Genomic DNA, 72,089 nt, shown 5'->3' with positions numbered 1-72,089 from the left:
TGATTAGGGAAAGTGGGTAGAAAAAGCAGTAGTGTTAGCCCTTGTACACACGGTCGGAGATTCCGACGGAATGTGTCCTATCGGACCGTTTTGTCGGATAATCCGACTGTATGTGGTCTCTATCGGACTGTCCGACGGACCAAGTTTTCCAACTTGTCCGTAAAATTTTCCGACAAAATGCTCCGATCAGACATACTCTGATCATGTGTAGCCTACTCTGACGGACAAAGTGCCACGCATGCTCAGATCAAATTCCTAGACCAAAGCTATTGGCTACTAGCCTGAACGTAGTCCCGTTGTAATGAAATAACGTCATCACGCTATGTACAATCGGATTTTCTGACAACTTTGTCCGACCGTGTGTATGCAACAGTTTCGGACAAAATCCGTCAGACAAAATCCAACGGATTTGGTTGTCAGAATGTCCGACCATGTGTACAAGGGCTTAGAAAGAATTCACACGCATCAATTGACAGATGAGAGTTCCTGGAGACATAACTGTTAAGTGCTACAATAGAAATATGTGACTCTCACCAAATCAATGAGGGACTGGGCACATCTTTTCAGCTCAGGTACGCAGTTCACAGACAATGATCTAAAACTCACCAGGCTCTCAAATATTATTGACCACCTAATCTGAGAGACATAGAGGTTTATTTACTAAAGGCAACACCACTTTGCACTACAAGTGCACTTGGAAGTGCAGTCGCTGTAGATCTGAGGGGGACATGCAAGGAAAATAAAAAAACAGCATTTTAGCTTGCATATGATTGGATGATAAAATCTGCTGAGTTTTCCCCCATTTCAGATCTTCCCCTTAGATCTACAGCGACTGCACTTCCAAGTGCACTTTCAGTGCAGAGTGGATTTGCCTTTAGTAAATCAATCCAATAACGTCTTGTTACCTGATTCAAACAGCTACAGGTCCTTTATCATATTTGTATATGATTATGCAGGTGCCACCACACTATGTATCTCAGTTTTTTCTTTATGACTTCATAAATTGTTCACTAATATTATATTGCATTTCTGTCAGTGCACCACTTCACTCTTAAAATTGTTGCAATTAGAAATATTTAGATGTTCTCATGTTTATTTCTTTTGTTTGTATTGGTATGACACAAAAAAGTGAAGAAACAAAAAGCCAAATCTGACACATTCCACGCAACACTCCAAAAATTGACTGGACAAAATTATTTGCACCTTCATAAAATTGTAAAAAAAATCTTACCTGTATCAATTAACAGGTGCTGACATTATAGAAAACAAAACAAGTAAAATGGTGAAAAATTGACTCAACCTTTCTGTTGTTTGTCTCTGTGTGCCTCACGGAGCACGGAGAAGAGAAAGAGCGGCAAAGAATTGTCTGAGGATCTGAGAACAAAAATTGTGACAAAACATGGACAATCTCAAGTTTACAAGTCCATCTCCAGAGATCTTAATGTTCCAATGTGCGCAACATTGTTAATAAGTTTTCCCTTTCGTCCATGTCCAGGGAGCTTAGCTACAGTGCCATGTAGCTAATCTCCCTGGACATGGACGAAAGAGAAAAATTGATCAAAGAGTTTGCCAAAACTTACCTGGGGAGGCCAAAATCCTTTTGGGAATGTGCTGTGAACAGATGAAACAAAAATACAGCTTTTTGGTAAAGCTCATCATTCTATTGTTTTCAGAAAAAAATGAGGCCTTTAAAGAAAAGAATACAGTCCCTACAGTCACACATGGTGGAGGTTCAGTTATTTTTTGGAGTTTCTTTGCTGCTTCAGACACTGAATGTTTGACTCTGTACATGGCATTATGAAATATGAAGACTACCAAAGAATTCTGGGGTTCAATGTAGGGCCTAGTGTCAGAAAGTTGGGTCTCCGTTAGAGGTCTGTGGAGCAGATAATGTATAGTGACTCTAGCTATTTTGAGTTGTTCATTTGCTAGGTACAGGCTGCACCTGAGGGTCCTCATCTTTGGCTGCATGGTATCCAATGCTCTCCCCAGAGCTGGTTGCATATGACCTGCTCTCCTCCCCCCCCCCCCCCCCCATCCCCTCCATCCTCTCTGTGGATCAGGTGCTCCATGTTTCTCATTCTGGCCTTGGTATGTACTATTAAGTACTCAAATATTTAAGTATAGTTTTTTTTTGGAACATATGTTATGCTCAATGAGTAGTGTATTTTTCAATGTATATTTTTATATATGAATATTTGCAATCACATACTAATTGTGATACATTTCCCAGTACCAATAGGATCCCCTGAAAAATCTGTTGGCGAAAGTGATAGCGTAGTGATCCATTGGTGTTGGTAAATTGATTCTGTCACTTGGCCTTGCATATGGAAGATCATTGCATATCCATTTCTCCATTTACTCAGTTAATATATCTATGCCTATCTGAATAGGTTTCTCTGTACAGCTATATACGTAGGCATTTTGATATATGGGAGTATGGGGCATCCATGTAGAATGCACAACTCTTCTTGATATGTTTTTATGACATTTTTTATATGTTGTTATAATACATTTTCAATGCTATACAAATATGAGTACTCTTTTCCTACTAATTAGGGATTATAGTGGTAACCGTAACAGTCCTTTATTACCTTCGTTCTTTTAGATTTTTGTGCTATTTTGGATGTGGTGCCACATGCTATGAGTTTTGTCTCTACATTCCTCCATCAGAGGTCATGGGTCTTACAGCAGCCAAAGAAGAGTGGTCCAAAATTCCAGTAGAGAGGTGTAAAACTCATGGATGGTTACAGGAAGCGATTCATTTCAGTTATTTTTTTTCCAAGGGGTGTGCTACAAATATTAAAATAATAAGACAATCAGTTTGTCCAGTCCATTTTTGGAGTTTTGCGTGGAATGTGTCAGATTTAGCTTTTCCTTCTCCACATTTTTGTGTCATACCAATACAAACTAAATAAATAAACATGAGAATGTCTAAACATTTGTAATTGTAACATTTTTCTAAGCCAAATGGTGCATTATCTGACAGAAATGCAGGGGTGCCAATATTTTTGGCCAAGACTGTATAATGATTCTTCTCTGTAGGAATCTTACTATGTGAATAGAGATATTTTCACACACTGCCTTAACCACTTCCGGACCACCGAACACCAATGTACGTCCTCAGTTTGAGGACTTATATCGTTGTTGTGGCAGCAGCTAGCTGCCATAACACCCCGGTATCCCCGTGTTTGGCCGGCAGTCCGGTACAAGATAAAAGTGTTCTCTGCGATGGATTCGCAGCGAGGTCACTTTTATCGGCGGCAGGAGAGGGCCCCCCCCCTGCTGTGATCTGGGGCCCTCCGCCGCTTACCGGAGCCGTCGGCAGCAGCAGAGGTAATCAGATCCTTAATGTGGCTGTGCATGGAGACAAGTGAGGGGAAGATTGCCCCCACCCGTTTCCATGACACTGCAGGGCAGAAGCAACGTCAAGACGTCACTTCGCCTATAGCTCTTAAAGGGCCATTTTTTTTTTTTTTTTTAAATGATAAAATAATTATTTTTTTTATTGTATTTTAGTGTAAATATGAGATCTAACATCTTTTTGACCCCAGATCTCATATTTAAGATTTCCTGTCATGCTTTTTTTCTATTACAAGGGATGTTTACATTCCTTGTAATAGGAATAAAAGTGACACATTTTTTTTTTTTTTAAACAGTGTAAAAATGAAACATAAAAGGTAAAATAAAGAAAAAAATGTTAAACCCGCCAAGCTCACGAGCAGAAGTGAACGCATACGTGAGTAGCGCCCACATATGAAAACGGTATTCAAACCATACATTTGAGGTATCGCCGTGATCGGTAGAATGAGAGAAATAATTCTAGCCCTAGATCTCCACTATAACGCAAAACATGCAACCTTTGGAATTTTTTAAATGTGGCCTATGGAGATTTTTAAGGGCAAAAGTTTGTTGCCATTCCACAAGCGGGTGCAATTTTGAAGCATGATATGTCGGGTATCAATTTACTCGGCATAACATTATCTTTTACAATATAAAAAAAATTGGGCTAACTTTACTGTTGTCTTATTTTTTTATTAAAAAATTGTATTATTTAAAAAAAAAATGCACTTGTAAGACACTGCGCAAATACAGTGTGACAGAAAGTATTGCAACGATCGCCATTTTGTTAGAAAAAAATGTATAATGTTTGGGGTTCTAGGTAATTTCCTAGCAAAAAAAAAACAGTTTTTAACTTGTTAGTTAGTTAGTTAGTTCGTGAAAATCAGTTTCTAATTCATCATATAAGTATAATATAATATACGTATGCCACTACAAAAATAGTGATAGTTGGTATTGCATTAATTTATGCTGTGCATCCTATATTTATGTTCTATCAGCTCTTTTAAGGCTCACACAGATGCTAGAAGATGCTAGAAGATAGTTGCCTAATTCTGACGTTTTTGGCAGTCAGACAACAATCTTGAGTCTGTTGGTGCCTGCAGAAGCCACCCATCGGTCAGTGTTGAGGGGAATGGGTCATTGTCCAATTTCTTCTTCACTACTCATCCTATCAAAATACACCAAAAAGTTATCACACCATTCTTATTCCCTCACCCATTTATTATTGATTCCCCTTGTTGCCCCACCCATTTATTATTGAAATAAATCTATATGTTTAGCCAAACAAAGATTACACATTTCTGGATCACTGTGCTCCCTTGTAGGTACCCTTGTTTCTAAGCATTTCTAGACAGGGCTCAAGTCCTGCGGGAACGCATTGGAACGGAGTTTCTGTACTTTTTCCACAACAGGAACTCTGTTCCCATTAGCAGCCGTGTCCTGCAAGACTTTGAAGTATGCAAGCTGTGTGGCAGGTGCTACACCAGAAGCTGCCAACACAGCTCGCAATAGTAAGTGCCGCACACCTGACCATTCAGGCATTGCCAGTAGGGGGCCCCATGACAGCTTCCTCTTCGATCTACCTGTCAATCACAGCTAGCTGACGGGTAGATCAGGTCCCTGCTGCTAAGAGATTGTGTTTAGTCAGACCTCTCGTGATGCGCTCCTCCCCGCCAGCCCCTCCTGATTTTCTGTCTTGTCACCTGCCCCCCCCCCCCCCCCCAGTCTCCTGCATACTTGCTCTGTGTGTCCCGCTGAATCCCCCCCTCCTCTATCTTCAGTGCCATATGATGAGAGAACCCAAAGGAGGAGCACAGCTATTCTGCTCACAGGACATGCAGAGAGAGTTGAGCTGAGGGAGGAACATCAGTTTGGGGTGGTAAGCTGAGTACAATACCTGGCGAAGTTTAATGCCAGGAGGGAAGTTTATGTGGAAATATGTGAGGGGTTGGAATAGCAGCGAGTGTGTGTTAGAGCCCTGCAGAATTTGCAGCCCCCCAAGCTAACATACATCTCCTAAGCAGGAACACATCACTATCTCCCCAAGCATTCTGTCCAAATAATGTGCAGTTCATTTATGACCTTTCCGTTTAACCCTGTGTTATCCAAACTCTGTTCAATGAAAAGTGTAAACTCACCACATAAACACTCTGTATACAAAATACAATTCCCCAATAAAAATCAGAACATGATGTTCACATTTGCATGGAAGCACAATTGAATGATTGCTGATTATTCAGAGAATTACCGTATTTATGTTTATTGAGGATTGTTTTTTTTTATGTACTAACAGTTAAGCTTCATACACACAATACGAAAATTGGATGAAAAATACCACTTTTGAAGCATTCGCGCATATGAGCGTATCATTTTTTTTTTTTTAATGGGCAAGTGGATCTTGAGTGGGAGTTCCCACACTTTTTTCCCCAGGACTTGACCCCTGTTTCTAGACTAAATTTAGTGTTGCAGCTAGGCTATAGTCAGCCTGAGCCTAAATTGTTAGTTCAGCTTTTGTTGGGTTTTCCCTATTCTTACATTATTGCTTGCTTATGTCTGTTGCAGGGGAATGTCTCTCAGCAGATAATGTAATATTATTGCTGACTTATGAATATGTATGTCTCTATGGCCGACCATTAGGAGGTTTGTTGCCAGTAAAACATGATGAAGGAGGATAAAAAATATTTGGTGTGATTTCCAGACCTGCTGCCTGGGAAGGATGAAGATAAAAGTGGGCCTGTCTTTCAGGGGCCAGAAAGATTAAACGCTGCCTTGCTGGAGAGTCTATCCAGGAAGGATGAGGCAGAAAGACAGATGCCTGTATGGAGCATCTTGCGGAGAAATGTTGCTGCTGAGGAGTTTCCTACAGAACTATAAGCTGCTGTCAGTGGTCGTTGCAATGGAGTCCTGTCTACTTCATCCAGAAGGAGTTACCCATTCTGTACAATTACCGATCCCAGCTTATAGGTCCATAGCCTGTATTACCTGTTGCTAGTGGAGATGCCTGGAGTTGCATTATTGTCACTGTTTGCACACTAGCCCTGTTTGCACATGTCTCCCTGAACTCTTTAAATATTCTAAAGTGACGCTCACTCACTCAAAGCTACCAGGGGTCTAAATCCACCTCTCAGGGTTAAAAGAATGCAGCTTTCTAAATAATTTTTCACCCATGTTTAGTTAAATCAATGCCAAAACAAAATCTGTAGCCACCTTTAGGGTAAAGGTAGTTTAATTCTTAGAACATGATCAGATGTGCAGGGATATTATGGCTTTCTGAAAATATTATTCTACAGCTTCAGGACTAAGTTGTATGTCCAGGACCCCTTCGATTTGTGATTTTACTGTAGTGCACTACCATAAGGGCTGCAGATGAACTGGCATTCCCGCCCTGCACAGCCAGGTACACCAAATCTTTGCAGGCACTCTTGAGACAGAAAACAGTCCGTGACTTTTTTTTTATTAGTCTTCTTCCAGTACACACTTGCTTGCAGAACCCAGCTGGACTACTGTTTGAAGATCTGACAGTAACTCAGTCAGATTTAAGGCAATAGCCCATTACAGGCAGAAACCCAAGGCCCCTTGGTTGTGTACCAACATTACAATGTCCAGCTTGTACTTTTCCTCCTGTGGCTACTGATCCCAGCACCACCCCTTCAGGCACTGCCAACAAACCTGGTTGCAGCTGCCCCTTTACTAGCCCTCCAGGCTAACCCCTCCACCACAGTCTTCCAGACTGACACTCACCAGTCCACTTGGCTGACTCTCAGGAGATCTCCCAGTAGTGCTGACCTGCCCCTGCTGTCGTCACTCCTTGCTCCTGTGCCTCCAAGAAGGGCTTCCTCCATGTGTTATGGCCAGATACTTTCAGCACCCTAAGCCTAAGGACTAGGGGGCACCACGGCCCAAGACTAGGGGTCTCTATCTTCCATCCGACTCCCCTCCTGGCATGACTTATTTATGGGGTGATCTGCCCCCTGCCAGCTCCTTACTGGGGATTGGCTGAGGCCCTCATAAATACTCCAAGCAGCTCCCCCTAACCTCCACCCACTATGTCTAGAACCTTCTCCAATGTCCCAGAAAATGAGGAGGCACCAGAGAAGCTGCTAGGATGAGTCTTCCAGCCCTGAGTCACTGAACCCTGACCCAGATTCACAGCTCAGGCTCAGCCCTGAGCTAAAAGAAATTTGCCTACCCTAACACCTAGCACAACTAGAGGTTGCTGCATTATCTATGAAGCAGGAAGTCGGATGTGCTTAATTAGTGGCTTGTCTTGGGAGAAATAATAGTGATTGGGCAGCGTTTTGTTGCATGTCCAGTCCTATCTAGAATCTAGAGGTGAACTGTGGACCTCTATCTGACGTGATACTGCTGGGAACCCCATGGAGCCTGACAACCTCCTTAATAAAGAGATTGGCAGTTTCCAGAGCAGAGGGGGTACCGACCATAGGTAGGAAATGGGCCATCTTTGAAAGATGGTTAACTACTACCAGAATTGTGGTGAAACCTTCCGAGGGCGGTAGCTCCACAATCAAAGCCATTGAAACGTCTGCCCAAGGTCGGTCAGGAATGGGCAAAGGCCTTAAGAGGCCCCAGGGCTTGATCTTGGGAACCTTACTACGCTGGCACGGTACACAAGAGGCAATGTAAGTCTGGCAGTCCTGTCTCCAACCTGGCCACCAGAAAGAACGAGAGATCAGTTCCGCGGATTTCTGTGTCCCAAAGTGGCCGGCCAATTTGTGATCATGACAAGTCCTTAGAACTTGAGTCCTAGTCTCAAGGGGAACGAAGACCTTGTTTCGGGCCCAAAACAGATTGTCACGTTTTTCCAAGGTAGATAGGACTGGGTCATTGCAATGGACTGAAGAATTGATTTTTGATCGATTGAGTTTTGATGGCCGTAAGTAAGTCAGGCTGTGGGAGTAGAAGGAAGTTGTGAGGCGACAAGATCGTACTAGGCTCCGTTACCTGGGAAGACTCAGGGAACATGCGCGAGACCGCATCCGCTTTGTTGTTCTTGGATCCGGGCTGGTACGAGATATGGAACTGGAATCTTGAAAAGAAAAGCACCTAACGGGCTTGACGGGGTCTTAAGCGTTTGGCAGTCCGCAGATATTCAAGATTCTTGTGATCTGTGAATATTGTGATGGGATGAGTGGCTCCTTCCAAGAGGTATCTCCACTCCTCAAGAGCGAACTTGATGGCCAATAGTTCTCGGTCGCCTACATCATAATTCCTCTCCGGTGGGGTCAGCCTCCGAGATGCGAAAGCCACCGGGTGTAACAAAGCTTTGGGCCCTTGTCGTTGTGAGAGGATGGCTCCTGTGGCTGTCTCGGAGGCATCTACTTCCAGTACGAATGGTAGTACTGGGTCGGGATGCCGAAAAATAGGAGCTGAGGTGAACAAGGTCTTTAGTTTGGTAAAGGCTTCTTGGGCTTCTTGAGACCACTGAAATCGGTTGTGTTGGCGGGTCAGCTGAGTAATGGGGGCGACTATTGAAGAGAACCCGGCGATGAATCTGCGAGAAAAGTTAGCGAAGCCTATAAACCTTTGCACGGCCTTCTTATCCCTTGGAGCAGGCCATTCCAAGATTGCCTTGATCTTTTGGGGATCCATGGAGATGCCCTCGGTAGATATGACGAATCCTAAGAATTGAACTGTAGTTATCTCAAATTCACATTTCTCCGCCTTAAGGTACAGCCGATGTTGTCGGAGGATGGTGAGGACTTTCCGCACGTGGACCCTGTGGAGTTCAAGAGAAGCAGAGAAAATAAGGATATCATCTAAATATACCACTATAAAATCATCAAGATAGTCTCTGAAGATATCATTTACTAGATGCTGAAATGTGGCCGGGGCATTGCACAGGCCAAAGGGCATAACAAGATATTCATAATGGCCGAATCTCGATCTGAAGGCTGTCTTCCATTCATCCCCAGCACAGATTCTAATGAGATTGTAGGCCCCCCGTAAGTCCAGTTTGGAAAATACTTTGGCAGATCCTAAGCGCTGGAATAACTCAGGGATGAGTGGAAGTGGATAGCGATTTTTGATTGTGACTTTATTAAGTTCCCTGTAGTCAACACATGGCCTAAGGGATCTGTCCTTTTTTCCCACGAAGAAAATACCTGCCCCTGCTGGTGAAGAAGATGGGCGAATAAACCCCTTTTCAAGATTTTCATCAATGTAGGCTTTGAGAGCCTTTAGTTCAGTCTCGGATAAGGGGAATATTCGTCCAAAAGGGATCTCAGAGCCAGATAACAGTTCAATGGGGCAATCATATGGTCTGTGTGGTGGTAGACGGTCAGCCTTCTTTTTATCAAAGACATCCTTAAACTCGGAGTAGACCTGAGGAATGTGCTGAAGGTGATTAGTGGTGGGGGCCACGGTCATACAAGGAGCTGGAATGGAAACAAAACAATGCTGCATACAGTAGGCGGATGTAAAGGACACTTCCTTCTTGTTCCAACTGATCTGGGGATCGTGAGCCTGCAACCAAGGAAGTCCCAGGATGATAGGGAACATGGGAGATGATATGAGATCAAAGCGTAGGAGTTCTCTATGGCCTGAGTCTGTAATAGTAAGCAAGGGTAGTGTCTCCTGTGTTACTGGACCTGAGAGTGGCAGAGATCCATCAGCTAAATGGACTAGAAGGTGTGTCGCTTTATTCTGGCTTGGAATGCGTAGTTGCTGTGCAAGGGAGATGTCCAAAAAGCAACTACATGCCCCTGAGTCAATCACGGCTGGGAGTGGGATCTTCTCTTCTGCCAGCTGTAGGGAAACAGAGAGAGTTACATAAGTTTGAGCAGGACCAACACTCTGGTAGTTCATTATACACCGTGGGGGCAACTTACGGGGTCTCACAGGACAGCTGTGAATGAAATGTCCAAGCCCCCCACAGTATAAGCACAGATTGGCTTGGCGTCTTCGTTGTCGCTCTTCTGGGGTGAGACGAGGACGGACCAAACCTAGCTGCATGGGCTCCCCTTCCGAAGCTGAGGGACCTGAAGGAACCAGGATGGGCGGATACGGGACAGTGGCCTTAGGAAGCATCCAACTAGGCCGAGAGGCCTGGAGGCGTTCGGAGCGCCGCTCGCGCATCCATCTGTCCAGTTTTGTGGCCAACTGGATTAATTCCTCCAGGGAGGCAGGAGTCTCTACTCGGGCCAACTCGTCCTTTAGGTTCTCGGAGAGCCCTAACCTGTATTGATAACGCAGGGCCGCCTCGTTCCAGCCAGTGTCAGCTGACCACTTGCGAAACTCAACGGTGTAGTCCTCCACCGGTCTTCTCCCCTGTGAGAGAGCATGCAGGGTAGCCTCAGCCATGGCAGTACGCTGAGGGTCATCATATAATTGTCCCATGGCCTCAAAGAAGGTGTCCATGGAGTTCAACAAGGGGCTTCTCTGTTCCATAAGGCTATGGGCCCAGGCCTGGGGTTCCTCAGCCAGAAGAGAGATAATAAACCTGACCTTGATGATCTCCGAAGAAAAGGTCCTGGGTTGCAAAGCCAAGTACAAGGAACATGCATTTTTAAAAGCTCTGAATTTCTTTCGGTCGCCTGAAAATCGCTCAGGCGTGGGTACTCGCGGTTCGGGTACTGTCATCATCATACCAGGTGGAGGCTGGACATGAGGTGTGGAGGCATCGCTGACTGAGGCCTGCGTAGGATTTGTGGGTGCCGGAGCTGTGGCTAGTCGCTGAAGCCTGCTGTCGATCTGTGCATAGCCATCCTGTAGTTTCTGTACTGCTTCTGTGAGTGCAGAGACTTGCTGGCACAGGACTTCTAATGGAGAACCCGCTCTGTTGGCCTCTGTCATGGCTGGTTTGTACTATCATATAAATGTACTCACCGAGGCCAAGATGCCGAGAGAGGTCGCTGTTGCGACTCGGCGCAGACCACCCCTGAAGGTGGCACAGAGGGTGGTTGCACCAAGAGGCACAAGCTACCAGTAGGACAGTCACTTGCTAGAAGATCAGCAGGTAGCTTGAGCAGAGCTGAAGGTGATGTCCCGTGGGAAGGTCCAGAAGCAAGGTAACAGGTCCGTAAAGCAAAGAGAGAATCCAGGAGACAGGCCAGGGGTCAAACACAGTCCAGACAACAAGTACCAGGAACGCTGAGACAGAAGGATAATCCAAGACAAGCCAGGGGTCGGGTCAGGAGAAGATCAGCGAGGTCGATGAGGCAATCCGGGTCAAAAACAAGTAATAGAGATCACAGGAACACACGTGGGAAACACAGGAAGCTGAAGACAAACCAGCAGTGTGTTTGGATGACCTCACTTCCTTTATAGGTCAGCGAGGGGTCACACCCTGTGTGTGTGTGCTTGTGTGCTTTCGTTTATTCCTGTTGCACATAGCTGTGCGCCAGAGCGCTTTACCTGTGCGCATCCTATGACAGTAACCTCTAACAACCAATCACTGAGCAGTAATCATGTGCAGTAACCTCTAGCAACCAATCAGTGAGTGGTAAACATTTAACCTCTAGCAACCAATCGGTGAGCAGTAAGCATGTAACCTCTGGCAACCAGTCAGTGAGGTTGTGCAGTAGCCTCTAGCAACAAATTGGTTAGCAGAAATGATGTGCTGTAACCTCTAGCAACTAATCAATGAGTCATAATGTTTACAGTAACCTCTAGCAACCAGTAATGAGCAGTAATGGTATGCTGTAACCTCTGCCAACCAATCGCAATTGCTGGCTGTCTAACCTGAGCGGGGGGAAACTGGGGGTCCCAAAGGAAATTTTTGCCCAGGGTCCAATTAATATTAAAGACAGCCCTGGATACACAGCAAATAGATATAAGAGAAGCCACGCTAAATTAGTCCCAATTGTTGCAACAGGATCCTTGATTGAATATCATAACAGTATATCCGCATATATGAAAGTAGTAGGTTCAAACCTTATCAATGGCACCACCGTGATTCACATCAAAGAAGTGCTCCACCACCTTAAGAAAAACTTGCTTACCAGATAGCATGCAAAATAGGCATGTGGCTATAGCCCAGCCAAGGTCTTTAGTTTGCACAGAAGATCTTTAGGAACGATTGTCACAGGATGAATGGCTATAATGTCTCTCACACACTGGCACACTGTGAAGTCCGTGACCATCTCTTTCAGCAGAGGCCCCAAAAAGAAAAACTGGCCATAGTGTAATATTGTCTGATATTTTAATTATTAAAAAAAGGTAATGCACTTACATTTGGTAGGTATTAAAATTGTGTATATAAAAACAGACGGCTGGCTCGTAACAAGCGCCCGTCCTCCTAGTAAGACAGCATGGTGACGTCAACTCTTACCCTCCTGCAGACGCGTTTCGTCCTATGTGACGTTGTCAATGGAGAACGGGCAGCGTATTGAGTCAGCACCTTATAAACAAAGCCAAACCTCATTATGAGTCTCAAGTGTTAGGCCACAAATGTCATATTGGATATGGGCAGCCCTTCCCTGTTAACAAGAAAGGCGGCCCAAAACATCAAGTGTATGAATAAATGAACTTATAAATAAAACATGAGTTATATATATATATATATACACTCATGTTTTATTTATACGTTCATGTATTTATCATTTATTTATGATGAAATAATTAATTTAAGACCTTGACTGTAATTATACAAGTAGTGCTGTTAGATGAGCTCCAGAGCATTGGCACAGGCTGCCTCACCTCAGGCAAGTGCAGGTGCTGGTGCAGGTGGACAGTTCACACTCAGCTCTTCAGGTGTGTTCCCTTTCTTCCCTCAGGCTCAGATGGAGGAGGCGGGTGGGGCCAAAATTGACCAGGCGCAAAGGAGGAAGAAGTTCCTCTTCTGCTCTGAATGCTGGGGTCTCACCTTGGCCTCATGACATGATGTCACTATTTGCAAGATGCCAGGCAGCAGGCGAGTCTAGCAAGCAGTGCAGCAGGCAGTACAGTGGCCAGCGAATGGTACAATAAGAGAGTCTAGAGAGTCAGGGAGGTGTCGCTGCTGCTGAATGTAACAGTAAGCAGACATGTGCGGACAGATTTTTGTTTTTTGGAAATTTGGTTGTATCCAATTTTCCGAGTTACAATATTACTGAATTTAAACAAATCCGAAATAACAGAAAAAATTCAGACAAAATTTGAATTCAAATTGTTTTTGAATACTTTTCGTATTTGAAAGGTTTTCGAATTCAAATCGTTTTCCAATTTCCAAAGAGAATAAAATAGAATCGAAAATAAAGGAATATAATAGAAAAATAATAATAGATTAAAAAAGAATATAACAGAAAATAAAAGAAAGGAATATAATAGAGTAAAACAGAACAAAATAGAATAGAAAATAAAAACAGAATGTACTAGAATATAATAGAAACAAATATAATATAGAATAGAATAACATAGAATATAACCAATTTCTTAAATTCGAATTTCAAATAGAATAAATTTGAATTAAAAAATAATAGAATCGAAAAGAATAGAATAGACTATAATAGAATAGAAAAGAATAGAATTTAAAAAATAGAATAGAATAGAAATAATATAACCATTTTCCAAAATTCTAATTTTAATAGAATAGAAAAGAATATATTAGAATAGAATAGAAATAACAGAATAGTATAGAAAAAAACAACAGAATAAAATAGAATAGAAATAATATAACAATCCTAAAAAATTAGATTTTCGAATAGAATAAATTTGAATAGAATAGAAAAGAATAGAATAAACAAAAAAAAGAGTACAATTTAAAAAACACTAGAATAGAATAGATTAGAGAAAAAAAGAATATAACCATTTCACCAAAATTCAAATAGAATCAATTTGAATTTGAATAGAATAGAAAAGAATAGATTAGAATAGGAAGATTAATATAGTTTATCATTCCCCACTCCTCCTTGTCTGACAACAGGATTGGATTTTATGGTTACTATTGAATAAACTATGTGTACTCATATATGTTCAACTGCCTGTTGTGAGACTGCTTTTTCCACTAACCCATTGAGCGCTGGATCATATTGTTTTGCTTAGAATAGGAAGATGGTTATATTCATTCTATTCTATTCTGTTGTTTTTTTCTATACTATTATGTTATTTTCTATTCTATTCTACTCTATTCTTTTCTATTCTATTCAAATTCAAATTGATTCTATTTGAATTTCAGAAGATTGTTATAATCGTTCTATTATATTCTATTGTTTTTGTTTAATTCTATTCTTTTCTATTCTATTCAAATTTCATAAAATGGTTATAATCTTTCTATTTTATTTTATTCTTTTTTTATTCTATTCTATTCATTTCTATTCTCTTATATTCTATTCTATGTGGTTCTTTTATTTTCTATCCTATTGTGTTCTGTTTTACTCTATTATATTATTTTATTTTATTTTCTGTTATATTCTTTTCTATTCTATTTTTATATTCTATTCCTTTATTTTCTAATCTATTTTATTCTCTTTGGAAATTGGAAAACTATTCGAATTTGAAAACATGTTCTCAAATTCAAAAACGATTCCAATAAAAAAAAATTGGAATTAGAAAAATGTTCTAATTCGAAAACTATTTGAAATCCTTTCAAATCGACCTGAATTCTATTTATAAATTAATAAACAAAACAAATTCCGAAAACGGATTAAACTAACAAAACCAATTTAACTAAACAAACTTATGTAAATAACATTTTTTTTTACACGAAACCCTTTTTTTTTTAGTTCTGCACATGTCTAACAGTAAGTGACTGCCACAGCTTCAGCACCCCCCCCCCCCCTTTTTGCAGCTGCTTGCGGTGCACCCAGGGTTCCATTGGAAGTGACAGGGAACACACGGGCGTCCCGTGATTTGCCGCTATTTCGATTTGTGGGCAGAATCGTGGTTCACACTGCTGCGGTCAGACAGTGCACTGCTGTGCAAATCACATGTGATGTCTGTGCGATGCAAATACAATCTTTATGACTAAATTTGCATCGCATTCGGACCAAAATCGAGCAGGACCCTTTTTTTGGTCAACACCAAAATCGGATCGGATTCCTGTTCGAATTGACAGTATGCACTGTGATATATGCACCAAACTGGGTGTGTCAATAACTTTGTATTGACACTCCCAGCAATTCGCATAGGGCAATGTGAACTGCCTGCTATTTGTATGCGATGCCGGACCGGTACTGGATTTGCACAGGTTCTTTCATCGCAGAAGTGTGAACCAAGCCTCAGAACGCCAAGATGTGAACGGAGCCTAAAGCCCCATGCACGCGATTGGATTTTCCAACAACAAAACCATGGATTTTTGTTCGAATGATGTTGGCTCAAACTTGTCTTGCATACACACGGTCACACAAATGTTGGCCAAAATTCCGAAAATGAGAATACAGTGACGTACAAGATGTACGACGAGCCGAGAAAAAGGAAGTGCAATAGCCAGTTCGGCTCCTTCTGCTTGATTCCAAGCATGCGTGAACTTTTGTGCAACGGACTTGTGTACGCGCGGTCAGAAATTCCGACAACAAGTTGAAACTGCTCTCAAACATTTGTGGGCGGAAATTCCAAAACTGTAGGATAGGACTAAACAACGTCTCTTCTCTTCGCCACAACATGAGGTGGAGGTGTATTGTAATCTGTAGAGAACGCTGGGAATTGATGTAGCCGATAGAGCACTTATTGAACTAAGATAACAAACCACTTAATATAGTATAGTATAGTATAGTATAGTATAGAGACCCAAAAAAAAGCAAATAAAAGAAGTGCATTCGTAAAGTTTACTTACATTTTAATTATGGAAGTTGGAAACTCACATGATATTACTTTATCACAAAATCTCCAGTACACATAAGCATTTAAAACCCATATATCTAACTATAAATGCTGTTAAAAGCTTTTTTATCTAAACCATTTGTAATTAATGTTTACTGGCCCTTTAAACAAATAACCACCATGCAAGCATTTAGGACATTGTATATGGAAAAATAACTTTACTGGCTGAACACCAATTTCCATAAGAGAAGCGAAGATGACGTAATTTGTGACCTGCCAAAGATTGCGCCACTTGAGCAGGCTTGATAAATGGACCTTTTAGGCAAATAAGTTAAACAACAAAAATGTGACATTTTAGATGAAAATATATCTCAATCCATTGTTTAAAACTCATACTCTTTCAATTAAATGAAGATTCATGGCATAGTCACATATTTCCTTGTCAAATAAATGATGTCTCACATCAACTACCACACCAATTCCTACTTATAGAAACAGGGGGATTTATAAATTCATCACGTTCATAAGATGTGAGAGACAAACTGAGGTAGTCAATAAAATACACTTGTCAGCTAGCATGTATCTCTGAGTCTAAACCACTACACATCACAAGTCATGATTGAAGGCTTGTGTCTCCAACAGTCGGCAAGTGTGAAATGACTTGCAATAAGTTCCAATCCAAGATAACACACAATGAATTTAGGAATGAAGAGCTGATATATGCAGACAAAAGAGCATTGAGGTAACAAATGCATGAAAGAAACTAAGCATTGGGATGTAAAACACATTGTCAGGATCTTGGAGGGTCAGGTTGGGCTATTCCTACCGCGAGACAAGGTTAGAGTTAAGTGTCAGCCTCTAGAAGCTCCTTGCAGTCTGGTTATCATCCATAGATGTCTGCTGTTTGGGTGATCATTTCTGAGACAACTCAGATGCAAATTAGCTTTCCTGTGCTGTTTTCTTAATGTCCAAAATTAAAAAGAAAGACAAACAATTATATATAGCCAGTCAAAACTAAGCTTAAACCTTAAAGCTTAAACTACCCTTTAAAGAAAAGGTTTCTATACTTACCCAATCTAAGGGTGCACCAGTCGATTCCAGTGGTAGGCTTTGTCGGAGAGGAGAGATTGCCAAAAGTGGCTGCAGAGTGGTGACAACACCCATAGACTTACTATGGGTCATCTGTTGTCAGCTGTGTCACCTCTTTGCTGAAGCCGAAGCTGACAGCCAAGACAAGTGAGACCAAGATGGCCACCACTTGTCTCTATGCCCTTGGAGGATTGGAGCGATGTCTGACATCACTTCCAGTTCCGGAGCATAGAGTTTCAGGGCCATAATAATATATATATATATATATATATATACATATATATATACTTTTTTTAAAGTAAAAGTTCAAAAAACAATTCTCAATAAAGAGGGCCTGTCATCCTTATTCCTATTACATTCCTTGTAATAGGAATAAAAGTGATCAAAAAATAAAGGGACAATGTAGAAATAAAAAGTTAAATAAATAAGACAAATGAAAAAAAATAATTAAAGACCCCCACTCCTCCGTGCTCACTCACAGAAGCAAACGCAAGAGTAAGTCACGTGTAAACTGTGTTAAAACCACATATGTGAGGTATCACTGTGATCGTTAGAGTGAGAGTAACCATTCTAGCACAAGATCTCCTCCAGGGGCGGACTGACCATTCGGCCACTCGGGCACTGCCCGAGGGCCCTGAGCCACTTGGGGGCCCCATCAGGGTTGCCAGCCTCAGTAAAACCAGGGACAGTATGTAAAAAGCTGTGTTTTTTTTTTTTTTTTTTTACATCTGTCTCTGAAATGTCCCTTACCGACATCCTTTTGGTCTAAAAATCCTGAGATTATAGCTGCCCCACCCCTCCAGTACCTTCTCCGCCAATAGAAACATGTCTGTGTATACTGTGTGGCCCCCATAATCTTGGATTGCCTGGGGGCCCCATAATCTCCTATTGCCCGGGGGCCACATGAGTTACCAGTCCACCCCTGATCTCCTCTGTAACTCTAAACAAAAGAATCTGTAAAAAAATGTAAAACGTTGCCCAAGGAGATTTTTTTTTTATCATTAGAATTGAAAAAGAAATAAAACATACAAAGACAAAGCCTATTGGGCCTACCCAGGCTCACCCGATCATGAGGACCATACAGCTATACACAAGCATCTCACTATCAATCCCCACCCTTCCTCCCTCTCCCTTGTGCAACCCACCCATCCACACATAATAGGATTAACATTCCCACTAACCATCAATATCAATATGAAAGGTAATACCCCAGTCTCTCCCCACATTATCTATCACATGTAATTGTTAACCAGCATCCCCTTTAGTCAAAACAATTCGTGAGTTAACAGTGGACGCATCTACCAGCCACACCTGCCAGAGCTTGTCAAATTTTTTCTGAAATCCCCGAGTCTCATATGTTGTTTATAGAAAGGTACTGATTTGTTGACTATACCTTTCCAAAATGCAAGTGATGGTGCTTCTGTTTTTTTCCAGTACAATACAATTGATTTCCATGCATAGAATAAAGTAATAGACAAGAATGTCCTCTGCACCTTATTTGGCACCAAATTCTCCACCAACCCCAGAAGGCATACCGGGATGGTGAGAGGAATCAGCACCAAAATAAGGTCCTGTAAAGTGCTTGTGACCCTCTGACCAAAAATGGTGTATTTCCCTACAATGCCAATAAATATGGTCATAGTCAACCAGCAGGGCTGTGCATCTCTAGCATTCTGCCGAGGTGGATCCATAAATAGAGGCAAGTCTAGCTGGGGTATAATAAATTCTGTGGATTAGCTTAAATTGGATGAGATGATCTCTAACTGACACAAGCACCGTAAAAGGTACCTCCCAAATGTCGTTCTAGTCTTCTCCCTGAAAATTCAGAATGAGTTGTATCCGAACATCTCTACATTTATCTAGAGCCTTTGGCCTTAATGTAAATAATTCTTTATAAGCATAGGCTTGGTCAGAGAATCATCATGTAAGAGAAGTTCTAGTGCCAACAACCGAAGGTCCAGGGTATCAGAGCCAAATTGAGATACAAAGGCATGTCTCAGATGCAGATACGGTATCTAAAGAGATACCAGTTTGGCAACTAATATCTGGTCTTGAGCCAAAGGCACATAGCTTCCCCTTTCTGCTACACCCTGTAACCACTTGATTCCTACCCATGCCCAGATGACCAGATCTGGAATATCACTGAAATGCAATAGTTTTGGGTTAAACCACAACAGAGTTGATGGGGAGACAGATTGTATCCCAGGAGTCATGATCGCCTGTACTTTATCTCATGCCCGTAATTGTTACTCTCATAGATCCCGTACCTAATGAGATTTTTAAGTATTATAGTTTGTCGCCATTCCACGAGCATGCGCAATTTTAAAGCATGACATGTTATGTATCTGGTTACTTGGTATTACATCATCTTTCACATTATACAAAAAAATGGGGTAACTATTGTGTTTTTTTTTAATTCATAAAGTTTATTTTTTCCAAAAGAATTGTGTTTGAAAGACCACTGCGCAAATACTGGAAATATTGCAATGATCGCCATTTTATTATCTAGGGTCTCTGATATATATATATATTATATATATATATATATATATATATATATATATATATATATATATTTTAGCAAAACCTACTAAATTAAACTTTTAAACAAAAAGTTTAGAAAAGGCTTGGTCTTCAAGTGGTTTAGCAAATAGAGAAAATCATTGTTTTATGCTGCCTCTGGTGGCTAATCTACAAATCTGTACATTTAGAACAATAAAAAAAAAATGGCGGTATTTAAAATGTGAATTTCACAACAAAAAAGAATTTAAACAAACACTTAAATAATGACTAAAGCTAAGCGAAAGTACACCCTTTTTTCTAAGTATTTTCTCCTGGTTTTGGAAGTTTCATGCCATAAGAGCACAAAGCTGGCGGCTTTTATTCAATAAATATACTAACGTTTTTACAAGGTTGAACTATTTATGGAAATGTCTTTTATTTCCAAAAAGACAAATAACTATATTGCGAGAAACAAATGAGTAGAGGTAACAGTTAAAAGTTCATCTATTAGACATGTGCAGTTTGAGAGTCAGCAGTATACACGATACTTGAACCAGCAGGAAACCACTTCTGTTATAGCGAGTTTTATTTATGGACATTCCACTTACGCACCCCCTGACGCTACGCAATTTAATTTCATAACAGGACCAGAATAAACAACTGACTTTTTCACATTTAACATGTATGTATATTTTTCCAGGTAGAGATTGATCATCAACTTAATTTATTCTTTCTTGATTATTCACAGCATGAACCAAAGAGATGTCCATCCATATAGGAGTAATAAAATATTCGACAAACAAGGCATTTTAATCTGCACCTCTGACTGTAAGTTGAACAAATAGCTGTGTAGCTGTGTATTTGGCATCTTGTTGTTTGCTTATTAAAGTAGATTGCGTAACAATCTACATAGGTGAATGTAGCGAATTGCTATGAGAATTGCTCCTACTTTGGAGACATTTTATTGAATAATCAGTTTGGTGCAAGTTTATAAAGTTCTGATATATTTTGAAAAAAGGTTGATTTCAGAGATACTTCTTTGAACAGGAACTGCTGGCCAAGAGTCAGGCTTTACCTATACGTAAGAGCTGCTGGTCTACAATAGTACACAGAGCCAGTGCTAGACTAGTTTGCATCTTAGGCAAGACCAGCTTCTTGCACCTCCCCCCCCCCAAAAAATAAATAAAGACCTCCTTGCCAATGTTAGCTCCATGAGACCAACTGGGGAACTGGGAGGAATTGATGTTGCATGCAGCACGGCCTGAGTGGCACCTCATTGGCTGGATACCTTTTCTTCCTGGATTGGCTGAAGTTTGCAGGAGACAGCTTCATCTTCAACTAACATAATCCAGTCCTGCAGCAGGATGTGGAACGTTGGTGCAGTGTGTGGGAAACAGGGCAGCAATCAGAAATGTTGGTGTCCCTCATACAGCTTTAGGCCTAGTCCCCCCCGGGCCTGACATGCTTACATCAGAGTTTACTCCTTTCATCAGGGTCCCCAAAGTTCCCCCTTACATCAGGGTCCTCAGAGCCCCCCCTTCTTTCATCAGTTTTCCCAGTGTCATCCCCCTCTTGTATTAGGGTCCCAAGAGTCCTCTCTCTTTAAATCAGGGTCTCCAGAGTTTCCCCCTTATAGCAGGGTCCCCAGAGCTCACCCTTACACCAGAGCCCCTCTTTCATTATAATCCCCAAAGTCATCCTTATATCAGGGTCCCCAGAGCCCCCCTTAAATCAGGGTCGCCAGAGCCCCTTTACATCAGAGTTCCTAAAGCCCCCTTACATCAGGGTCTCTAGAGCCTATTTCCTTTCAATAGGGTCCCCAAAGTTAGAAGGGAAGAGCAGAGCAGGGTAAGGAGAGTGGATAGGTTTAAGAGAATAATTGGGGTAGTGGAAGAGGAGGAGGGAGTGCTGTGAAGACCCTGGCTTACATCATGATCAGTTCCTTCTCACTGCAGCATTCAGCTACAGGACAGGTGGAAGCTGGAAGGCTGGGCACTGGGACCAGATAGGTTTGGCGGAGGAACTTCCTCCTCCTCTGAATGCTGGGGCATGGGGGGATGGGCAAGCACGTGATTAGTTGCTAGGACATAGGTAGTCCTAGGAATCAAGCTGTAGTCTGAGAACAGTGGGCAGAGGCCGGAGTGCATGCAGTCAGCCACTGAACATTCAGGGACAGCTCTGATTTCTGCACAGCCTGCACTGTTGCAGAGCAGCATGGCTGTGGCAGCAGATACGCTGACTGCGTATTTGGGCAGGATGCTCTAGGGGGGTTCAGACCCAGTAACAATTGGCGGCTGCCAAGTGGCCCTGTGTATACATGTATGTGTATGATAAGATACATTAAAGATAATGAATAATGTGTTTTATATACTGTATAAATTGTTAATCCATCATTGGTGCACCTGGAGGTGATCCATATGCCATGTATTTAAGGCCGCCTACTTAATAAAGTCCAGCTCCAGCCAAAGCATTATTTTTAATAATTTTGATTGAGTGGAGAAGAGTCAAATTCTATCTGGTTTTAATTGTTTGCATACTTATTTTGAAGATACCCCATAATACGTGGTAGACAAGGGCTCTCCAGAATTGCTCCTTCTAGGGAGTGCCTGTCCCGTGCTAGGGACCCCCAGAAGGTATAGATAATGCTGCACAACAATCAGTACTTACAAAATCAGGCTAGTATGTCATCTGTAAATGGCCAAGATCTAGGCAAGTGGACTCTGGTAAAGGTCAGTGCAGGCATTGTTCATGCAGGATTGAAACATCAAGAACACATGAGGAACCATAGGCTAGGCTTATGTGGTAACTCAACTAGTTATCAGCAATAGCAGAGCAGTGGATAACAGTGATTCATAAGGAATCACTGGCAGAGGAGCTAAGGGAATGTCATTGAACAAACATGGCCATGTGGTTATATTAGGCCAATGATGTCATAGTCACCCACACACCTTTGTTACATGCGTTTGCGGGGCAGAGATTCCCCTGCCACAGCTGTTTGGGCCAGTGGTCTACTAGTGTGTGACAGCTTTTCATGGGTTCAGGCTGAACTGGATCCAGCCTGAACCTTGGGTTATCACTAAATGAACATAGGGAGCTATAATAACCTGATAGATCTTCTAGCCATTTCTTACTTTAATGTGTAAATGTGCTTTTGTTCTGCAGCAGACAGATATCACATGGAGACAGAAAGTGAGGGTAAGTCTCTCTGAAGATACAAACAACAAAAACTTGACAAAAGCTGTGACTCTTACCCATTATATTGAAAATTAAAAAAAAAAAATTTGCCTGAAGGTGGGCTTTAATGACCCTGGTTGTTATACATTTATATATAGACCATATACATTTCACACTTTGTGAAACTGTCTTATTCTGCTTTATCAGACCATCATCCTTTCAAAGACTAGGTTTCACAAGGCAATCTTTGGGAGGAAGATAGTCTCATAAGACAATCTCTTTGGGAATCTGCATCAGCCTGGTGAAAACACCTTGCTCTTAGAAACTGCTTTGTGAGATTGCCATCTTACCTACCATGCTCCTATGGAGACCATTTTCTAAAAACCATCATTCTGCCAAAATGATTGCCCTTTGAGGTGGTTAAGCTCCCAATTAGAAAGCAGTAGAGTCTGCCTAGGAAATGACTTGTAGGACTGTGCAGGGATTCCGTTGCCTAGATCTGTTCGCAGTCCTCTGCAGGTCAGTCATGTGTCCTTTGTTACAGGTCACAAGGAAATGCCAGCTCCTATTCGCCTCCTGTGGGAAACTAGTTCTCTGTTGTTCCATGCCAGAATCTTCTCTGTCAGGTTTTAATGCTAAATGAAAAATGAAAAATTGTTGCTCACAGGCATGCTGGTAGAACACCTCTGAGCTCATCAAATGGACGCTTACATTTTGCTCTGTATATTGTATCATTCCCTTAGAAAAGATTCCTGTTGGTCCTTATGAATCACTGTTATCCACTGCTCTGCTATTGCTGATAACTAGTTGAGTTACCACATAAGCCTAGCCTATGGTTCCTCATGTGTTCTTGATTTTTCAATCCTCCATGAACAATGCCTGCACTGACCTTTACCAGAGTCCACTTGCCTAGATCTTGGCCATTTACAGATGACATACTAGCCTGATTTTGTAAGTACCGATTGTTGTGCAGCATTATCTATACCTTCTGGTGGTCCCTAGCACGGGACAGGCACTCCCTAGAAGGAGCAATTCTGGAGAGCCCTTGTCTACCACTGTGGAAGAACATGTACCTTACATGCACAGATCCACCCTGGCTGCCCTGTAAAAATGATGGGATCATCCTGTTGGGCAATTGTTCCCTACCATCAGAAGCAGAAGCATGGAAAAGTATCTATTTTGATAAGAGAGACTGCACTCCATAGGGTAACTCAATAAAGTATATCTTAAAGTATTTTTTTTCCTTTTTGATCAAATATTGAATAAATAAAACACCTTTTTTTCTCTCTGTGTCCAATTAGAGATTTTCTTTTTCATCTTCTGTCTTAGGATACAACAGGGCATGAGAACAGAGAAAAGAAAAATCCTCTCTTTAGCTGGTTATAGATCATTTATTTCTTGTAGCCAGTGGGCTAAATGAAAAAACACTTATGCCGTGTACACACAAGCGGAATTTCCAACAGAAAAAGTCAGACGGGAGCTTTTCATCGTATATATGCCCCATCTGACTTTTTATGTCAAAATTTTTCCGAAGGAACCAATTCCTATTGGGAAATCCGGTCTCCTGTATGCTGTTCCAACATACCAAAAACGACGCATGCTCTGAAGAAAGTACGAGACGGAAGCTATTGGCTACTGGGTATTGAACTTCCTTTTTCTAGTCCCGTCGTACGTGTTGTACGTCACCATGTTCTTGACGGTCAGACTTTGGTGTGACTGTGTGTATGCAAGACAGCTTGAGCAGGATTCTGTTGGAATTTTGTCGCTTCCAACATATTCCTTTGCTGATCAAATAATCAAGTCGATAATCTGTTGAGTTTGGACGGACACACAATAATCAAAAATTTAACTGGACCGTGCTGAACCAGCTGTATTTTGCTCAGTGTATTGCCAGATTTAGACAGTTGTCACCAGAATAAGTGTCCAGCATGTTTTTTTCTTGCTGGAGGCTGCCATTTTGCTGAAGCCCAGAGCAGTATATCATAAAGTGGAACTAAACTAATTGATTTAATGGTTTCAAAAAACAGCTACATACCTGGAATGCCAGGATTGTCAATTGTCACATTTGATTATGTCCTCAACCAAACTGTCAAACCATCAAATGGTCGGTGTCATAATTGATCACATGTACAGCACCATCACAGTTGCAGATTAAACAGAAGCGGCTTCATTGGCTGTAAAGGATAGGAGAGTGTTGCGCCTTTTATACCTAAGCCATTTGGATACTGCTGGGGGTAGTCTTGGTGATGCCAGGCAAGAAAGATTATCCAGCGTGTGTATAACAGAGGGCGTAATTCCACTTTATGGCTGTCAGCAGATTGGCCTCTACAAATTCATAAGTGTCTAAAAATGGTTAGCAACTGTCCATGTGCAGAGCAGGGTGAGATAGTGTATTACTGGATTTTAAACAGTATAGACATTTAGCCCTGGTTCACACTGGAGCGTTTTCACACATGATTTGACATGTCAAATCACATGTTAAATCGCAATTTTCGTCAATTGGACTGCCCTAATCGGTGCGATGCCGCATCTGCGGCGCTGCACCGATTTCAAAAAGTAGTTTCTGTAATACTTTTTGTGATTTTGGGCTGTGATTTACATTGACATCTGTGCAGAAACCTGCACAGACATCTCTGAAATCATGGCCAAAATCGGGACTGACATTAAGGAGTTTAAGGAGGAGGAAACTAGCGGGATTGGTACTGTGAATCTCTGCATATTGTAGCAATAGTTAAAGAAAAGTCAAGCTATGTTCTGCAAATGATCGCTTATACTGTGTTCTGTTGAGTTCTCAGCAGTTGCTCCAGAGATCAGCAGGAGTAACATTACTGTCTGCATGATACAGTAATGATCTTCTAAATGAGCTGATATCATTAACCATTATTGTCCAGGAATTTACTGCTAGGAAAGGTTATTGTAATTATAAAAAAAAGAAATCCAGACTGTCCAATTATTGTAGCAGATCTGCACAGATGTCCTTCTAATGAACTTTCTCCAAATAATTTATAGTACAACATACAGTTTTGTTATACATTATGGGCAGTAGCTGTACATAAGAAGGGTGATCATACATAATTAACATTGCAGGGCTTTACCACTTCTTATGTAATGCCACAAAAATATAGTGTTCTGCATTTCACGAGATGCTTGGTCTGCCAGCAAGGAACTGGTACCATTCAAACTATGTTCATCAATTGAGACATAGTTAAACATATTTTGTAGATTATTTCATTGAGGGTTTGTTCTGAACCCTATCCAGTAAAAGTTCAGTCAGAAATCCGAAATAGCATTTTTGTTTCTGGTCAGTGCTTCAAAGTATAAAAATCATATGGTCAAGATGACAGCCAGGTAATTAGCATTTTTTTAAGGGGTCAGCGGAAACAGCTTCAATGCTTCTCACATCACAGGTTCTGTTTATCAAAATTCCAGCCCCACCTTCAAATTCAAATGGAAAGAATGGAAAATCTTGCAGCAGCTCTTGAGGTGGCCTCAGGTGATGGCCCAATATCCAAATATTCTTCTATCCAACAGTTCACACATTTCAAAAGTGGTGTAGATGATCATGTTATGCACAGTTCATCATGAGGACATGAAGGTATGCTTTGCATTACTCCATCCACTTTTTTTTTGTGTTGCCATGGTAACAATCAAACACCACAGAGACCAACAGGAACAAAATAATCCTTAAAGTATAAGTTTATTAAAAAACAGGCCACCCTCTCTTACCATTAAAGGGGTTGTAAAGCTTCGTTTTTTTATTTTCTAAATAGGTTCCTTTAAGCTAGTGCATTGTTGGTTCACTTACCTTTTCCTTCAATTTCCCTTCTAAATGTTTTTTTTTTTTTGTGTGAATTTCTCACTTCCTGTTTCTCCTCAGTAAACTTCACACCATCATCGGAGCGGTGTTTAGTCAGCCAAAACAGCTTACTGAACAGCTTACTGAGGAGGAACAGGAAGTGAGATATTCAGACAAAGAAAACAAAGAAAAAAAAACATTTAGAAGGGAAATTGAAGGAAAAGGTAAGTGAACCAACAATGCACTAGTTTAAAGGAATCTATTTAGAAAATAAAAAACAAACCTTTACAACCCCTTTAATCTAAACCACTCTGGCATTGGTCATGACTCCTTAGTAAATCCCCACAGATTGGAATGGAAATGTACTCCTAGTATCTCTCATTCTGAAGTATGGCCCAATTCATATCTATATGCAGGGGCAGCCAACATGCCATTTCGGGCCCAAGGCTATAAAATTTGGAAAAGTCTGCTTTTGTAAGAGGCTAGAGAGTATGACCTGATTTCTTTTGTTACGTGAACTTCCATGCCAATCCATTGCAAACATTCAGAAAAACAGGGCCGGATTTAGCCAGTCTGATCTGGGGGTAACCCTGTCACTATTGCACCATGGTGGTTGGGCTAGGCTCCAGTGCCTCATTATAAGGTCCGTCCTGCAGATACTCCTGGTCCTGGAGGGGCAAGAACAAAATCTGGGGAGGGGCACATGGTTAGGATTTACTAAATTTATAGAATAAAGCTCTTTTCCAGAATAAAATCAAAACTTGAATAATTCTGACACAATGCTTCTACACAGATAAATATTGTGGGACTGGTCAATGGGATATTGAATAAGTGCATAAAGCAGAAGATCAGTAGGTCAGCCAGGTGGCAGGTGGATAGCTGTCCCATGGTCTGCTTTGGTCATCATAATAAGAGGTTATTTGTCATGTACAGCCCCAAGCTCTGGCTAGAATGGCAGTGTGATCATTACTAATAGCCTGATATCTAGGCCAGTAAGATTAATTCAATCCTTTTCATAGAGACCATGCAGTGAGGTGCTGTGAATAAGCGAGCATTCCCGGCAAAGGGCAAAGTTGTCTTTGGTTTAGTTTGTACTATTAGTACAATCATTTCATTCCAGTTGCATGTTAAAAAAAAAAAAAAAGGTGAGGTCAAGCAGTCTGTTTTTTTATTTACTTTTTTACATTCACTCCTTCTGTAGCTACTGTAACTAAAAGTACATACTTAAAACAAAAGAACAATTACTTTAATTAGCTATTATTGCACTGTGGAGATCTGATTAGCATTTTCAGTTCATAATGAGAAAACCTAAAAAAAAATTCTCAGCATGTAAGACAATATTTTAATAAAGTTTTCTTTTCTTTTTTACCAAACCATTACCTCCATGCTTTTTCACACTGTTAACAGAATTGCTGCAGCATTAAGTCATAAAACATTAACTTGCAAATGACCATAATTTTAGAAGTATACCACTTAATACATTGTAGGAATTATATGCCCGGTGTGGCTTTTACATTTACTTGCTAGCATAAGTTAGGACAAGTTAAAGATAATGTATAGCATAGTCTCATCGAATGCATATTTTGGCAGTGTTTACCTTCATCAATGGAGTCTAAGTTTAAAACAGGGAGAACGACTATTTGTCACGGTGCTGTTTTAAAGTGGTTGTAAACCCTTACAACACACTTTGACCTACAGGTAAGCCTAGATTACCTGTAGGTCCAAGAAATATCTCCTAAACCTACACAGTTTAGGAGATATTTGCCAAAAAACAGGCACCGCTGTTTACGGTGCATGCGCCATAGACAGCGGCGCGCAGGCGCACTGAGCGCGGTGGCGTCAACGGCGAATATGCCGCGCGTGGCGGCTCCCGTGCGCATGCGCGGGAGTGACGTCATCATGGCTTCGCCGAATGACAGCGGCGGAGCGGCGAGACCCACCGAGAAGATGGATGCGCCGGACTACAGGGGACAGCGGTGACATCGCTGGCTCCTGTGTCAGGTAAGTGACACATAATGGAGTACTATGCGATGCATAGTAGTCCATTATGCTTTACCTTTGCAGGGAATGAAAGAGGAAGTAAACCCATCAGGGTTTACTTCCTCTTTAAAATGCCAATGGGACTTAGTGGGTACAGCATGTGGGTGAGCCCAGGGTTAAAGTGATTGTAAAGGCACAAGTTTTTTTTGTACCTTTGTGCATTCTATGCATGAATGTAAAAAAAGCCTTCTGTGTGCAGCAGCCCCCGTAATACTTACCTGAGCCCCCTCTCGGTCCAGCGATGTCCACAAGAGTCTTGGCTCTTAGGGGACTCGCACTCCTGGTTGGCTTTTTGCACAGTGGGAGCTATTGGCTCCCAATGCTGTCAATCACAAGTGGTGAGCCAATCAGGAGAAGGAGGGAGTGGGGCCAGGCCATGGCTCAGTGTGTGAATGGGCACACAGAGCCATGGCTCAGGAGTGCACCTGCTTGGGTGCCCCATTGCAAGCTGCTTGCTGTGGTAGCACTCGACAGGAGCAAGGGACCAGGAGCCCCGGTGTGGGACCCGAGAAGAGGAGAATTTTGGGCTGCTCTGTGCAAAACCACTGTACAGATCAGTTAAGTATGACGTTTATTATAAAAAAAAAAAAAAAAAGACTTTACAATCAATTTAAGAGCAAGATATGAAGCTTTAATACAATGAGTATGCTTGTATCTCATAAAGGATGCTCGCAGAGATAAAATGAAGGTCAGACATATATGGTGGATATGTGAATGGAATTCTGATATAAAAAAATATATGGAGTTCTGATATAATTTATTCTGAAATAATCAGAATGATATTAAAAAATGTTTTTCTTATATAGCGCAGAACCAAAACTGGTCTGGCTGTTTGGTCCCAGGTGCCATTCCTTGATAGGCCCACAGCAGTCATACACACTGGAGTTGTCACAAATAAGAGTCTAATTATGGTGGCAGGAATATATTCACCGTCATCTAAGGGGCTCAGTAAGCATTTACAAGGGTCCAAATGTATCATGGAAGGTATTGTGTTAATAGTGGCTAACACTGTCTTCCAGTATCTAAAAAGCCTGAGACAACTCCACAATATATTGCTTAATTCTATAGGTCTATCAGGGCAGATTTGCAAAAGGCAAATCGTGTTACCTAATCCTTAGTTGCCAGGTCATGTCTCAATTGTAGGTACTGATAATATTTTTTATGTGAAAAGTGAAATTCCAGCTGTAGTGCTGGAAAGGTTTTAAAGTGGTTGTAAACCTCAGACATGAAATATGAAAAAAGCATATCCCTCTATAGCGTGTACTTGTGTACTAGGTGTCATTTCTTTCTGCTGCTTCATTCCTCTGCTATCAGCATGAGTCACTCCTGACAAGTTTTCCTGCCACCAAAAGAAAAAGGGTAACACTTGTGTACCAAGACTCAAAGCTTTGTAGTTCTCCAAAATATGTATTATAGAGAAGTAAACATATACAGTCTTTCGTAGACCTACGAAGAAAGGGAGACAATGGGATATGGTATGTTCCAAAGAAGAGAGACAATGGCATATGGTATGTTTGTAGCTGGCCACCCATTTACAGTTAGGAGAGCAAAGAATTTTTGTAGGATGAAGACAGTAACATGCCCTGATTAGGTTATTACTATTTAATAGTGCCCTACCCAGCTAAATGTTTCCATTGGAGTGATACATGCTGTAAGTTCTGGCATGCAGGATAGGTAGCCCCACAAGATCCTTGGGCAGTTGCAAAGAAGCCAGTTTAATATGGGGCTGATTTTACCTCCATATTTAATTGATGAGTCTATCATTTAAATTTCAGAGTGATCTACATTGGTGTATTATGAAAAAAGTGTGACATCCATGTTTTGGATCTGTTGCTACCATAGAGGCGATCCTTGGAGCCCTGTACTCTTTCACTGATTTGTAAAAGGTCATTATTCCTCACCATCATTTAGGAGTCAGTTGTGCCTTTGTCTCCTTTGTATCCTATCTGGTTTCCTATCTGGGGTCTCTCACTTGGACATGCATTGCTCTATTGTTTTTATTATTGCATCTTGAACTATGTAATATACCATTTTCCTCCCGATGAAGACACTTTATAAGGTGAAACGCATTGAGGCTTTCTTGTCACCATCTGAATGACACCTTAATGGATGGGACATCATATGATGCAGAGCTTTACTAATGCATTGTTATACACTCTTGATCAGTGGTGCTCAATATTTTGGGTGGGGCGGAAAACACTACAATCCCTCTTCCCCGGCGCTTGCTCATACGCACTACAATGGCGCTTGCTCACACTACCCCCCACTTGGTGCTCAATCGAATGAATGGGAAGGCCGCGATCTATGGCCTTACCTTATGCTGTGGTAGAGGTGCAGGGAGGAGGTTGCAGAGGGAAGAGCCAGGGCCATTGCTTCTGGCTGAACCAGAGGCGGGTCCTAAGACTTCCTGGCCAATCAGGTCTCAGGACCCGCTTCCTGATGGTCCAGGAATAGAAGCAGGAAAACATTAGCTTGGTGCCTGGATAAGAAGGTTGACTGTGGTGAATTACAAATCATTTGGTAGATAAAATAATTGATAGTTTTTAAACTGTGCATTTTATTATTTAGCTAGTATTGATGAATTAGTATGCTGTTGTTTTGGAGTTTTTATTCTTTTTTTTTTTTTTGCTCTATAGCTGATGGTTTACAACAGCTATTTACACAGAGCATTGAACCACTTACATCAGTTCCTGCTCTCCCAGGACCTTAAATTGTAATGCCCCCACACTGGTGCTCATATAATAAGACCATGTTGGGTAGAAGCCAATCAACCTATAATTACATTTTATAAAAATGCTTGATAGTTTAATTTGAAGGCTTATTTCACAGTGGGAAAACAATGTACACATTAAAATATAGTGTTCACTGTTTGTCAAATGTACAGTTAATACCAGATCAATATAGCCTAAATAAGAGCTTTTTTAAAGAATAATGCAAGAAGCAATGAAGTATCATTCTTCCAGACACTGGATAACGAGCACCATTAATGGTGTTGATATGTTGTTAGCAGACAGAAATACATGCTTAGAAACATCTGAAGCAGATAGATTGCTTGCAGCAAGCTGTTCAATTGTGCACAAGAGGAAAAGATTGAAAATCTGATTTTACTCATTCAGCTAATCAGGGCTCGAATGAGGAGATTGCTTACAATCACTGCATGAAGTATAGGGAAAATCACAAATGCCTTTGTCTTTTCAACATTTACAAAACAATTAATTGTGAAATACAAGATGAGCTATTATCAGAAAGTCCCCGTTAAAGAGGAAGTAAAGGCACTTAAAAAAAAAAAATGCAACCTGCAAGGCAAAGGCATAATGAGCTAGTATGCATAGCATACTAGCTCATTATGAATAACTTACCTGAGAACGAAGCCCCCAAAGCGGTCCTCCTCCTTTATCTTCACCGCTACCATGTATCCCGGAGTGACTTCCGGGTTTTGCTGCTCCGGCGCTGTGATTCGCCGGAGTCACGATGATGTCACGGGACAGCGGCACGCAGGCACACTGAGCACGCTGCAGATCACGGCTATATGCCACTCGCGTCGGCTCCCGCGCACATCAATTTAGGTCAATATGTATTCTGCTACATATTTTTTGATAAAAAAAAAAAAGTTATAGCATCTACAAGCTATGACATATTTATTAATTTTTTTTACTAGTAATGGCAGCTATCAGCAACTTACAGTATTGCAGGACCGTGACGTTGCGGCAAACAAATTGGACACTAACTGACACTTTTGACACTGGGACCAGTGACACAGTAATACAGAAAACAGTGCTAAAAAATATGCACTGTCACTGCACTAATGACACTGGCTGGGAAGGGGTTAATATCTAGGGTGATCCAAGGGTTAACTGTGTGCCTAGCCAGTGTTTGTGTTTACTACATATGCTGTTTTTTTTACTAGGGGAAGAGAGGGTTTTTAGTCCAATAAAAAACCTGAAACAAATCTAATTTTTTTCACAAATTTGGGCCAATATTTATTCTGCTACATATAAGCTATATATATACTCCCAATAAGCGTATATTAATTGGTTTACGTGAACGTTTTAGCATCTACAAACTATGGGATAAACTAGAACTTTTATGTATTTTTCTTTTTTATACTAGTAATGGCAGCGATCAGCAACTTATAGCAGGACTGTGATGCGGCAAACAAATCTGACACTAACTGACACTTTTGACACTTTTTGGGGACTAGTGACACTAATACAGTGATCAGTGCTACAAAATATGCACTGTCACTGTACTAATGACACTGGCTGGGAAGGAGTTAACATCAGGGGCCATCAAAGGGTTAACTGTGTGCCTAACATGTGATTCAGTGTAGTGGGGGAGGTGCTTTTACTAGTAGAAGCCTTGTTTACATAGGCAGACTACTGTTCTGCCTGTGTACTGAAGCATCAGCGGGTGCCGGTGGACATTGAGTGCGCTGTACCTGTCGATCTGCCCAAAACTTGGAAGTGTCTGATCATGTACTAGGTATGTAATCTGGCACAGAGCGGCCACCCTGCTGCAGTAAATGTATGGTGGGTGGTCTGCAAGTGGCTAGAATGGTTAAGTGTACTGTGCCTGGAACCACTTTGAAGAGGTTCACGTGTGGTTCATTACAGTTCATCTCAGAGTGAGTGCAAACCGTGCATGAATTCTCCATAGATCACGCAGCATAGAAGCCAAGATCACTGTGGTTTGGTTGGCAGTTTTGGTTTGGTTTGGTGCCCAGGAACACTTGTGTATAGCCCAGTGTGAATGCAGACCAGTGGGGGAGTGGGGAGAGGGACAATCAAACTCAGGTACAGTTCAGTTCAACCGCGCCCAGTGCGAGTGCACTCTAATCCCTGTACACACGGTCGGACATTCCAACGACAAAATCCGTCAGATTTTTTCAGATGAATTTTGGCCCAAACTTTTCTTGCATACACGCGGTTGCACAGAGTTGTTGGAAAATCTGATCGTTCAGAACGCGGTGATGTAGAACACATACAACGGGACTATAAAGAGGCCAGTGCCAATAGCTTTCGTCTCGTAATTTATTCTGAGCATGCGTGGCACTTTGTGCGTTGGAATTGTATACACACGATCGTAATTGGATTTTGTTGTTGGAAAATTTTAGATCCAGATCTCCAACTTTGTGTGTCGGAAATTCCGATGGAAAAAGTCCGATGGAGCCCACACACGATCGGAATTTCCGACAACACAGTCCAATCCCACATTTTCCGTCAGAAAGTCCGACCGTGTGTACAGCGCATAAGACTCTCTCTCACACTCATGTGCGAGCCACTGAATGCCTGAGCAGCCAAACACAAATCCCCAGTGTTGTCATATAGGGGGAAAAGGTATGAGTCACATGAACCCGAAAACCAAGTACCAATGGAAAATCAGTGGTCAGCAGTACAGAGACACTGTACAGCCACAGTGGGAGAACAGCAGCGCTGGATGTAGTATTATTATTATACAGGATTTATATAGCGCCAACAGTTTACGCAGTGCTTTACAACTTGAAGGTAGACAGTACAAATACAATACACTTTTATACAGTAGGAGTCCTGCTCCTTCGAAAAAAATTGTATCAGCGCTAAAACATATACAAAATACAAATATGAACATGAAAAACTGAGTATGACCCAGTTAGCCACTTCAGCCCCGGACCAATTGTCAGCCTAAGGACCAGAGGTTTACAATTTCGCACTGCACTGCTTTAACTGGTAATTGCGCGGTCATGCAATGTTGTACCCAAACTAAATTTCCATCCTTTTCTTCCCACAAATAGAGCTTTCTTTTGATGGTATTTGATTGCCTCTGCGATTTTTATTTTTTGCGATATAAATGGAAAAAGACCGAAAATTTCGAGAAAAAAATATATTTTCTACTTTTTGTTATAAGAAAAATCGAATAAACTCAATTTTAGTCATACATTTAGGGCAAAATTTATAAAAAAAAGATTAGAATAAGAAATAAGAATAAGAAAAAGTAAAAAAAAAATTTCAATAAGCGTATATTTATTGGTTTGCGCAAAAGTTATAGCGTCTACAAACTAGAGTACATTTTCTGGAATTTACACAGCTTTTAATTTATGACTGCCTATCTCATTTCTTGAGGTGCTAAAATGGTAGGGCAGTACAAACCCCCCCCCCAAATGACCCCATTTTGGAAAGTAGACACCCCAAGGAAATTGCTGAGGGGCATGTTGAGCCCATTGAATATTTTTTTTTTGTCCCAAGTGATTAAATAACGACACAAAAAAAAAAAAGTTTACAAAAAGTTGTCACTAAATTATATATTGCTCACACATGCCATAGTTATATGTGGAATTGCACCCCAAAATATATTCTGCTGCTTCTCCTGAGTACGGGGATACCACATATGTGGGACTTTTTGGGAGTCTAGCTGCGTACGGGACCCGAAAACCAATCACTGCCTTCAGGATCTCTAAGGGTGCAAATTTTTGATTTCACTCCTCACTACCTATCACAGTTTCAAAGGCCATAAAATGCCAAAATAACACAACCCCCCCCCCCCCCAAATGACCCCATTTTGGAAAGTAGACACCCCAAGGAAATTGCTGAGGGGCATGTTGAGCCCATTGAATATTTTATATTTTTTTGTCCCAAGTGATTGAATATTGACACAAAAAAAAAAAGTTTACAAAAAGTTGTCACTAAATTATATATTGCTCACACATGCCATAGTTATATGTGGAATTGCACCCTAAAATATATTCTGCTGCTTCTCTTGAGTACGGAGATACCACATATGTGGGACTTTTTGGGAGTCTAGCCGCGTACGGGACCCCGAAAACCAATCACTGCCTTCAGGATTTCTAAGGGTGCAAATTTTTGATTTCACTCCTCACTACCTATCACAGTTTCGAAGGCCATAAAATGCCAAAATAGCACAAAACCCCCCCAAATGACCCAATTTTGGAAAGTAGACACCCCAAGCTATTTACTGAGAGGCATGTTGAGTCCATGAAATATTTGATATTTTGCCACAAGTTGCAGGAATATAAAAAAAAAAAATTTTTTTTGCATAAAGTTGTCACTAAATGATATATTGCTCACACATGCTAAGGGCATAAGTGAAATTACACCCCAAAATAAATTCTGCTGCTTCTCCCGAGTACGGGGATACCACATGTGGGGGACTTTTTGGGAGCCTAGCCACGTACGGGACCCCGAAAACCAAGCACCGCCTTCAGGATTTAAATATGAAACGCTACCAAAAAAAACTGTTAGCGATGGCAGGGATCAGGCCTGACTCTGCAAACACTGCAGTTATGTGTTTAGTGTTTTGTAAGTGACAGTGATCGATCGATACTGCACTTGGTCGGGTGGGCTGGGCTGGGCGGAGGGGCAAAATGCAGGTGCCAGCAGGTATCTGGGCTGATCCCGCTAACAATGCATTTTTTTGGAACCCTAAACTGCTGGGGACGCTAGTATAGATCTGATCAGATCAGATATTGATCTGTTCAGATTCTATACCACTACGGGAGGTTTATGCTTTGCGCGTGGGTGTTAGCGGTACTGCCACTAACCTAGCGCTGCCTGGGGCGACGCAGACCCTGACCCTAAAACCTAATTGATATCCCCCGCCGGGTGATCAGGGGGTTAAACCTTTATTGGGTAATAAATGGTGGGTGCCCTGATGCTATAAAAAGCAAACTAACTAACCAGAGTCACCCGTAACACTTATACGGTGATCACTGGTGAAAGGGTTAACTAGGGGCAATCAGGGGGTTAAAATCTTTATTAGGTAGTATATGGGGGTACCTAGCGCTATAAAAACCTGGCGGTGAACCTAAAAAAATAACTAGCTACCTAGCGGCACTAGTGACACTAATGCAGCGATCAGAAAAACGTTTGCTTAGTTACACTGGAAAAAGGGGGTGAAAGGGTTAACTAGGGGCAATCAGGGGGTTAAAACCATTATTGGGTAGTATATCGGAGTACCTAGCGCTATAAAAACCTGGCGGTGAACCTAAAAAAATAACTAGCTACCTAGCGGCACTAGAGACACTAATGCAGCGATCAGAAAAACGATCGCTTAGTGACACTGGCAAAAGGGGGTGAAAGGGTTAACTCTAGGGGCAATCAGGGGGTTAAACCTTTATTGAGGGGTAGGGGGCTACCCTGGACCTAACACTAACTGCCCTGACAGTTTTAACTGTCACAACTGACACTAAATGCAGTGATCATTAAATAAATGATCACTGCAATCAGTGACACTGTGACTGGGAGGGGGGCAGGGGGATCGGGACTGAGGGTGGGTTTACACTGTCACACTGGTGGGGGCGATCGGGGGGAATTTGTGTGCCTATGTGTACATGTCAGTGTAGTATTTGGTGCACTTACTTTCTGTGTTCTCCTCGCAGTCCGGTCAAAAAGACCGCCCCGAGGAGAATGACATCACTTCCTCCCTGCCTGTGTTTACAATACACAGCGGGGGAAGCTTCTCATTCGCCAGGAGCGATCGAGAGGGGATGGCCAGAAACCAACGGCCATCCCCTCATCCCGGATCACTCCTGAAGCGAAACGGACCGCCGCATCCAGCGGGAGGAGGTCCGATTGGACCCCCCACCCGCTGGAAGGCAAGCACGTCATGTACGTGCTTGTGCCTGTCGGTGCCATTGTGCCGACGTACATTGCCATGCGGCGGCCCTTAAGTGGTTAGTGATGTGTGGTTATGCCAAAAGGCATAACAAAAAAATTGAATAAATAAATAAAATCCAAAATTTTACATAGAGTCCAAAATTGCATAACGTATGATGATAGGATATACACATCCACAATAAAGGTATTGTAAAACAAAGTCTGTGAACACAGATGAATAATGATGCATAAACAGATGAATAATCAGTGACAAATTCCTCCACCGCAAACAACATGCTAACACCACACAAAATGCACACTTAGCACAAGGCAAGCTTGATGAGCTTTTCGGCCAATTACCCAGCCGGGACCTTTAATAAGGGGTGATTTGAAAACGGTACTGTCACGGTTATGTAGTGATCTTCTTCTGATTGCTTACCTCCCCTCATGTGTTCTGACTAAGAGGCCAGCCACTTCCACCTGGTGGTTTTTATAACGTCTCCTCTAAGCATGGCTCCACCCAAAGCCCTATCAGGGAACCCTATATTAACCTGTGCACTGCAAGCCAGCAGTGCTGATCAACCATTGTGTATCATTGTGTGTTTGGCTTCCTGTTTCCTGCTTGCCGTGTGCTCTATGTTTGACTCTATTACCGACCTTGGCGTGTTCTCTACGATTCCTGTCTGCTTGTGACCTTGACCTTTTGCATGTCCCTGACCATCCCTGTCTGCCTGTGACCCTGAACCTTTGGCGTGTACTCTGTTGTTCCTGTCTGCTAATTTCCCTGACCTCTGCCATATCCCCTTACTATCCTTGTTGTTCCAGCCTGCTGCTTCCTTCTCCTGTAGTCTACTGTGAGCGTGAGCTGTGAGACCCTAGGGGCCACGACCTGGAGCCAGACTGCAGCGAAGTCCATCCTCACCACTGGAGGCTCTGGTGAACACCCGCTGGCTCTTAGACTCCACGCCCTGGGATGTTAGTGATCCTGTAGACCTGTGTCCTGAATCTCCCTGGGTACAATCCGCAGCAGTCAGTCCTAAGGTCCACTACCTAGCGGTGCATCTCAGGTGACCTGACAGGTACCTTGAAATGGTCAGTATGATGTAAAGGATATATCCAGCAGACAGCCAGGATACTCTGATCAGGCAGGTCCCATAAGGAGTGGTCAAATATTACCCAGAATGAAAAAGGAACTCACCATAGCATAATTCCGATAAAGTACCTTTTTTTTTCAAAAATTGTCGTTCTTTCTTGTTTGTAGCACAAAAAATAAAAACCCCAGAGGTGATCACATACCACCAAAAGAATGGAGAAAAAAAGGACATGCATTTTATTTGGGTACAATGTCGCACGACAGCAAAATCTTCCAGAGGTGAAGTTAGGCAAGGTTCAGAGCACTCATGCCACAAAAACAAACTGGACCAAGAGAATGAACCACCAGTGTGACAGTGTAAACCCACCCTCAGTCCCGTGGATTAGAAGCTTCCACTGATGTTCCTATCTTCATTGCCACAAATGGAACATGGAAAAAGAGAAAGGAGGGTATGTATGAGCTTTTGTGGAGCCAACATTTGCATGGGCACAAAAATATCCTTTAAGCTATCTATTTGGGCTGAATACCTAAAAGAGTTGAGAAGTTTAGAAATCCTTCTGTAACTTTGCAACAATAAAGCTGCAAAGGTCTTGAGAAAGCTCTTTGCTTTTGCCCATCATGAGATGTTTTCTTGTGTGACACTTTAATAATGAAACACCTTTTTATAGGCCATCAGTTGAGACTGCACCAGCTGATATTACTGTATTTATCAGCGTATAACATGCACTTTTTTCTGCACTAGTGGAAAAATTGCAGGTGCGTGTTATACACTGACAGCATACCTCAGAGGGGAAGGAGGGTGACAAGTGCTACCAGAAATCACCGAGCGGTCATCTCCTGTCCACTCGGCTCTCCACTCGGCTCTCACATGGCTCTAACACAGCTTGCACGTCACACACACAGTCCCACCTCTGCCACCAGCATTGGACCAGTGTTCTGTAGACATGTGCAGAGTAAAATATTTCGTTTCGGAATTTCGTTTTCGTCTGAAAACTTAATTTATTTAGTTACTCCCGAAATTCGTTTTTATTTATTTCGTTTTTCGTTCAAAAATTGCATTCGTCCGAAAATCCACATGAATTACGGTCGAATCTGTCTTGGAAGGCTTATGGTGTCTGTCGAATGTATAAAGAAGATTCGACGGAGCTAACTATATAGCATACTTTAGAACCCTATTAAAGTCTATGGGACTCCAACGTTCAAAATCTAAAGTGCTAATTTTAAAGGCTAATTTGCAAGTTACTGTCCTAAAAAGTGTTTGGGGACCCGGGTCCTGCCCCAGGGGACATGTATCAATGCAAAAAAAAGTTTTAAAAACGGCCGTTTTTTCGGGAGCAGTGATTTTAATAATGATTAAAGTGAAACAATAAAAGTGTAATATTCCTTTAAATTTCGTAGGGGAGGGTTGTCTATAGTATGCCTGTGAAGGGGCGCATGTTTCCCGTGCTTAGAATTGTCCCTGCACAAAGTGTCATTTATGCAGGAAAAAAAGTCCTTTAAAATCACTCGCAGCTATAATGAATTGTCGGCTCCCATAATACAGAGAACACTCATTGAAAGTCATTGATAAAAAAATAAATAAATAAAAAAAAAAGCGTGGGGGTCCCCCAAATTCAATTACCAGGCCCTTCAGGTCTGGTATGGATATTAAGGAGAACCCTGCCTTAAATTTAAGAAAAAATTTGACGTGGGGTTCCCCCTAAATATCCATAACCAGACCCTTCAGGTCTGGTATGGATATTAAGGGGAACCCCGCGTCAAATTAAAAAAAAAATTGACGTGGGGTTCCCCCTAAAAATCCATACCAGACCCTTTATCCGAGCACGCAACCTGGCAGGCCGCAGGAAAAGAGGGGGGGACGAGAGAGCGGCCCCCCCTCCCTCCTGAACCGTACCAGGCCACATGCCCTCAACATTGGGAGGATGCTTTGGGGGTCCGTGACCCCTCAAAGCACCTTGTCCCCATGTTGATGAGGACAAGGGCCTCATCCCCACAACCCTGGCCGGTGGTTGTGGAGGTCTGCGGGCGGGGGGCTTATCAGAATCTGGAAGCCCCCTTTAACAAGGGGACCCCCAGATCCCGGCCCCCCCCCTGTTTGAAATGGTAAGGGGGTACAAAAGTACCCCTACCATTTCACAAAGAAAGTGTAAAAAATGTTTAAATAAAACAAACACACTTTTTAAAAATTCCTTTATTAAAAATAAAAAAAAGATTCCAGCGGCGGTAATCCACTCTTGCTATCCAGCGACGGACGGTCAGCTCTCCATCGATGTCTAATGTCATCCAGCGCAGCGCAGCATCCTTCTTCTGTCTCCTCCACAGAGACACTGCAGGCATTCCGGCGGATGACATTTCTTATATACGGAGGGCGGGGCCACCCGTCACCTGACCCCGCCCCCCTCTGACGCAAGGGGAAACCCGGTGTTCCCTGTGACGTATGGGTGACCCCGCCCCCCTCTGATGTAACGGAAACCTGCCTGTGTTACATCAGAGGGGTGCGGGTCACCCATACGTCACAGGGAACCCCGGGTTTCCCCTTGCGTCAGAGGGGGGCGGGGTCAGGTGACGGGTGGCCCCGCCCTCCGTATATAAGAAATGTCATCCGCCGGAATGTCTGTAGTGTCTCCTCCACGGAGACAGAAGAAGGATGCTGCGCTGCGCTGGATGACATTAGACATCGATGGAGAGCTGACCGTCCGTCGCTGGATAGCAAGAGTGGATTACCGCCGCTGGAATCTTTTTTTTATTTTTAATAAAGGAATTTTTAAAAAGTGTGTTTGTTTTATTTAAACATTTTTTACTCTTTCTTTGTGAAATGGTAGGGGTACTTTTGTACCCCCTTACCATTTCAAACAGGGGGGGGGCCGGGATCTGGGGGGTCCCCTTGTTAAAGGGGGCTTCCAGATTCTGATAAGCCCCCCGCCCGCAGACCTCCACAACCACCGGCCAGGGTTGTGGAGATGAGGCCCTTGTCCTCATCAACATGGGGACAAGGTGCTTTGAGGGGTCACGGACCCCCAAAGCATCCTCCCAATGTTGAGGGCATGTGGCCTGGTACGGTTCAGGAGGGAGGGGGGGCCGCTCTCTCGTCCTCCCCTCTTTTCCTGCGGCCTGCCAGGTTGCGTGCTCGGATAAAGGGTCTGGTATGGATTTTTAGGGGGAACCCCATGTCAAATTTTTTTTAAATTTGATGCGGGGTTCCCCTTAATATCCATACCAGACCTGAAGGGTCTGGTTATGGATATTTAGGGGGAACCCCACGTCAAATTTTTTCTTAAATTTGAGGCAGGGTTCCCCTTAATATCCATACCAGACCTGAAGGGCCTGGTAATTGAATTTGGGGGACCCCCACGCTTTTTTTTTAATTTATTTATTTATTTTTTTATCAATGACTTTCAATGAGTGTTCTCTGTATTACGGGAGCCGACAATTCATAATAGCTGCGAGTGATTTTAAAGGACTTTTTTTCCTGCATAAATGACACTTTGTGCAGGGACAATTCTAAGCACGGGAAACATGCGCCCCTTCACAGGCATACTATAGACAACCCCCCCCTACGAAATTTAAAGGAATATTACACTTTTATTGTTTCACTTTAATCATTATTAAAATCACTGCTCCCGAAAAAACGGCCGTTTTTAAAACTTTTTTTTGCATTGATACATGTCCCCTGGGGCAGGACCCGGGTCCCCAAACACTTTTTAGGACAGTAACTTGCAGAATCTTTTCTCTCTGTCAAATCTTTTTTCTCTGTCGAATATTTTCTCTATATAATCTTGGACTAATAGAGGTAAGGTTAAGCACATTCGACCACAGGTTCTATAGACAGATTGTTGTCAGAGTCATGTCGAATCTCCTATTCTATATCGAACTGTTGTAACAATGAAAACGAAAATAAAGCATTTATTTATGTCGGATCTTTCGTTTTTCGGATTTTGTGCTTTCGTTATCGTTTGTCAAAACGAAAACGAAAATAGCTGAAATTCGGACGAAAATGCATTCGGACGAAAACGAATGCACATGTCTAGTGTTCTGTCTATCACAGGAGCTGGTCCAATGCCGATGGCAGAGGCGGGACTGTGTATGTGTCTGCCGACTGAGAGCCAAGTAAACAGATGATGGCTCGGTGATGTACTATGAGAGATGGTGAGCTGCATTGATGGGGCAGATGGACGCGGAACAGGCTGCAGATGGGCAAAGAACAGGCTGCAGATGGGGACAGATCAGATTGCACTAAAACTGCAGATGGGCACAGATTAGGCTGCATTGATTCTCACTGATCATTATTTTGCTTCAAAGTGGTTTATTTTACAAATCTCTTTACACTTTTAGGTTTGTTTGAGATTTTCCTAATACAAACCTGAGTTAATAGTTAAATGTAGAATATAGATTTTAAATATGGAAGTGCACTATGTTGTCCTGTAGCCACTAATCAAATTTAAATGTGCTCTTGGCAGTAGATATACTCCAATCTGATTGGTGATTCTGGGGTAAAATAGTTTAGGACAAATAAAAAATGATGCCATTTGAGACCAGCTAAATATTAGACATGTGCACTGCCAAAAAAATTGTTAGTTTTAGTTTAATTTGTTTTTTTGTTTTTGTTTTTTCGTTTTTCGGGTCATTCGTTATGATCACAATTAATAAATTCTGTACATTCGTAAATTCATACATTCGTAAATTCGAACATTTGTACATTCGCACATTCATTAATTTTTTAATTTGTACATTCGTAAATTAGAAAATTTGGAAATTTGGAAATTTGAAATTCAAAAATCCAAAAACCCGAAAATTAGAAAATCTGAAATAGTAACTAACTATTAAATTATAGGTATTGTAATTTCCTTTCAAATTTGGTTGTTAGTGAACATAATGAATACGAATTTATCCGAAGTTACGTATTATCCAAAATAATGAATGCCGCATCTAAACAAATGGAACGGAACAAATTAATAATAAATAATAATAATAAAAAGTTTTTATTATTATTATTTGTTATTATTAATTCACTACATTCCATTCATTTGGATACGGTATTCATTATTTTGAATAATTGGTAACTTCGGATAAATTTGTATTTGTTATGTTCACTAACAGCCAAATTTGAAAGGAAATTACAATACCTATAATTTAATAGTTAGTAATAGTTAAGTTATTATTAGTTAATTATTATTTCAGATTTCCGAATTTCCAAATTTATGAATTTACTAATTTACGAATGTGCGAATGTACAAATTTACGAATGTGCAAATGTACGAATTTACAAATGTACGAATTTACAAATTTTCAAACATTTTGAATTTACGAATATTCGGAAATATTTGTTAAATGGGTTTTCGTTAATTCGGACATTTCCGAATTACTGAATTTGTCGATATTTATTAAATACCGAATTCGGAACTAAATGAATTGCACATGTCTACTAAATATAATGATTACCTATAGTGTTTTGACCATTCTGGCAAACTACATTTTAAAGTTGATGAGTTTTTGAACTGAAGTCTTATATATGTTTTTACTATTTGTAGCAAATCATTATTTTAGAAATACACATGAAACCCTCGGTCACATTTAAGCGATTTGTCATGGGATTTGACAGGTTGCAGCCTATTCCTGGCAATGGCACAGTTCCAAAAGTAGTTTTCTGCACTTATTTTGCAGATTTCGGGTGCGACTTCAATAGATATATGACGAATGTCTTTCAAGTTGGACCTGACAATGCGGCTTTGAAATCATGCGATTTCAGATGAAGTCGCGCAATTTCAAAGCTGTGTTCAATGTGAATGAGGGCTTAAAGCAGGGGTAGGCAACCTCAACATGAGACATTGCAAGACTCTAACAATCACATGCATGACTCCTAGAGGCAGAAGTATGATGGGTATTGTAGATTCACCACAGCTGGAGGGCCGAGGTTGCCTACCCCTGGCTTAAAGAGATAACATCAAAGGCTCTTCCCTTAAAGACCCTCTCTAACTGAATCTTCCATATGACATGTATGAGCAGATTGTGCATGGAGCAGAAGGAAGTGGAGATTAATCTCTTATCTGACTTTTTAAGTTGTGTTTAAGCACAGTTTTTTTTAACTGAGCAGTTAAAAATAGCCTGGTAAACAAGTGAAAAGATGCATAGAGCCCCACCTGCTGGACATAAAGGTAAATAGGAAATATTACTGTTACTATTGTTTCTTTACAAAAAAATATTAAATTATTATAAATAATATATCTCCTTTGAAGGAGCACGCTTATTTGAGAATACATAAAGTCATTTAACATGTGAGTGTTATTAAAATTTGCTTTTCTGTTTGATCTGTAGCCATCTATGAACTTCTCAAACTACCAAAAGCCATAGCAACAGCATTCTATGTCAATACCTCTGATTCATCCTTTATTGAATTGTATTGTAACTGTACTGTCTGCTCTCATGCTGTAAAGCGCTGCGCAAACTGTTGGCGCTAAATAAATCCTGTATAATAATAATAATAGTAATAATAATACAGAACACATCCAAAAAGATCTCATCTGATTGACTGCATTTCTCAGATGTTTGCACAAAACATGATGTAAAATGTTAAGTAAACCCAGCTGTGCCCTTATATTTATTGTTGTGAACCTTTTACATTTTATATACCTTTTTCAATAGTTCATATATTGGCTATATTGCAAATCTACAGGGATACCAAAATTTCTAAAGCTGTCACCACCTTAGATGGAAACAAAATATCCCTGGTAGCCAGTTTTGCCAGCTGAGGAAAAACTGCACCTTCGAAGAGAATTATATGAAAGAAGGTTAGATTTTGAAAAAAAAAATGTCTAGAGTAATGTTTCTCTGACGTATAGTAATAGAGGCCTTTAAAGCCTATGCATAGTATCATAGGTACGCAATATATATATATATATATATATATATATATATATATATATATATATATATATATATATATATATATATATATATATATATATATATATATATAAATATAAAATATTGACCAGCAGGATCCCAAATGACGCCCCTTATTACCTGAAAAACCTAGGTTTGTGTATCGTAGGGTGTTGAAAAGAAAGGGCAAAATAACACCCAGCAAATTGAGAAGCAAGCAGAAACTAAAGATCAGGTCGAGTTCTTTTAGGAAATCTGGTGGGAATGTAAAAAAAGAAAATTCCTGATATGCCCCTATATCATGCATAGGCAAGAAACCTTTTATCCATGAAACCGAGACCATGATTCGAAACTACTGTATACAATTCCAGAATTTTACAGTTTTACAATTGCTCTATGGATTTTGTTATGTATTATTTAAGGTGTCCATGTAATCTACCTAATGTCGTGTGTACCATCTGTACCCTTAGAACTCGATCCGGTGAACATAGAAAATGCATTGAACAATGGAAAGTAGAGAATAGTGTCCCCACACATATATCAAAAATCCACTGAGGGCCAAAATGTCTCGTTTATAGAAGCTATTCCCAAAAGTCCCCCTTTTCCTGGTTTTGTAAATCATGTGAAAAGACCTTTTTTTGGATTTTTACATTGAACACACTATTTCCCTCAGGACTCAATACAGAGCTAGTTGTTAATATCATTATTTAAAGTGCACAGATCTAATGTTTGTTAGCAGCAGTTGTAATCTCTATGCATTTCACAGGAAAACGCCCACTTCATCAGGAATCAACCCAAGTTGATCTGTGTGTACATCTGTGGAAAGACCATGTCAAAAAATAAAATATACAAAAAGCTAAATCTGTGTTTCAACGTATATATCGATTTTATTATATGGAATCCACTTGTAGATAGTATGGTACACAAATGATATCTGGATCTCTAAGCTGTGAAAATTTTCACAGCAGGGGTTCCCCCAGGAGCTGAGGGTAGGTGGATAACCCAGAGGTAGGGCACAAGGTTAGGACCCCTACTGCAGACCTCCTGAAAGAGGGAATAAAACATACAGTGAGAAAAAATATATATATTCAGTATCTCACAAAGGTGAGTACACCTTCACATGTTTGTAAATATTTTATTATATCTTCTCATGTGACAACAATGAAGAAATGACACTTTGCTACAATGTAAAGTAGTGAGTGTACATCTTGTATAACAGTGTACATTTTTATGCTCCCACAAAATAACTCAACACACAGCCATTAATGTCTAAACCGCTGGCAACAAAAGTGAGTACACCCCTAAGTGAAAATGTCCAAATTGGGCCCAATTAGACATTTTCCCTCCTCAGTGTCATGTGACTCATTAGTGTTACGAGGTATCAGGTGGGAATGTGGAGCAGGTATATTAAATTTGGTGTTATCACTCTCACTCTCTCATGCTGGTCACTGGAAGTTCAACATGATACCTCAAGGCAAAGGACTCTCTGAAGATCTGAAAAAAAAAGAATTGTTGCTCTACAAAAAGATGGCCTAGGTTATAAGAGGATTTCCAAGACCCTGAAACTGAGATGCAGCACGGTGACCAAGACCATACAGTGGTTTAACAGGACAGGTTCCACTTAGAACAGCCCATGCCATGGTCGACCAAAGAAGTTAAGTGCACGTGCTCAGCGTCATATCCAGAGGTTGTCTTTGGGAAATAGACATATGAGTGCTACCAGCACTGCTGCAGAGGTTGAACAGGTGGAGGGTCAGCCTGTCAGTGCTCAGACCATATGTCGCTCACTGCATCAAATTGGTCTGCATGGCTGTCATCCCAGAAGGAAGCCTCTTCTAAAGAGATGATGCACAAAAAAGCCCACAAACAGTTTGCTGAACATAAGCAGACTAAGGACATGGATTACTGGAACCATCTCCTGTGGTCTGATAAGACCAAGATAACGTTTTTTGGTTCAGATGGTGTCAAGCGTGTGTGGCAGCATCCAGGTGAGGAGTACAAAGATAATGTGTCTTGCCTACAGTCAAGCATGGTGGTGGGAGTGTCATGATCTGGTACTGCATGAGTGCTGCCAGCACTGGGGAGCTAAAGTTCATTGAGGGAACCATGAATGCCAACATGTACTGTGACATGAGCCCCTCCCTTCGGAGACTGGGCCGCAGGGCAGAATTCCAACATGATAACCACCCCAAACACACCTCCAAGACAACCACTGCCTTGCTAAAAAAAAGTTGAGAGTAAAGGTGATGGACTGGCTAAGCATGTATCCAGACCTAAACCATATTGAGTGGGGCAAACTCAAACGGAAGTTGGAGGAGCGCAAGGTCTCTAACAACCACCAGCTCTGTGTTTGCATCATGAAAAAGTGGAAGTGGACTCCAGTGGCAACCTGTGAAGCTCTGGTGAACTTCATGCCCAAGAGGGTTAAGGCAGTGCTGGAAAATAATGGTGGCCACACAAAATATTGACACTTTGTTCCCAATTTGGACATTTTCACTTAGGGGTGTACTCACTTTTGTTGCCAGCGGTTTAGACAATAATGGCTGTGTGTTCAGTTATTTTGAGGGGGCAGCAAATTTACACTGTTATACAAGCTGTACACTCACTACTTTACATTCTAGCAAAGTGTCATTTCTTCAGTGTTATCACATGAAAAGATATAATAAAATATTTACATAAATGTGAGGGGTGTACTCACTTTTGTGAGATACTGTATATAAAAATCAGTGCACACGAAATAGCATATCTAAAAATGTGATTAAAAAATGCTGTATATTTATGATAGATTGGGGCTGACATAACTGAGGCTAAAGAAACCGTGAGCAGGCACCTAAAGTTGTAAAATGCCTAAAAGGTTCTAACAATTAGATTGCGTGACAGCCAATAGAGTGAAAACAAAACAATCAGCGAAGCAAAAATAGTGTACCGAATACCAAGAAGAGTGCATAGGATGGTAAGAAGGAAAAGTCATACTTAGTTGACACAATTAACTTGGCGCATACTTTGAGCCTATAGCAGCAAAATAAAATCCATATGCGTAGATCGTATATTCTTATCCTGCCCTAAAAAAACATTCAACCACTTTTAGGCTCTATGTATGGGAAAGACATTCGCAGATTAATTACAAACATTCCTAAAATTGGAATTGGCATGTGCACTCGCCAACATTCAGATGCAAAAGTTAGAAAGGGAACTGCAAATGATCTGCACACATTTGCATTGTGCAACATTTGTAAACAGAGTGCATCTGCATTCATAAATGTCTCCTGCATGCAGTTACTATTTATAGTTACAGTGTTTAGCTTACCAACACTGAACATTATAACTAGAGTTGGCCCGAACACCTGCCGGTTCAGCTCACGCCAGAGCTCTCAAACGTTGAAAAAGTTGAGACAATACACCTTGGGTCTGGTGTGGATTTTAAGGGAAACCCCACACACGAATTTAAAAATAAATAGTGTGGGGTCCTCCCAAAATCCAACCAGACCCTTATCCAAGCATGCAACCTGGCATATAAGGAAAGGAGGAGGAGGAGCGAGCACTCCCTCCATGAACCATACAGGCCACATTCACTTGGTGGTGATGTCACAAGGGGCCAGTGCCACCAGGTGACTCACCAGGTGGCCCAACCCCTTACCTATTTAAGAACTGTCAAATTGCAGAGAAGACATTTGGCGGCTAGCCTTCGTTGCAGGCGGAACGTTTTTTTTTCTCTTTTTGGGTCCGATGGTGTGGCAGGCGTTGTGATTACCGATGGATCTACATCACGGGAAATAGTTTTTTTCATTTTTTAAATAACGGAATTGTAAAAAACAACCTCCTGTCTTTTTTTGGTGAATGAGTAGGGGTACAATGTACCCCTACTCATTTACAAAGGGGGGCCTGGATCTGGCGGCCGCCCCCTTGTTAAAGGGGGCTTATAGATTCCAATAACCCCCACAACCACCGCCCAGGGCCCTTGATATGGTGACAAGGGACAAGGGACAAGGTGCTTTGGGGTGGGGGAGCAGAGTCCCCCCTGCCCCAAGGCACCCCCTATGTTGAGGGCATGTGGTCTGGTATGGTTCAGGAGGGGGAGGTGCTCGCTAGTCCCCCCTTTCCCTGATTTTCCCTATGTATTTTGGGGAGACCCCACCTCTTTTTTTTTATATTTGACATTGGATTTCCTTTAAAATCCATACCAAACTCAAAGGGCCTGCTATGGATTGGGGGGAGGGCCCCACATTTTTTTTTTTTACTTTTTTCTATTTCCGGCAATGTTTTCTCTTTCATTCATCTGTCAGCGGGGAAGCTCATTGACAGTCGATGACTCATCCTTTGTTAAGGATGCAGCGGCCGGCTTCCCAGCACGCTCCTTAACAACCAGCTATGGCACTGCATTTTGAGGTGCTCAGCAGGCTAACATCCCGCCGAATGCCCCGCAAATTCGGGTGTTCGCCAAATGGACAAACAGGCAACGTTCAGCCTGAACTTTTGCTTGGCTTGAACTGTTTGCCCAACTCTAATTATAACTATAAATAGTATAGTGCCTTACCTTTACATTCAAATCAAGCAAAAGTGAAATTGTAAAGTTGCTTTATCATCATCAGTTAAAGCTGAAAAGCTGAAGTTTATGTTTTTTGTTATCAGCGCCAGGGATGGAACTTACATCAATGACAGGTATACCATGTGCTGGTGGCATCTCTGTTCATTTAAATATTCAGTCATCTGCCCCCCAGCACCATTTCAGGTGCTACAAAGGTTAATGTGACACCTGTCACAGGCACTCTTCAAAAGTGCCAACCATCAGGGGTCTAAACCCCCTGATCTATTTACTATATTGATTCTTTGCTAGCTGCCTGATTACCTATTAACGCAGATTGTGTTTTATTTTTCAAATGTGCTGACTATGCCCATCCTTTCCAACCTCCTGCCCCCTTCTTCATCAATAGAAACCTTAGTTTCAATTTCTACAGTGAAAAGTGCTCTATGAATTGTGGATGAAAGATCCACCACCTGCATTCATTTTCATTGCAGGAACTGATAGTACGGCTTCTATGAATGTAGTAGGGGACAGAAAGGGTGGGCATCGTTAACACTTGCCTGTGGAAGGAGGAGCCATTTGCATTAGCGCCTGAAGCACCAGAAGTTCACAGAGAGAAAGAGCTGGGAACATGCCTCTCAAAGCCACCTGAGAGGATCTGATGAGCTGCTGAAGAGATCCGGGTGCCTGCCTGGTCCGCAGCCAGGGTAATCCAATGGAAACAAAGAATCCATCGAAAGTCCATAAAATCAAGCAAACATGACAAACATCAATCCAAAAAAGTGCTTCAGTGGACGTGTTTCACACAGACGTGCTTACTAATCACTCAAAAGTTGTATATCATTTTTCAAGAGGGCTATTGCTTGCGTAATATATTCAATTTTATGCTCCGTGTTACAATTTCGAATCAAAACTTGTTCAAAGTCTAACCAAGTTCAAGTGTTTGAATATACCTATGTAAAGGAAGTAAAAAGAAGAAAGAACAAAGGAAATTAATAAGGAAAGGGCAGAGGAGAGAAACAGAGGAAACATCAGTGATGAGTAAGTACGTCTGTGTGAAACGCATCCATTGAGCACCTTTTTTGGATTGATGTTTGTCACGTTCGTTTGATTTTATGGACTTTCAATAAATTCTTTTGATTTTAATTCTGAATGTGCCACCATTCTTCTTTGTTCCCACCAGAAGTTTACAGCTGCAGGGTATCTGGGGAGGAAGAAGATTGAAGATTTTAAGGTATAGAGTAGCCACCATCATACAGAACGCTTGTCATTCATGTAAGTACTGTCCCTGGTGCTGATTCAAAAATCATTAAACTACGGATTTAGAGAATGAAAAAATGAACCTTGTCAATGAAAGGTGACCACCGTAAGCACCCCTGCATTGGTATAGATCATCCCAATCCTTGTTACTGTTATGTCTGCTAGACAGTGTGGCCTGTGATTATTACAAATTATGAATAAATGCTTAAAAAAGCAAAGATTTACAGAACAATATAATTGCACATCACATTCTGATAACACTTCATAAAACATAACAATTTTTAAAACAAATTGAATGTAAAAGAAAAACTTGTCCATGCTATAGGAATCAGAATCCTATGGCACCACTTATGGTGGTGGTATTATGAATGCATTTAATAGCCACAAGGTGGCAGTAATCAAGCCTAGTGAGCAGCTTGACTGCCAACCACTTTACATGCGGAGAATAAGAATATAACAGAGATAAAATGAAGCTTCTAAACAAGGTTGAGTGGAGTGATTTCTGCTAAATTGGATTCATGTGAATTTATAAATATGTCTACGGTGAAATTTGCCAAAGCAACAACTCTGTTTAGCTTATTGAGTATAACTTTATTGAAAAGAAGAAAGATCTACTTGTTTTATTTTCTTTATGTAGAGAGGGTGTAGAGATTTTGGGGTGCCTTTAGGGTAGTTATATTATTTAGTGTTCTTTGTATTTGCGGTTTTTCCTTTTTTGTGTACTGTCTCTCTTAAATGTAGTTATGTAAATTTTTCCAGTTTTTTTCTCTTTCTGTGTATTCCAAATTTTTCAATTTTCCTAAATGGCAAAATGTTATCAAAATCTTCCAATTAAAATTTTGGGAAAATAAAAGCTCTCCTAACTCATCCCTAGTTCTGAATGCTAAAGTGTTACTAAAGCCAAGATTCTGCATTGACTATATCTGGTCTCCCGCAGTACATAGAACATGCTATTATTTTAGTCAATATAAATTGCTAAATACCTTTTCTCATCAGCAGTATATAACAACTTCTATCAGTGTCCAGCCGAGCACTGGTTAAAGCTTGTAACTGTCCTATGAGGCTGCAGGACCCTGACCCTCTGTCTGAATCGTGTTGATTGGCCCTGTGCTGATCACATGCACCTTCCCAAAAAAAAAAACCCTCTCTAGCAATACACACCAAACTGAACATGTGCAGTGTTCCTCCAAGGCTCTGTTCTATCGGCACATGGATGGGGACAGTAAAAGAAGGGGGGATCAGAGAAGACAGGATCAAACAGCCTTTTTACACAATGCAGAGGATTAACCCCTTAGGTTCAACAGTGAGTATAACAAGCATGCTTTACTGCATATACAGGCTGATTTTACTGTTGTGGGTTTAGTAACACTTTAAAGTGATTGTGTAAAGTCAGAAAGTTTTTTACCTTAATACAGTCTATGCGTTAAAATAAAAAAACATCTGTGTGCAGCTCCCCCCTCAGCCCCCCTCTCCTAATACTTACCTGAGATCCCTTTCTATCCAGCGATGTTGCAGGAGCCTCATTGGCTGAGACAGCAGTGGAGCGCCATTGTCCATCAAAGTCAGTCAGCCAAACAGGAGAGAGAGAGAGGGCAGGGTTTAGCTGCGGCTCCGTGTCTGAATGGCCACATGGAGCTGCGGCTCGGCTTGTGTGCCCCATAGCAAGCTTCTTGCTGTGGGGGCACTTGTCAGGAGGGAGGGGCAGTAGAACTGAGGAGGGACCCAAGAAGAGGAGGATCCAGGCTGCTCTGTGCAAAACTATTTTATAGAGCAGGTAAGTATAACATGTTTTCTTATTTTTAAGCAAAAAAAAAATGACTTTACAATTTAACTATTCTTTATATAAAGAAATCAAATTAAAATGCAGAAACAGTTGCTAGCAAGAACCTATCAGAATCCTTTTTTCAGCTTTAGACTGCAGAATTGATAATTGGAATCCATAAGGCACTACCATAGACTAGCTAGCACTACAGCAATGTTAATGTCTTTGGAGCGTCTGATAATTTATGGCCTGCTTGGTGCACATGCAACTTTACAGAGAATTCTGAAAGCCACAAAGAATAAAGTACCTGAATTTATGACTGTCGTGATAGGAAAAGATCCTGATTTTTCAATTTTTGCACAATTAAGTTTGTGACATTATCCTAAATTTAGTTATTTTTAAATTGTCCAAATATGAAGAGCAAGGAGTACCTTCATGTAACATTCAATGTTCAAGCGCATGAGGCCTTTTAAATCCAAATCCCCCCCCCCCCTTTCATTCTTTTATACCACCCAGTGAAAACAATGCCTTGTGGCTTTCCACCTTGTGAACTAATGAAGAAAGAAAAGGTTAATCGTTTCCAGTTTTGTGCCTGTGTCATCGACAGGTCACTACTGGATTTTCTCTCAGCGACACCCAGTAAGCTGATTGTTTTCTGTGCAAGAAAGAGACTCTCCTTTCACCACCTTGTTGAACAGCTCCCAATAATTCCAACAAGATTTTGCTTTAGCGGAAGTTTAAAACAGGTGAAAATTTGGTATCTATCCACAATTCACCTCTTTAATTAACTCTTCAAAAATCAGGCCAACCTCCCGCACACACAAAGAAAATGATTTATTTGTTCCTTGCTTCCCTGCTTCGAGGACACTTGGGTTTATTGCATTCTAAAAGGTCATTAGCACTTGTACCTCTGATTAAATAGACATGAACAAAATTATTGAACACAACTGAGAACAAAGATCTAGGCTAATCTTTATTTATTGCTCTACGTAATCGATGCTGTTTTAATTGTGCATTTGGTCCTGAACGTCTTGAGTTATAAATGGAATTCTCATCAGCTAATTGGAGTCAAATAAAAATCTTTTTAATGGTTACTCGATTAGAACATTGTATCAAAATAAAGCAGCATGCAGTCTGATGTTTGAAATCTGTTGTCCTGCTATACCCCTTTTCTTGGGCTTTCCAAGATATTTTAATACTAAATATTTTTTTCAAAAATTTTCAATTTTAAAAACATTCAAAAATATGTCATGGTTTTATTCGTTTAGTTAAATGCTCTGCTGTAAAAAATTTTTTTATTCTAAAGCCTAGTACACATGGGCCAAATGTCAGATGGCATTGGCCAGTTTAATAAAAAACTGTCTGATATTTGGCCTGTGTGTGCTAAGGAGGGAGAGGTGAGGGCACTCTGGTGAGACTGAGTATCCGGTCCTTAGTAGCAGTGGAGAGATGGCACTGAAGGCAGCACTTTGTAGAAAGAAGCAGCTCTGGAGGATCATAAAAGAAAGAGAAAAGCTCCTCTAAGTGCAGTGGATAAAAGATTTATTACAGGAACAATTGGATTAAAAACACTTACAAGATAGTAAGAAGTCATAGGCATATAGTGATTTGTCCTCATGCGGATCGTTGTAATCCTCGTCTGTCATGGGGAGAGAGAGCCGTCCTACATCTGTCAAAGTCCCTAGTGGCGTGAACTGGCGAGGAGGGGAAAATGCTATGAGGCGGCCCGGGTTCTGGAACCAAGCTGAAGCACACACAGCTGATGTGAAGGTGGTGAGTGGTGACGCATTTCGGAACATGCACAGCTCCTTCATCAGACCACCAAGGTCTTGTAAGTGTTTTATTATAAGTGTTTTCGGCCTTCCTCTTTCCTTTATGGCCCGTGTGTACTGCAGCCGGTTGTACAGAAGCCGGCTACTTAATTGATGAGGCATGACCAAAAAAGGTCTACCGATCGGCTCCTGATCAGCCCTCAAAGCCAATGGTTGAGAGCACTGACCGAGGTGTTCTGGCAGGGGGTCATCCCCCTGCCAGAACACAGTAGCACAGAAGGGGAGATCACTGTACTAACTACGCATGGTTAGTATACTGGCTCCTTCGCAGCTGTCAGTTTTTTCCATTCAGCCCTGCTGGGTTGAATGAAAAAAAGACTCTGTTTCCCCGAAAATAAGACCTAGCGTGATTTTCGGTGATGGCTGCAATACAAGCCCTACTCCCCAAATAAGCCCTACCTGTTTCCCCGAAAATAAGCCCTACCCTGAAAATAAGACCTACAAGGACTTTAACTAGGGCTTATTTGGGGAGTAGGGCTTATATTGCAGCCATCACTGACAATCACGCTAGGTCTTATTTTCAAGGAAACAGGTATTAGTGTGTACCAGACTTGACTCCCTGGCAAGGGTCTGTTATGAACACCATCCTGGTGACACTCTAAAGCAGTAGGTATTGAAATGTAAATTGATTTTGTTTCGTCAAGCCTACCAGAGACAGCAGCAGAAATCCAATTTGAACATCAAAGCAGTAGTAAACCACGGCTTCTGAGAAAAAAAACACATGTAGGGCAACTGCATAATGTGCTAAAATGCAATTTAGACATGTGCAGAGTGAAATATTTTGTTTTGGAATTTCCTTTTTGTTCGAAAAATAAATTTATTTTGTTACTCCCGAAATTTCGTTTTTTCATTCAAAAATTGCATTCGTCTGAAAATCCACATGAATTACGGTCGAATCTGTCTTTGAAGGCTTATGGTGTCTTTTGAATGTATAAAGAAGATTCTACGGAGCTGCTAAACTCTATATAGCCTATAGGCGGAGCATTTGACTCCGGAAATGTACGATTGCAGCATCGTACAGTTTCGATGCTCCGTCGAATATTATTATAAACGTGTGTGTTTTTCGTTGCTTTGTCGAATCTCCGGCGTTCATGTTGAATGAATGGTCTAAGTCTCACAGTGTCAGGTGTCAGATAGTGAGTGACTGATAAAAACAAATATGGCGGCAACCCATTGTGAGAGCGACATGGAGGCATTGGAGGACATCCCTGGGCCATCTACAAGTGTTTCTGTATATATATTATATACTTGTTCAAACAGAAACTGGTGGACTGGTGATAGCGATCACTGATCAGACAGGTAACAAGATTCTATAATAATAAATCCCCCCCCCACAACACAGGCAGCCTCTGAGGCTATCACAACAACATTAGCAGCAAGACTAGTATCCCTATAAGGTTCTCACACTAACACAATAGCAGCAGATTATTAGGAAAAAGCTAAGTTGAACTGTAGCTTGCTTCACTATTGTTCTGCTGCTGTGCTTATGCTTAATAATAATTCGGGTTCTCTGACAAGTGATAATTCAAATGGACCAGCTAAGATTGACTGTCTTCTGAAATGATTCAGTGTGTGTGTCTCTCTCTGCTAGCAATCGTAAGTGAAAGTAAGTTGGTTGTACGTGTGTACTTAGTTCTAGCTTACAATCAGCCAATAACATTCATCATCATCATTATTTTTATTTTACTTCCCCCACCCAATTCCAGAATGTTTTCTCTCTGTCAAATCTTTTCTCTCCATGTCGAATCTTGGACTAATAGAGGTAAGGTTAGGCACATTCGACCACAGGTTCAATAGAAACAGATTGTTATTGTCAGAGTCATGTCGAATCTCCTATTCTATATCGAACTGTTGTAACAACGAAAATGAAAATAAAGCATTTATTTATGTTGGATCTTTAGTTTTTCGAATTCTGCGCTTTTGTTATCGTTTGTCAAAATGAAAACGAAAATACCTGAAATTCGGACGAGAATGCATTCAGATGAAAACTAATGCACATGTCTAAAATGCATCACATACTAGCATATTATGAAACACTTACCTTGGAACTAAGCCTTCCAGTGGCCCGCTGTCACCGATGAGAGGGCTGACATGTTCCCCCAGTCTTTCTTCCGGGTGTGCATGCTTGGGCTATGCAATTAGCCCGTGCATGGGAGCCTTTGGTTCTGGCACAAAGCTCTAAAGGTCTGGCAAGGTATGCGCTGGTGATGTACTTGGCTGCATCCAGGGCAAATATCTCCTAAATGGTGCACGTTTAGGAGATATTTATTTTACCTACAGGAAAGCCTTATTATGAGCTCACCTGTAGGTAAAAATCACCAAGCGGGCTTTAAAACTGGGCTCTAGGAGAAATAAACAACTGAAATATAACATATATGGATGCTAAAGGATTTGTATTTCTATTCTCCCAAATCTGAGATTTACACAGTCCTACCATACAATCCAGCCAGCCTGATTATGTGTCTTTTCTTTTCTGCAGCAACACAGTTTGGTCACCCCACACCCCCAGCTGGTGACTGGACAGTAAAGGAGCAGCAAAACTTTGATGAGGTAATTTCCCTATTCTCTCCCATCAATTTGTTTCTTGTCATCACATGTGCATGTAAGATACCCATGTGCTGCTCTTCCCTCTCCCAGTCTGAATGCAGTTATACAAAAGATTTTCAGAGTTACAAATTAAAGCAGCCCTTCACCCTAAATTAACATTATTTTTTCCCTGTCTTCACCCCCTCCCTCTTTTAAATTTAAATTGAGTATTTATTTTGTTTAACAGTTTTTGTACTGTGCCTAGGCAGGAATGATGTTTGCCCACATCCCTCAAATCTGTGTCCTGGTAGAGCGCTATGGCACATCTGCACATGCAAAGGTTCCTAGTGCATAAACAAAGATGGGGTTGGTATGCAAGTACCAAAGCTTGATGTGTCTGTGTATGCGTGGAAAATTCCCCTCCATGTTTGCAGATGTGCAGTAGGGTCACAAGGGCCAAATCGAGCCCTTTGGCACATCTGTGCATGTGCCCCAATAACAAACATGGTGACACCAGAGGGGGAGACGATATTTGCAAAGGAAATTTAAGTTCCTCTTTAAATCAAACTTGGGTACTTACAGTAGTAGCATTAAAAGTGGTTGTCTATGCATTAAAATTGAAAACCTTCTGTGTGCAGCTCTCCCCTCAGCTCCCCTAATACTTACCTGAGCCCATCTCGATTCAGCGATGTTGAACAAAAGGCTCAGGTGTCTGGGACTCTCCTTCCTTATTGTCTGAGATTGTTGTCAATCAAAGAGAGCAAACCAATCAAGAGAGAGAGGGGCGGAGCTGGGCTGTGGCTCTGTGTCTGAATGGACACACAGAGCAGCAGCTCGGCATTCGGTATCCCCATAGGAACCCGCTTGCTGCGGGGTCACTCGGTAGGAGGGAGGGGCCAGGAGCGCCGTCAAGGGACCCGAAAAGAGGAGGATGTGGGCTGCTCTGTGCAAAACCACTGCACAGAGCAGGTAAGTATAACATGTTTGGTATTTATAAATAATAAAAAAAAAAAAAGACTTTATCATCACTTTAAGATAAATAGTAAATAAATAATGGTTTATTTAACTGTTTTTTTTATCTGCCTGGGGTCCAGCTTTTATTCCCCCCCCCCCCCCACAATATATATATATATATATATATATATATATATATATATATATATATATATAATATGCGCAGGTACAATCTCAAAATTCCTCTAAACACAGTATCTACACATTAACAGCGCTACGTAAGTAGCGCTGTTAATGTGTAGGTACTGTGTTTAGCGGAATTTTGAGATTGTACCTGCGCATAATTTTATTTTATTATTTATGATTATTATAACAGCAGCTGTATACATAGAGAGAGATTTGTCCTTTTAGTGCGCTTGGATCGGTTTCACGACTTGATTGTGTGACTGATAATTTTGTGATATATATATATATATATATATATATATATATATATATATATACACACACACACAGCAGAATGCAATAAAAATGTAAATTTTTTTTTTTTTTTATATATTTTACAGTAATAGCTAAAATGTGTAGTGGCTAAAAATACACTAAAATTTCCCTTTAAGAACAAAGACACAGACTTTTTTTTTAAATAGAATTAAGTGAACAGTTAGACAAGCTGGCTGAGCCAAGTCTGTATCAGATGAACAGCTTTCCAATAAGAGAGACTGCTCTGGAATAACCCATTTAAAAAGGCTCAGAGGAAGAATATGGGTCAAAAGAGACCAAACTGTTGCTTTATTCTGCTGCCCATGCAAGCAGCCCATAAAACAAAAAAGATTTGTCTGTCAATTTTAATTTGAACGTTTTTACGAATAAGCGTTTTAACTTCCCTTGCCAGCGCAGTTCAATTCCACAGCTATCTGGCTCCGCAATACAGCAAAGTCATAAATTACTGGACAGTATGACAATATTTTGATCTGAAACCAAGCAGTGGAACATTATTAACTAAAAGCAGCAAGAGACAAGCCATTTAGACTTAGGTACTGATAGCACCAAGAAATACAGCTGTACTGCATTCAGCGCTCAACTGGCCCAGACGACAAATAAAAAATAGCTATGCTCTATTAGCCTTTTGCCCTGCAACTGCTCTCTGAGTAGCTTAATCTGGCTATGTTTTCAACTTTGAAGTGTAAGTGTAGGCAAGCAGCAAAATACAAAGCTGAAATACATACCTGTGAACTGTAGCACCTGCGAAAAAGCCAGTTTTCTAATCTAGGCACCCCGCCAAACAATTAGAGAGGTCCTCAACATTTACCCTTCTCAGAGCAATATAGTATGTCAAGACTATGGGCTTGATTTACTAAAGCAGAGCTTCTGCTTATTTACTAAGCTTTGGAGCAGCTGCTTTTGCAGAGGGCAACTGCACTTTACAAAGTGCACAGTCTATTTGCCTTTAGTAAATCAACCGCTATGACTAGATAGTGAAGAGGCACCAGCTCACTGATAAAGTCATCTCCAATCAACAATCTCCATTTGTTAAACTCAAAGCACGGTGCAATTGTGGTGCTATCTCTTCCTCTCCCAGCCTGAATGCTGATGTGCAGAATAATTCAGACAGAAAGATAAATGAAAGTATTATTTAAACATTTATTTCTCTGTTTTGGATAGGCAAGTGTTAAAATATAACTAAAGTCTGCGCTTTGTGAATGGCCTGGTGGCAGGGGAGGGAGGAGGAGGGCCGAACTTCTGGCGGACTTTGCCGTGACAAGGTCTCCCGGAAGTGAGAATGAGTACCTGTTAAAAACAGGTACCTGCTCCCCCCCCCCCCTGAAAGGTGCTAAATGTGCAGAGTAAGGAAGCCAATGAATCTTCCCCTTTTTTAGTGGAGCTCCACTTTAACCACTTCCCGACCAGCGCACGACGATGTACGTCGACAGAATGGCACGGGCAGGCATATTGGCGTACAGGTACGTCCAATATTCGATGCCGCCCTGCCATCGGGAGCGCGCCGCCGGCGGCGCGCTCCCGCGCTGGTCGGGACCCCCGTGAGTCCGGTCGCGGGACCCGCGGACTCGATCGCCGCGGGCATCCCCGCGATCGTCTCACGGAGCGGTCGAATGGAGGAAATGCTGTGTAAACAACATTTTTCCATTCTGCCTAGCAACTAGTGACGCTGATCTCTGCTCCATGTGATTGGAGCAGAGATCAGTGTACACTAAATGAAAGCCTAACCCCCCCACAGTTAGTAACACACCCCTAGGAACACTTAACCCCTACACTGCCACCCACTGGTTAACCCTTTCACTGCCAGTGTCATTTACACAGGAATCACTGCATTTATATAGCAGTGATTACTGTATAAATGACAATGGTCCCAAAAATGTGTCAAAAATGTCCAATGGGTCCCCGACAATGTCGCAGTCACAATAAAAATCGCAGATCGCCGCCATTACTAGTAAAAAAAAAAATAATAAAAAATTATTAATAAAAATGCTATAAAACTATCCCTATTTTGTAAACGCTATAACTTTTGCGCAAACCAATCAATAATCGCTTATTGCGATTTTTTTACCAAAAATATGTAGAAGAATACGTATCGGCCTAAACTGAGGGAAAAAAATGTTTTTTTATATATTTTTGGGGGATATTTATTATAACAAAAAGTAAAAAATAATGCGTTTTTTTCAAAATTGTCACTCTATTTTTGTTTATAGCGCAAAAAATAAAAACCGCAGGGGTGATCAAATACCACCAAAAGAAAGCTCTATTTGTGGGAAAAAAAGGACGTCAATTTTGTTTGGGAGCCATGTCGCACGACCGCGCAATTGTCAGTTAAAGCGACGCAGTGCCGAATCGCAAAAAGTGGTCTGGTCTTTGACCAGCAAATTGGTCCGGTCTGAAAGTGGTTAATACATTCTATTGTTCAGTGCCCTCATAGCATACAGCTTGCTATGGGGGCACCCGAGTCAAAGCTCTCTGTGTGCATTCAGACATTTTATTGTTCAGTGCCCCCACAGAAAACAGCTTGCTATGGGGGAACCCAAGTCACAACTCTCTGTGTGCATTAAGACTCGGGCACCCCCATAGCAAGCTGTTTGCTGTGGGGGCACTAAACAGGAGGGAGGTACCAGGAACATAGAAGAGGGATCCAAGAAGTGGAGGCTCTGGGCTGCTCTGTGCAAATCCACTGCACAGAGCAGGTAAGTATAATGTGTTTGTTATTTTTATAGGGAAACAAACGAGATTTTACAATCACGTTAAGTACTTTTAAAGAACAGATAACTGGATTAAATAGAGGGGCCTTTATGTCTGTCAATATGTACACTTTAGTCACTTCAGTACTGGGCACTTTCACCCCCTTCCTACCCAAGACAATTGCACGGTCATGCAACGTTGTACCCATATGAAATTATTATGATTTTTTTCACACAAATAGAGCTTTCTTTGGATGGTATTTAATCACCAGTGGATTTTTTTTTTTTTTTTGGCTAAATAAACTAAAAAAGCCCAGAATTGTTGAAAAAAAAAGCTTTTTTTAGTTTCAGTTATACAATTTTGAAAATAAATATTCTTTCTTTATAAATTTAGGCCAAGCTGTATTCTGCTACATTTCTTTGTTGAAAATAACCCAAATAAGTGTTTATTATTTAGTCTGTAGGAAAGTTATAGAGTCCATATACAGTATATCTGAACATTGACGGATCCTTATGTAAAGACGGCCTCTCATTTCTTGAAGCCCAAAAATGCCAGGACAGTACAAATATCCCCCAAATGACCCCTTTTTGGAAAGTAGATAGTCCAAGGTATTCAGTAAGAGGCATGGTGAGTTTTTTGAAGTTGTAACTTTTTGTCACAGTTTTTTGGAAAATTAAGAAATAAAAAAGAGATTCACAATTTTTTTCATACATTTTTTACGTCACCAGAGCAGTACAATATCATCAATTAACTGATGTGGTAGTGATCAAGGACACTGAACAATGACAGTATGTACAAAAAAAGTACTAATTTATTTTACATTTTTTATTTTCTCTATTACAATGTTTTTAACACACTGTCACCAAATCAATACAGTGTTGCTATAGTAACATTGTACTACTCCGGGTAAGTGGTCAGGATTTTTTTTTTACACACTATGATTGCTTATACCAGTAAATGTAACTGTTATAAGCAATCATTTTTACTGAATGAAATGGATTCATTCAGTGTTTACTATTGATTGTACTGCTCTGGGGAAGTGATCAGAATTTTTTTCCTTATTATTACACATTATGTATCATGTTTGCTTATAGCAGCGAATTATATTGCTATAAGCAAGCATTTTACTGAATGAAACGAAATCATTCAGTCTGTTTTGTTCTGATTATCTGTGATTGGTCATGTGGTACAGATGGGCTGTGATTGGCCCTGTCTGTACCATGTGATCACTGTAACTAGCAGCACAATTGTACACAATGAATGGCATGAATCAAAGTCATTCATTGTTTACAATTGTGATCTGCTATAATTGAACGCATTCCTCCATCTACACAAGTGAGGTAGATGAAAGAATCTCTGTGACATTTTATTCTGCTTATCTTCTGTCAGGATACACTGATAACCATCTGCATCGGATTGGCAGCACCTGCTGATTGACAAAAGTTTCCCATTCGACATGAGTTGATCTAAAAATAGATTTTTGGTGAACAGGGACACCCACACGGTTAAAAATTTTACCAGTCCCTGCCATATTTGTTATCCATCTATGACCAACTTAAGTCCCCATTACCTTTTTTCATCTTTGTGCTTAAAAATCTCACTCTTTCACAAGATTTTTTTTTATGGCAACAGGAATTACACAGGGTAAGTGCAACACAACCTGAACTTTACTATTCATTATTATCCACCAAGACAGCAGAGGGAAAGAGTGAAGAACCACAGCATGCAATGGGGACCAGGAATATGACATTCTCAGAATTGTTGGATTTAGATGATTCTTCAGTCAATGTTTTTAGAACAGCAAAGATCAGCAGTGTGTACATCGGGAGAACTGGGACAGACTTGATGGACCACTTTTTTTTTCTACTGTCACTCTTCTATGTTTCTATGTCAGTAGGACAAATAGGTATACCCTACTTTCCCCAAGGGGGACCAGACAGCAAAAAAAACTTGACAGGGGTTCAGATCCCTCGCTACTATATCAAAGGCTAAAAATAAAAATTAGATTTTACATGCACTTTAAATTAATATATGTTTTTATCTTTTTTTTCTGAGTGCAGTGCAAATCATCTGAATAGCACACATTTCTTCTAACATTCCTACAAAATGCTTTTCATAAAACTAGGACATGCATTTATACAATACCATGAAAGCACTGGTCATATGGTTTCCGGAAACAATAAAAGATGAAGATAGATGCATATGAGGTAGGCACCTTATATTGTAAGTTCATTGAGGGCAGGGACTGATGTGATTGCAAAATATGCAAGCACTGAGTAATTTGTTGGCACTATATAAATGCCTTTAATCAATAAAATAATAAAGAAAAAATATCAACACATTTAATATTTCTAAACAGATATTTTTTCTCAGTCTAAGCAATCTTCTGTCTCAATGACAAAACTAAAGGCAAAGTTGTCCAGCGAAACTATTTTTGTTACTTGTTTTACGAAAGCATCCTGGGAATTGTAGTCTTTACTTTTTTTTCTTCCTATTAAGAAATGATGGCCACAAAAAAACTTGGTTTCCCCTGCCAAAGATCCCTTTAACTGCCCCACAAGTAGGTGTCAAAGGTTGAAAAATCAGAGCTTCATTTCTTTATGGCAGCCCCAGGGAGCTGGCCTGCTGGCTCCGCAGCCTCCTTGTCAGAAAAATTATCAAAACCAGATTCCCCCCGGTCCTCAGTGGTGAAATGTCTGGCTCTGCAAGTATTAGAGGGTTATAATGCTCGCAGCTTTATGGGAAATGTCCTGAGTGCCACTACTTGCTGAATGCTTCTGACTTCTATCACTCCCCACTACATGATGAGAATCTATATTAAACCCATGTCAACAACTTTTCAACAGTAAAATAAAAGAGAAAAACAAATGCTCATAGAACAAAAGACACCACAAATCCTTCCCAGAGGAGACGGAGATATTTTGTTTTTCAAAAGCGATTTACCTTGAAATAACCAGGGGTCATTGTAGAGAGTACAGCACAGGGTTGCTTGCAGTTGTCACAAGCAGAAAAACAATGTCAACTCTTAAAATTAACCAATTTCGCTTAAAGTTTATTTTGTATTTATGCCAATTTATCATAAAAGGTGACTACATTTTACATTTTTCACTTATGGCTAAAAACTAAATGTAATAAGCTTAAAGGCCAACTCTAGCCAGAAGGAAATGGTACTGCTCTGGGTGGGCACCGGTGAGCTGAAGTATCCACCATCTTGCCCTCCCCTGCAATCAATCAAGTAAATATAAATCCAATCAGTAATATTTCATATGAGATTTAACATGTTAATGTACTATCAAATTTTACCAATATTTTTAAATCTGCAGTCTTCATTAAAACAATATCTGGTGACCCAATCATCTTTAGAGTGCATGTAAAACAGAGGTGGCCAATAACAGGCTGCAAAAATGTAAATAAATTATAATTAAAAGGATGAAAACATTAAAAAAGGCAGCCTTTTAAAGTGGTCGTAAACCCCAGTCATGATATTTGAAGTACATATATCTGTTGTGTTTTCTTATCTCTTGCAAAAGCTCTATGTTTCGTTTCTCTGTGGTGCTTCATTCCTATGTTATCAGCATGAGTCACTTCAGACAAGTTTTCCGACACATGAGATATCAACATGAGCTAAAATTTGTGTTGGGGAGGGAGATAAGCACATACCTTGTCTATTCAGAATACAGCCCTGTGTGTTCCTTCGTTCTTCTGCCTAAGTGTCTAATGTGTCCCTTTTCTCCAATCAGCTCTCACACAGTGTCTCAGAGCTATAACTGCAGTTCTCCACTTCCTTCTCTGTACTACACACAGATGCGTAAGGGTTTTATCACTTTAAAGGGCTGTAAACAAGAGAAGAATGCAGATAAACAAGTAAAACGTATGTACGTATGTAGGATGTTTCATCTCTGTGTATCATCTGAGGCTATTCACTTCACTGGGTATATGTGAGGGTTTACAGCAACGTTAAGGTACATGGTGCTTTAGCAAACTAAATATTAGTTTAGGGTTCATATCTACTTTAAAGAAGAAGTACAGCCAAAGCTCGTTTGGCTGCACTTCTCCTGTGGATCACATGAGTGCAGTTTGTTCTGCACTCCTGTGACCCGTTTTCAGCAGAGAGCAGGATGAAAATCCACTCTCTACTGACGTCAGAGAGCAGGTCCAGGCTCAGGCGTCAACAACACGACCATAGAGTCGGGATCTGCCCACTTGACTGTACCGACACCCGGCTCAGTCTCTTAGCAAGCCTCTGAGAGCCTGAGCCGGACTCTCCCATCCCCTCCACAGCCCAGAGCTCCAGTGAGCAAGGGGGGGCAAAGCAGAGAGCTGCTGATTGACAGTCAGCAGCTCTCTGCTCATGGGGCTGTGAGAACCAAGTGACCAGTGGTGTTCCATCACTTGGTTCTCAATGTTACAGGTGCTGGGGGACAGATGCAGCATCGGAGTGATGCTGCATCTACCTAGGTAAGTATGAATCTAAAAAAAAAAAAAAAACACACATCTATTTTAAGGTGGTTGGAAATAAAAATGCCTACCTTCAGATATATTGTGCAAAGTGTTTGTAGAGCAGTTAACACAGAATTTAAGAACAAGTTGGTCCAAACCAGTATCCTTATTAACCCCCCTGACGGTTTTCCCGAGTCTGACTCGGGGTGGATTTTTTATACCATTAGCGGTATCCCCGAGTCAGACTCGGGACTGCATCGCTGGATCCAGGAGGAGGAATACTCACCTTCTCCCTCGGATCCAGCGTCGTCTCCCCGCTGTACGAGCGAGCCGTGTCTCGCTCGATCTATCACATCGGCGATCTCCGTGCCCTGCGAGCGTTGCGACGCACGGGCACGGAGATCGGCGCCAAATTCAAAAAGTGAAACACACAGTAAACATACAGTATAATGTAATCTTACAGATTACATTGCTGTATGTAAACATTTCACATCCCCGTTGTCCCTAGTGGTCTGCCCAGTGTCCTGCATGTAGTTTTATATAATAAAAGCTGTTCTTTATACCTGGAAACTGGAGATTGTCCATAGCAACCAAAACTGTCACTGTACATCAAAAATGATTTTAGAGCAGCTAGAAAACAGCGATAATAAATTAGAATCACTCGCAGAATTGAGCGATAGCGATTTGTGGGGAGATTCGTCATCAAATACTGAAAAGTAATGACAGTGACAATTCTGCAACCGAGCAAATTTCAGTGTTTTTGATGTGATTACATTATTGAATAATTTTTATTATTGTTATATTATTATTTGGTACAATTATTTATAATTATTTCTTATATTATAATTTATGATTTAATTTTTCAAACTTTATCATACCCGGGATGTCTGCTAGACTCTGGTTTGGACAGATTTAAGAGAGTTATTCCTAAGAATTACAGGACTACAATATAAAACGCCAAATTTTCATGCAAAATAATGGTACCGCTTTTAGCACCTAAAATCCGAAATAATGGTACCGCCAGGGAGGTTAAAAGGCCAGGAAATATACACTTCCTGATAATAAAATGAAAGGTTCAAAGTGAACCTGTAGGCCAGTTTAAACATTTTAAATTAAAAGTCCTGCCCAAGGACATGCTAATATTGGTTAGCCAGATACCTGGATCTGCTTTGTCATTAAGGACCTCAGTGTGTAGTTAACTTAACAGTGCTTTACACAAGAATTCATAGGACTTTCGTGATGCTAGCTGCATCTTTGTGTAGTAATGAGGCTAAACAAACAGCTTCCATCTTTTTGAGGGATTTGAGCACCCCCCACCCCTTTCCTTTAGAGGGTCACAGGAAAAGTATAAGGCCGCGTACACACGGGCGGACTGTTCGCCCAACTTTGTCCGCTGAACAGTGTTTGGGCGGACAGTCCGCTCGTGTGTGGGCTTTCAGCGGACAGTTTCAGCGGACAGTTTGACGAACAAGGTTTTTCGGAAATTCCGTAAAACTGTCCGCTGAAACCTTGTTTGAGCGAACAGTCCGCCCGTGTGTAGGCTTGTTCGTCAAACTAAGTTCCGCGCATGCTCAGAAAGGATTTACACGCCGAAAGTTATAATGCAGTGTATAGGACGTCGTATTTTTCGTCCCGTCGTACGTGCCGTTCACGTCATCGCGCACGGTTTCAGCAAACTGTTCGTTCGTCGTGTGTGGGCATGTCCGTCCATGCTAATTTTGAGCGGACTGTTTGCCGAAACTGTTTGACGGACAAAGTTGGGCGAACAGTCCCCGCGTGTGTACGCGGCCTAAAGAACACATTTTGGTTTTGTACCCTTGTCTCTCCTATAGCCCTGAACAATGAGAGTCTAATCCCCTGAAATGTTGGGAATATGTTTTGCCTGAATACATAAAATAAATTGGAGTTTGTTAATCGGTACCTTGGCTAGTCAAGGGAACACGCTGAGAAGTTCCCCGTCAACCAAGCTAATAAAGGACAATATAATGTGTTGTATAGAATGATATTGTGTGGTTATATGCTATAAGCCAAACGGACAGCAGCCCAGGGGCTGGATGCAGTCCTTTGCTTGACTTTATCTTAGGACACTGTTTCTCCCACTGACACCAATGATGAGACACTAGTCTTCCCATTGACACCAACAATGGGGTACTATTTTTCCCCCTAATGCCAAGAATAGAGCATTGTTTACTCCCATTGTTTATGCCCATTATTTACTCCTAGGTCATTTTCTACTCCCACTGGCCACAGTCTGGGCCCTCTAAAGCCTGAAGAATGGTAAACTAGCCCTTTGTTTAGAAAGTTTGGAGGCCCCTGTTCTGGAGGACATTTGATGTATAGATCAATGGAAAATACATATATGTACAGGACGAGCACTAAATCTGGGTACACACTGTCTGAAAATTTGCCAGCTCAGCAGGAACAAGTTGACTTTTAGTCAGTGCGTACAGCAGTCTGTTGCACAGAAGCCAGTCTAGCGACCGGATTTTGCCAAAGGGACATGCTGGAAAACCAGCATCTGGCCTATGTTTGCAGCCAATAGCTGTGAGTGCTGGTCAGTGTATCCTGGCAGGGGAGTGGGAGTCTCTAGTCAGAATACAATAGCACAGCAGGGGAGATTGCTGTACCAACATCACTTGTGTTGGTACAGTGATCCATCAGTTTGTCTTTTCACTCCTGGCCTATAGACAAATGATGGCCGGGGTGGAACACACATTGTTCTGGGTGGACATTATATATCTGGTTCGATCTGTCACCAACTGTGTAGAGATCACAGCAAATCATATGACAATTGTACACAATGGATGGCTTTCATTCATGCCATCTATTGTGTACTAGTGTGTTGATCTCTGTGATTGGTCAGGGCCAATAACAGACAGGGCAAATCACAGCCAATCTGTACCATGTGATCTATATAAATATATTTCTAAAGGTGCTATTGACATCGGTAACAACCCATTCAATCTACGGTATACATAAAAAGAAACCAAAACAAATAAGTTATGTGTAATAAAATGGAATGACACATGGAGAAGGTATTGAACACATGAAGAATGGGAGGTGGAAAAAGGCATGGAAAGCCAAGACAGCAGCTTAAATCTATCAGTAGAAAGCAATCCTGCTCCTTGTCAGTGAAAATTAAAATCAGCTGGTTCCATCTCAACTGATGGCCTATAAAAAGTTGTCTCATTGCCAAGATGTCACACAAGCTCAAATAACAAAGCCTAAACCTAGGCATAAAAAAGTATCATCATCCAGAATTGATATAGGAAAAAATGGGGAGGGGATGGGAGCATGAGCACAGTTGCTGAGACTGACCAAATATATACTCCGACTCACAAGGTTTTGTGGTGGACTATCTTGGTACTGATACACAAAATACAAATCTTGGATAAAAATTAAGGGAACGGAAGGGGGAGGGGGGAAAGGGGAAGAAAAAGAAAGAAAAAAGGGAGGGGAAGGGGAGGGGAGAGGGGAAGAGGGAAAAAAATAATAATAGAAACGGGGGGGAGAAAAAAAGAGAGAGAGAGGAAGGGACAGGGTGGGAAAAGGGAGAAAAGGGGGGAGGAAGGGGGAAAAGAGGGGATTATGGCAAGTGAGAGGTTATTATTTGAGGAGATGGGTAGTTAAGTGGGAATGTGAAGGGGAAAGGGGGAAGGATAGGGGTGAGAGGAATGGATGGTGATGGAAAGCGGAGTACATAAATACCTAATGGTTAGAAGAATTATAACCTACCTGCTTAGATAGCTTTAAAAGAGTATATACAAAGCTCCAGGGGGGGTGAGGAAAATGCATAACAGACAAAGAGAAGGGAGACCATATATAAAATATCTCAGGTGGTGGTGGCTAGAATATGCCGTAGTTCTACCAGTAGGTAGTTGCAAGCTGAGAGTTCAGTGTACATGAAGCAAAAGCCTTCTAAGGGATCCCTCTATCTGTAGCCAAGCTAAAGCCTATAGGAGTCAGTCGGGTCTGTAAAGAGAGAATGAATAGGGCATTCATGAGGGAAAAGGCAGGGAGTCAACCCACCAAGACCTGGCCGCAAAGGTTCCAATCTTATCTTCCTCCTGGTTGCCAGTCATGACCCCCCCCGGAGAGAGAAATCCGCGGTGCTCACTAGTGGGCCGAAGCCCACTAAATGAGCTCCCCAACCCAGAAGCTGTACACACGCCGCCTGATGGTGGCACGTGATGTCATCTGGTCTGGCTCCCCACACTATGCAGGTGCTTGGTACCACGCTACTGCGCAAGTGCACGCCGTCCATGTCAAATGGGCTAGAAAGACCAAAACATAGGCAGTGCAAAAGAGCGGTGATTCCCTCAGGGGAAAATGCCCTCGCCAGGGGAGTCACATGTCCACCACTGGGGAGAACAAACAAGTAGCCAGAAAGAGGCTGGCTAAACGTGCGGGGGAAATCAACAACCCAAATTAATTACACCAAGTTTACATGACATTAATACATAGAAAATACATTAATTATAAAAATTAATGAGGGGCTGCATAGCCTCAATTCTATAATACTGAACTTTATTTGTAAACAAAACATTTTAGAAATTTGACTATTACTGACCTAGTTCAGGGACAAATATGAATGGCCAGGTATCCTGAGGTGTAATAGGCTAATGGGGAATTGCTGCAATAGACAGGGATACACAAAGAGAACCCATAGGATAAGGGTAATTTGGATTGGAAGGGACAAATGGGATAGGGGGGAGGGGAAAGGGGGAATGGGGAGAGAAAGAAAGGAACAAGGGGGGGGGGGGGGTTGCGAAAAACCTACAGGAATGGTTTATGAGATATCATCTCGTTGAGGCCTGGGGGAGTAGTAGCGTTGAGACATTCGATCCACAGAGTTTCTCTCTGTAAAATCGTCCTATCCCAATCACCCCCTCTAGGACTCTGGAATCAAAAATTTGACAGTCAAGATATCAAAGCGGTGGTGCAGTCCAATGTGTCTATGTGCCTATGATGATAAATTTACCATTGCCAGAATAGTATAAGTAATCCCTGATTCGCTGTCGAAGTTCTTGTATTGTTTTGCCTACATAGAAAGCATTACACTTACACAGCAAAAGGTAAATCATCCCCATAGTGCCACAATTGGAAAACATACAAGGTTTTTTTTTCTCTTCCTCTCTGTCCCCCCCTCTTCCCACCCCCCCCCCTTTTCCCCCTCCCCTTTTTTCCCCCCTCCCCTCTCCCAGTGCACTAAATAATCCCCATATGGGTATTACTTTACCAACCATTCTGCATATATCTATGTCTACACCTATTTTGATTCAATTTCATGATAATTCCCCCTTGTCCGTCGAGAGGGGAGCCTTTTGAGCAGCTGGTCTTTGTACCAGGTGATTGACCTGTTGGGTAAGCAACCTCTCAACGTTACAGCTGAGCTCTATGTATATATCATGCTTTTGTAATTTGATTATATGTTCATGTATTTTATTTGATTGTTTGTTTTATAGATTATTCCTTGTAACAAAGCGGTCTATGTACTGAAAAACTAGTAGAGGGCTGGTTAATCTATGAGAAAACCCCATAGACAGATATATATTGGGGAAACCTTTGAGTATTTGTTTACTTTTTTGAAACTTTTTTAATGTGATCTATGTATGTCTTCTTATATGTAATAAATGATTTCATTTTTATCCAAGATTTGTATTTTGTATATCAGTACCGAGATAGTCCACCACAAAACCTTGTGGGTCGGAGTATATGTTTGGTCAGTCTCAGCAACTATCCTCAGGCTCCCATGCCCTCCCCTTTTTTTCCTTCAAACATCTCATGATGGGTAAAAGCAAAGAGCTCTCTCAAGACCTTTGCAACCTTATTGTTGCAAAACATACTGTTGGCGTTGGTCACAGAAGGATTTCTAAACTTCTGAATGTTCCAGTGAGAACGGTTGGGGCCATAATCCGGAAGTGGAAAGAATATAATTTCACCTTAAACTGGCCATGACCAGGTGCTCCTCGCAAGATTTCTGATAGAGGAGTGAAAAAGAATTATCAGACTTGTGCACACTTGTGGAGAGCTTAACAAAAATGGATTTTGCAGGTACAACTGTTTTAAATAAAACAATAAGTAATGCACTCCGACATGGACTGTATGCATACTTACCACTCAAGACTACATTGCTGAAGAATAAGCAAGTTGAAGCTAATTTAAAGTTTGCTGCACAACATTTAGATAAGCCTGTGAAATACTGGGAGAATATATTCTGGTCAGATGAGACCAAAATTTAACTCTTTGGATGCCATAATACACACCATGTTTGGAGGTCAAATGGTACTGCACATCACCCCAAAAACACCATACCAACAGTGAAGTTTGGAGGTGGGAACATCATGTTGTGGGGCTGTTTTTCAGCATACGGTACTAGCAATTGTCATGTCATTGAAGGGAGGA

The sequence above is a fragment of the Lithobates pipiens genome, unplaced genomic scaffold (genome assembly GCF_037356315.1).
Source record: "Lithobates pipiens isolate NorthernLeopardFrog02 unplaced genomic scaffold, aLitPip1_a1.2 Scaffold_22, whole genome shotgun sequence".
Taxonomy (NCBI): domain Eukaryota; kingdom Metazoa; phylum Chordata; class Amphibia; order Anura; family Ranidae; genus Lithobates; species Lithobates pipiens.
The sequence above is the reverse complement of the archived record's forward strand: the minus strand, read 5'-3'. Positions refer to the sequence as shown.